The sequence below is a fragment of the Salvelinus sp. IW2-2015 genome, linkage group LG28, assembly GCF_002910315.2.
Source record: "Salvelinus sp. IW2-2015 linkage group LG28, ASM291031v2, whole genome shotgun sequence".
NCBI classification, from domain to species: Eukaryota; Metazoa; Chordata; class Actinopteri; order Salmoniformes; family Salmonidae; genus Salvelinus; species Salvelinus sp. IW2-2015.
The window spans coordinates 3,466,357-3,538,445 of NC_036868.1; the positions used below are offsets into that span (position 1 = coordinate 3,466,357).

Here is a 72,089-nt window from a genome sequence, read left to right on the forward strand (position 1 = left end):
GGACAACGACCCTAAGCACACAGCCAAGACAACACAGGAGTGGTTTCAGGACAAGTCTCTGAGTGGCCCGGCCAGAGCCCGTACTTGAACCTGATCGAACATCACTGGAGACACCTGAAAATTGCTGTGCAGTGACGCTCCCCATCCAACCTGACAGAGCTTGAGAGGATCTGCAGAGAGAATGGGAGAAACTCCCCAAATACAGCCGTGCCAAGCTTGTAGCGTCGTACCCAAGAAGACTCAAGGCTGTAATCACTGCCAAAGGTGCTTCAACAAAGTACTGAGTATGAATACTTATGTAAATGTTATTTTTCCAGGGTTTTTCATTTCATAAATTTGCAAACATTTATAAAAACGTGTTTTTGCTTTGTCATTATGGGGTATTGTGTGTAGATTGATGAGGGAAAAAAACGAAACAATTTAATACATTTTAGAATAAGGCTGTAACATAACAAAATGTGGAAAAAGTCAAGGGGTCTGAATACTTTCAGAATACACTCTATGATAGGGCCAATGTCATATGGCAACTCCTGCTCTCTCTCTCTCTCTCTCTCTCTCTCTCTCTCTCTCTCTCTCTCTCTCTCTCTCTCTCTCTCTCTCTCTCTCTCACACACACACACACTTTCTCTTCAGGCTCTCAGAATGTCTTATTTGAAGGATTAATTACTAGAATCTTATTTTGATTCTGTGGAATAAGAATGTTTCTGCGTGGGGCATGCTAAAGGGGATGAGTGTCCTCTACTGGCTTACTAATTCCACTTCAAGCAGCAGATCTTTATGTTTTCAGAAGTCCTGACTCATCTACCCTGGTTGCAACCTGTCAGTTCATAGCAGAGAGTTGCAGGACAGTGTGTTGTATATCGCAATCTCGGTTTGAGATGCACTTGATAGCTGATATCTTGTTGTGTAACGAAGTAGTTACACCGCGTGTTTTCCCTTTGGGACCTACAAAAAACGTAATACCTCTGTGAAAAGGTAGCTAGGCCTCACCATAGATTTATCTTGGGCCCATTGATAGGGCCTAACCCACAGTGAGCACTATACTGACCTCTAGTGGCACTGAAAAAAATAATGCATGTCTGGCGCAATAATTAGTTTTCTCCCCTACTGTAGGAGTGGCCTATTAGAACGACAACAGTATCTTTGACCAATCAAAAAGCATATTTTAATAATTGGTACTATGATTCGGCCTATGAAATGTCAATCTAGACTATCATCGAGTAATAAACCAACGTGGAAGGCAATCCACGCCCACTGCCGTCTCCGTTTTGATTACTTTTGTAGTGATTTGAGTCGGTGTGTGTATGTCGCCATTATTTTATCAACCGTGTAGACCTCGGTTCATAGTAACCTATTGCTTTATAATTGTGATATAAAAAAATGATTTCATTTCGATTGTTTTTTTTCCTCCAACATAGGACTTTGATATTTTTGCAACAACTACAGTACTATAGTATCTAGCTAGCTAACGTGAACTGTTTCTCTCTAGCTTGGCTGACTGACGGACTGGCCATCCAGCTAGGGACAAGGCTTGCAAAAATCTAGCATAATCTGTCATTTTTATTTTAACAGCAATTCGGCGTGTTAAGTAGTTGGTGAGGTTAGTTAACTAACTGTCATCTTGCCTTTTGGTTAGCTAATATCCTCAAGACGGCAGATCACGACATTATAGTTACGTTAACCGGCGGTGGCTACATAGCTAGCTGACTAGCGGATATAACTAGCTACAGTAGCTTGTTAGCAAATCGTATTTCCACAAGGATTTGAAAGAAGTTTGTAGTTGGAGTCTACTGATACGGAGCTGACAACATCATTCAGGTTTGCAAGGTAGTTAACGTTAACTATGCTAACTTCATGTTAGCCATTTTTAGAGGAGCCCTCTTTCATGTTACGCTGGAGAGGAGAACTAACGTTACCTAGCTAGTTTATTCTGACTGAATCAATGTCTGAAATAAGCTGTCAGATAGTCAAGCACGTCGTATCAGGTGCGTGGACAATATCAGGTTCAGCCCTGTTGAAGCAACGTAGCTAAATTCCACTGAATTTAAGAGTGCCTCAGCCTTTGACATAAATATAATATCCGGGGTGGCAATACTGTGTGTGTGTGTGTGTGTGTGTGTGTGTGTGTGTGTGTGTGTGTGTGTACACAATACATTTACTCTAATGGCAATGATGCATGAAGCCTTTGAGTCTACAATTTGTCGGGTTTTGCAGTAGGTGGCCTAGCTTGACAAGATGTCAGAGGGAGAAGGGAAGCAGGTGTTGGACTCTGTCCAGGAGGGGAAACCAGAGTCTATTGTCGCTGCACCCACCGGTCAGAGTGTGTCATCCGTGTCCCCCCCAGTGTCCACTGTGACACAGCCCCCTGCGACAGAGGACGAGGAAGAGGAGAGCGAGGACGAGTCAGAGATTCTGGAGGAGAGCCCGTGTGGACGCTGGCAGAAACGCAGAGAGGAGGTATTCAATGAGCATGTGCTGGAGAAAGGAAAAGGGCTACTGTTTGTGTTGTTAGACTTTTGGCCCCACAAATATTGAACTTGTTTTTTTACACAACTACTTTGAATCAGATGGAGAATTATTGGTGTAATCCAACACTGTTCCTCGTTTTAGGTGAACCAGCGCAATGTCCCTGGGATTGACAATGCCTACCTGGCCATGGACACAGAGGAGGGTGTGGAGGTGGTGTGGAATGAGGTCATGTTCTCAGAGCGGAAGAACTTCAAGCTGCAGGAGGTGTGTTGGGTTCTCAACCAGGGCTCAGCTGCAACAGAACCATGCTCTATGTGATGTCATAATGATCAGTTATCACCCATTCATCACCACCTCCGCTGAACGTCTAGCGATGAGCTTCCAGATCCTCTCATGACTGCGGCTGCCCATCTGCTTCAAGAAGCACTCAGACTTTATCAAGCTGATCTAGCTACTGTAGCATTTATTTATTTTTAAATTACCTGATGTTTATTTGGTTAACAAGCACTTTGAGATTGCATTGTTCATTACAGACAGAGTTAAAAAGTAAGAACATTTTGTAAAAAAAAAAAAACGAAATAGGAACACAAAATAACGATGTTATAAACAAGGAGTACCAGTACCGAAATGTGCAGGGGTAAGAGATAATTGAGGTAATATGTTCATGCAGGTAGGGCTAAAAGTGGCAAGGCAATCAGGATGGATGATAAAACAGAGTAGCAGCAGCTGGTGTGTGTGTTGTGAGCGTATGTGTAGAGTCCAGTGAGTGTGCATAGAGTCAGTGCTCCCTTCAGATTTGTGATGAACTGTTCAGCATTCTTATGGCTTAGGGGTAGAAGCCATAAGAATGCTGAACAGAGTAGTCTAAGAGTCTTAGACTATTTTTAGGGCCTTCCTCTGACACTGCCTGGTAGAGGTCCTGGATAGCAGAGAGCTTGGCCCCAGTGATGCACTGGACAGTTGGCACTACCTTCTCRAGCGCCTTACGGTTGGATGCCAAGCATTTGCCATACCAAGCGGAGATGCAGCCAGTCAAGATGCTCTCAATYGTGCAACTGTAGAACTTTGAGGATTTGAGGACCCATGCCAAATCTTGTTAGCCTCCTGAGGGGGGATGAGGCATTGTCATGCCCTCTTCACGACTGTGTTGGTGTGTTTGGACCATAATAGGTCCTAAGTGAAGTTGACACAGAGGAACTTGAAGCTCTCGACCCGCTCCATTACAGCCCTGTCGATGTGAAAGGGGCATGCTCGGCCCTCCATTTCCCGTAATTCACGATCAGCTCCTTTGTCTTGCTGGCATTGAGGGAGAGCTTGTTTTCCTGGTACTGTAGGCTGTCTCATTGTTGTCTGTGATCAGGCCTACCACCATTGTGTCGTTGGCAAACTTAACATTGGTGTTGGAGTCGTGAGCGGCCACGCAGTAATGGGTGAACAGGGAGTACAGGAGGGGACTAAGTATGCACCCATGCATGGCCCTGTATTGATGCTTTTCCTTTTTGATGGTTCGTCAGAGTGTCTAGCGGGATTTCTTCTAAGCGTCTGGATTAGTGTCCCSCTCCTTGAAAGTGGCAGCTCTAGCCTTTAGCTCAGTGTGGATGTTGCCTGTAATCATTGGTGTTGATCGTGTCACTGGTTTTCCTGCTTGAGTTTTTGCTTGTAAGCRGGAATCAGGAGGATAGAGTTATGGTAAGATTTGCCTAAGCTCCTTAGTGCTCAGACACACCAATGGCGTTTGCTGGCCCAGAGTACTTAGCACCTCCTGAACAGAGTGCAGGCTGTAATTTGTGAACTGACTGAGCACCTATTTTTGCATGTAGATTCACGTGAAAATGTCTGCAGTCAGACGTCTACAGCATATGGTCCCTAAAGATCCACATTTGGTGCGACATGAGCGAGCCGGGTTCCAACCCGTTGCTGCCAAACATATAGCAAAGCAAAGTACTCTCTTTACAAAGTGTTATGAAAACTGTTCATAGAGACTGACACAAAGGTTGTTGCATAATCCTCAGGCACAATCCTCTCGCACATTGTTTTTAAATCTTTGTCTGTGGGCTGGGTRATGTTCATAAGGGCGCAGAACGTTAAAAATGTTTTGTACGCAAAACAAAAATGAGCATTTCTTATTAGACAAGTCCAGGTGGTGGTCCGTCTTATGTTTGGTGCTGAATAAACAAGACCCTGTTCTTGGCTGTGTTCCTCTGACTGTTTGGAGCTTGTGTCAGTGTGCTCTCAGACAGTGTAGTCTGCCTTCTGTTCTGCATGTCAACATGTTGTGTTGGTGTCTGTTGAAAACAGGCTGAGCATTGAGTAGAATGAGATTCCTTTAGTTTGAGGGAGCTTTAGTTCGTCGTATCCAATTGTTAGTAGTTACTATCTTGTTTCATCGCTACAACTCCCGTACAGGCTCGGGAGAGACGAAGGTCGAAAGCCATGCGTCCTCCGAAACACAACGCAACCAAGCCGCACTGCTTCTTAACACAGCGCGCCTCCAACCCGGAAGCCAGCCGCACCAATGTGTCGGAGGAAACACCGTGCACCTGGCCACCTCGGTTAGCGCGCACTGCGCCCGGCCCGCCACAGGGGTCGCTGGTGCGCGATGAGACAAGGACATCCCTACCGGCCAAACCCTCCCTAACCCGGACGACGCTAGGTCAATTGTGCGTCGCCCCACGGACCTCCCGGTCGCGGCCGGCTGCGACAGAGCCTGGGCGCGAACCCAGAGTCTCTGGTGGCACAGTGCGATGCAGTGCCTTAGACCACTGCGCCACCCGGGAGGCCCTTAGTTTGAGTAGCTTTTGTTGATCGTTTTTAATAGTTCCCAGAATTCTCCCTATGTTGCGTTTCTGAGTTTAGGTGGCAGGTAGCCTAGTGGTTAGCACAGTGGTCGAATACCCGAGCCGACAAGCTAAATCTGTCYATGTGCCCTTGAGCAAGGCACTTAACCCTAATTTGCTCCGTAGTACATACTAAGTACTACGACACCTATCCGGTGTATGTGACAACTTAAAAAATATATTTGTTTGACTCTGTGGGGAAAGTATGACTTGCAGAGATCCTGAACTAACCTTTGCTTTACCTCTTGCTTGGCAAGACCAGATCATATTCTGAGTTGCAATACCCTCCAATGTAATATGTGCAAGAACATTCTTGGCATTTCTTACAAGTCAGGATTGTTATGAGACATATAAGCCCTAGTTAGTAAAAATATCCTGTGGCCACATCGCCCACAATCAAACAAATGTAGATCGGGTTAGACAATTTTTAAATAAAAAATACATCCCCATGGGGGAAAAAAAGCAGAAACAGACATTAACCCAGGTTAAGGGGTTTTGATTGTTATATTGAGTTTGTCTTAATTGGCCTTAACTTAGTGGATGATGAGAAAATGTCAATTTGGACTGAAGGGTTGAGCTCATTGACATCAATCATGTTTATTAGTTGAAGGTTGTGGTATGTTTGATTGCAAATATTTATATTTTCCCTTCTCCTTTTTATCACTGTCCAGGAGAAAGTCAAAGCGGTGTTTGACAACTTGATCCAGTTGGAGCATCTGAACATTGTCAAGTTTCACAAATACTGGGCTGATGTGAAGGAAAATAGGGCCAGGGTAAGAGAGATTTCAAATGCAGTAAAATAACTACCTTTTTAATAGTAAGAAATATAAATGGAATGTATTACACAGGAAATTAACAACTTTTTTCCACTTGCAGGTCATTTTCATCACAGAATACATGTCTTCAGGAAGCCTGAAGCAGTTTCTGAAAAAGACCAAGAAAAACCACAAGACAATGAATGAGAAGGTACGTGGTGGATTTTMAGTCTGTTTGGATCTTAAAAGGGCTGTTATTGCTACATCATTTAAAAAAACTTTTAAATTAATGATACAGTGCATTCGGGAAGTATTCAGACCCTTTCACTCTTTCCACATTTCATCACGTTACAGCCTTATTCTAAAATTGAATGTTTTTAACCTTCATCTACACACAATACCCTATAATGACAAAGCAAAAACAGGTTTATAAATTTCTGCTAATATATTTAAAAAAAATCTAAAACAATATTTATATACAGTAAAAGTCAAATGTTTGGACACCTACTCATTCRAGGTTCTCTTTATTTTTACTATTTTCTACATTGTAGAATAATAGTGAAGACAAACTATGAACACATATGGAATCATGTAGTAACCAAAAGTGTTAAACAAATCAATATTTTTGATTCTCCAAAGTAGCCAACTTTGCACACTCTTGGCATTCTCTCAACCAGCTACATGAGGTAGTCACCTGGAATGCATTTCAATTAACAGGTGTGGCTTGTTAAAAGTTAATTTGTGGAATGTCTTTCCTTAATGCGTTTGAGCCAATCAGTTGTGTTGTGACAAGGTAGAGGTGGTATACAGAAGATAGCCCTATTTGGTAAAAGACCAAGTCCATATTATGGCAAGAACAGCTCAAATAAGCGAAGAGAAATGACAGTCCATCATTACAGTAAGACATGAAAGTCAGTCCGGAACATTTCAAGAACTTTGAAAGCATCTTTAAGTGTAGTCGCAAAAACCATCAAGCTCTATGATTAAACTGACTGGTACACTAAGTATTCAGACCCTTTACTCAGTACTTTGTTGAAGCACCTTTGCCAGCGATTAGCCTCAAGACTTCTTGGGTATAAAGCTACAAGCTTGGCACACCTGTATTTGGGGAGTTTCTCCCATTCCTCTCTGCAGATCCCCTCAAGCTCTATCAGGTTGGATGGGGAGCGTTGCTGCACAGCTATTTTCAGGTCTCGCCAGTGATGTTCGATCAGGTTCAAGTCCCTGCTGCTGAAAAACTTCCCAACAGCATGATGCTGCCACCACCATRCTTCACCGTAGAGATGGTATTGGCCAGGTGCCTGGTTTTCTCCAGACGTGACGCTTGGCAGAGAGTTCAGTCTTGGTTTCATCAGACCAGATAATCTTGTTTCTCATGGTCTGAGAGTCTTTTAGGTGCCTTTTGGCAAACACAAAGCAGGCTTTCATGTTCCTTTTACTGAGGATTGGCTTCCGTCTGGTTTTTGCTCTGACATGCACTGTCAACTGTGGGACCTTTATATAGACAGGTGTGCCTTTACAAATAATTTCCAATCAATTGAATTTKCCACAGCTGGACTCCAATCAAGTGGTAGAAACATCTCAAMGATGATCAYCGGAAACAGGATGCACCTGAGCTCAATTTTGAGTCTCATASCAAAGGMTCTGAATACTTAAACTGCATTTGGAATGTTATTCAGACCCCTTCCCCTTTTCCACATTTTGTTACATTACCGACTTATTCTAAAATGTATTAAATAAATGTTCCTCATCAATCTACACACAATACCCCATAATGACAAAGCGAAAACAAGGTTTTTAGTCATTTTTGCATATTTATTAAATACTAAAAAATGAAATAAGTATTCAGACCCTCTACTCAGTACTTTGTTGAAGGACCTTTTGGCAGCGATTACATCATACAGGGTATGATGCTACAAGCTTGGCACACCTGTATTTGGGGAGTTTTTCCCATTCTTCTCCCCCGATTGCTTAGTTTGGCCAGGCAGCCAGCTCTAGGAAGAGTCTCGGTGGGTCCAAACTTCTTCCATTTAAGAATGATGGAGGCCACTGTGTTCTTGGACCTTCAATGCTGCAGAAATGTTTTGGTAACCTTCCCCAGATCTATGCCTCAACACAATCCTATCTCAGAGCTCTACGGGCAATTCCTTCGACCTCATGGCTTGGTTTTTGCTGACATTTTAATACAATATTTCTAAAATCCTGTTTTTCCTTTTTCATTATGGGGTATTGTGTGTAGATTGAGGCTTTTTTATTTAATACATTTTTTAGAACAAGGCTATAACATAACAAAATGTGGAGAAAGTCAAGTGGTCTGAATATTTTCAGAATGCACTGTATATTACCCATTGATTCTTTAAGAATATAACTTATTTCAAGAATATAATAGAAATTCCTCATAGGCTTAGTATAACTGTCGTWCCCCATCAGAACCCAAAATATATAAGGTAACATTGAGTGGCTGCTGCCAACATACGGATTCAAATCTCTAGGCACTTTAATAATATTTTTMGGGGGATATAATAAATGTATCACTAGCCACTTTAAACAATGCCACTTTATATCATATTTACATACCCTACATTACTCATCTCATATGTATATACTGTACTCTATACCATCTACTGCATCTTGCCTATGCCGTTCGGCCATTGCTCATCCATATATTTTTATGTACATATTCTTARTCATTCCTTTACACTTGTGTGTGTATAAGGTAGTTGTTGTGAAYTTGTTAGATTACTTGTTAGATATTATTGCATGGTCGGAACTAGAAGCACAAGCATTTCGCTACACTCGCATTAACATCTGCTAATCATGTGTATGTGACAAATAAAATGTGATTTTGTTTTTACAATATTGTTTGTAAGGAATGTAATTGTTAACACTGTATAGCCTCTAGACATGGTGTAAAATGTTGATGTCATGGATGGGCAGTCCTTGCATCCATAGCTTTGTATATGACTGAGTGGTTCCATTTCTCCAGCTCCACCCAAATCATTCAAAGTTTATTGGTCGCGTACACAGATTTTTCCCTCAGCTGTTTACGGAAAAAGTGGCGGGTGGCCGCTTTACTATTGTTTGAGCCTTCCCCTTTTAAAGAACTGATGTTAAATTGAAATTAACAAACAAGAATGAAATCAGGAAACAAGACTGACACAGAAAAAGCTGTATGCAGAATGTATGTCACCTGTATGCTCTTCCTGGTTTCCCAGTAGCTCAGTAAAAATCACCCTCTTGGCTGCAGGCGGGGCAGTGTCCCATTTTATTATCTTGTGACAGCCCTATTTTTAACTGAACCTACAAAGCCCACTGTTAATGCAGAACTTTCCCGCTGTTGCAATTTATACATTTTTTGCAATTAATTGCAGCCTATTCTGGTCATTTGACAGAAGTAACACTTCAAGAACCACATGGTAATCACATTTCAATTAGGTTTGAATGTCATCTCTATGCTGTCTGTCTGTTGTCTATCAGGCCTGGAAGCGCTGGTGTACACAGATACTGTCTGCTCTCAGGTCAGTCTCTCACCTACACAGCATTACATATATCCATATTGGACTAAGCTCTACTTTGAGGCCCRTGGAGTCAGTTTTGTTTTTTCCAAACTCTAAATTCTACACATTCACACTTCTCTTGAAGCTTCCTGTAACCTTTCTCTCCTCTCCCCAGCTACCTGCACTCCTGTGACCCTCCCATCATCCACGGCAACCTGACCTGTGACACCATCTTCATCCAGCATAATGGCCTCATTAAGATTGGCTCAGGTGGGTCTCAGATCCGTCAATCACGCTAAATGTCAACCTTTTCAGAGGTGTTGGTCTGAAGGGTATTTTTAGTCTCTTTAATACCGGGGCCTTGTTCAGTAGGGAGGAAACATTTTGAAATGGAGTAGCTGAACACAGATTTCATTATCCATTGCAGAAATGTTTTGCTACGGTGCGCCCTACTGAACATACCCCAGGTGGCCCTTGCAACCTAACGTTCCCCATTCTCTTTGGACTAATTTGTGACTCGTCTGTTAGTGGCCCCAGACACCATCAACAACCACGTCAAGACGTGTCGGGAGGAGCAGAAGAGCCTGCACTTCTTTGCTCCTGAGTATGGAGGTAGATAACCTTTAACCTTAGACAAATGGTCACTTTTGATAAACCATGTAGTGGAGCTGTTTTTCTACTGACATTTTCTACTGACATTGGTCTTTTTCTAGCTGTTGCAGACGTCACCACTGCAGTGGACATTTATTCCTTTGGAATGTGTGCCTTAGAGGTGAGTGAAGAGTGGTGACTTGTTTCTGATGTTTTGTTATTCTCACTCTCGTATGACGGACAACTGAAAGAATTGAAATGCAAATTAACTTAATCATGATGTCGATGACTAGCTTTGCTCCATGGACACGGGAAGTTTTGTAGTCCAACAGTTTTGTAGTGTTGTACTTGTCCTGTTTCTAATCTTCTATTCCTCACACTTCCTCGTCTCTTCAGATGGCTGTACTGGAGATCCAGAGCAACGGCGAGTCGTCGTATGTGTCCCAAGAAGCCATCAACAGTGCCATTCAGTTCCTGGAGGATCCACTGCAGAGGGTGAGTCGGGGACCCTGGCCTAGCAGCTAACACCCGCTGCTTGTTGCTGATTCCTTAAGAGAGTGTTGCATTGAAATACAGAATGGATTTGTCCTGAAGGGTATTACCCAGTCCAGCCATAACATAACTATAGTCTACATAGACAGGTTGCCTGACAACGTCACGAAAATGATGCGCTCTCATCGCAGGGGTAAAAGGCTGTGTTATGATTCTGAACGGACAGATGGCGGACAGATGGCTAGCAACAATGACAAGTAGCAGCCATGTAGGGAATCGTAGGTTGCTCATTCCAGCTCGTCTCTTGTTCTATACACCATGTCTTGCTTTTGAAGTGTTTTGACTGTCTATGCTTATATGGCAAACATTCACTAGCTACCTAACCAACAAGGTATTTGAGAGACAAGTGCTTATTGTGCGACTGTATTTATTTTTTCAATAAACATTTGGAGACTAAATAGAGTTGACTTGTTGTCCGTAATCCTTTGAATTTAAGCCATCCCGTCTGTTTTGCCCCAAAGTTGCGCATGCATTGGTTTTGTTGCTAAACAACCCACTATAGTCCATAGTGTTCTTAAAGGGATAGTTCACTCCAAAATCAACATGTCACCAGACCATTTTTTAGCTCTGAAAACATTTGACAAACTTTGATTTTATTATTTACATTTCTCTTTATTGCCTGTATGTTATTATTGCCTGTAAATACAAGTAAAACTAAATGCATGCTCTTCAACCGATCGCTGCCTGCACCTGCCCGCCTGTCCAACATCACTACTCTAGACGGCTTTGACTTAGAATATGTGGACAACTACAAATACCTAGGTGTCTGGTTAGACTGTAAACTCTCCTTCCAGACTCACATCAAACATCTCCAATCCAAAGTTAAATCTAGAATTAGCTTCCTATTCCGCAACAAAGCATCCTTCACTCATGCTGCCAAACATACCCTTGTAAAACTGACCATCCTACCAATCCTCGACTTCGGTGATGTCATTTACAAAATAGCCTCCAATACCCTACTCAATAAATTGGATGCAGTCTACCACAGTGCCATCCGTTTTGTCACCAAAGCCCCTTACACTACCCACCACTGCGACCTGTACACTCTCGTTGGCTGGCCCTCGCTTCATACTCGTCGCCAAACCCACTGGCTCCAGGTCATCTACAAGACCCTGCTAGGTAAAGTCCCCCCTTATCTCAGCTCGCTGGTCACCATAGCAGCACCTACCTGTAGCACGCGCTCCAGCCTGTCTCTTATACACATCTAGATGTGTATAAGAGACAGGTACATAGCCCATCTATAATTTAGCCCAAACAACTACCTCTTTACCTACTGTATTCATTTATTTATTTTTTTGCTCCTTTGCACCCCATTATCTCTATCTCTACTTTGCACTTTCTTCCACTGCAAACCAACCATTCCAGTGTTTTTTTTTACTTGCTATATTGTATTTACTTCGCCACCATGGCCTTTTTATATTTGTATTTATTTTTATATATATTTTGTTTGCCTTCACCTCCCTTATCTCACCTCACTTGCTCACATTGTATATAGACTTATTTTTCACTGTATTATTGACTGTATGTTTGTTTTACTCCATGTGTAACTATGTGTTGTTGTATGTATCGAACTGCTTTGCTTTATCTTGGCCAGGTCGCAATTGTAAATGAGAACGTGTTCTCAATTTGCCTACCTGGTTAAATAAAGGTGAAATAAAAAATAAAAAAATGTGTGTTTGCTTGTGGCAGGAGTTCATCCAGACATGACATTTCTCTTTAATGCCGGTGTTGTCCAGGACTGAACCTTGTCTTGTTAATGCCGGTGTTGTCCAGGACTGAACCTTGTCTTGTTAATGCCGGTGTTGTCCAGGACTGAACCTTGTCTTGTTAATACCGGTGTTTTCTTGTGGTAGGAGTTCATCCAGAAGTGTCTGGAACAGGACCCCAGCAAGCGGCCCACGGCCAAAGAGCTGCTGTTCCACCAGGCCCTGTTCGAGGTGCCCTTACTGAAGCTGCTGGCAGCGCACTGCATCGTCAGCCACCAGCGTGAGTAACAAGACACACGCATACAGACACTGAAACACACTGCGACACACACAAATTGACACTGACACACACAAAATGTCATTGGACTATCCCTGTCTTGTCATGTAGACATGATTCCAGAAAATGCTCTTGAGGACATGACGAAGAACATGGACCTCAACCTGGTGATCGTGGAGGTCAAGGACGGAGTTCAGATGAAGTGAGTCTTAGATCCAACTATCTCTTGGAATCCCAAAAAGATTGAAATGACTCTGTTAAAATCTTCAATGACGTTCAGATTTGTAGCCATTTCCACTAACACATAACTGAGAAGGGAAGGAACTTATGGTCCCCAACTGCTGTTTAGTCTCCTATTGAGACACGCTTGATGTTGTTGTGCCTTGGACAGTGTGTGAACAGCAGACTAACCAGGAACAATCTGTTGATGTCCACAGGCTTTCCCAGTTCCCTGCTCTTGAGCTGGACAAGTTCCTGGAAGATGTGAGGTAGGGGAATGTGTGTGTGTTTCTCTAGAGGTGTGTGTGTGTGTTTGTATGAGACGTCTAACCCCCCCCCCCCCTCTGGTGTATCAGGAATGGGATCTACCCGCTGACAGCTTTTGGGGTGCCCGGCCCCAAGCAGCCCGAGCAGGAAGCAGTGAAGTCCCCCATCGTGCCCCCATCAGTCAAAAGCCCCACCCCCGAGCCTGCAGAGCTGGAGACCAGGAAGGTAAGTCCTAAAGGAGGAGGGAGAAGTACAGAGATGGATTGAAAGGGACACTGGACAGGGAAAAGGGGATTGATTGGGGAATTGAGTAGTTCAAGTATTGTTGAGACCCACATTGCAGTCAATACAGGCTGAACTCCATAGGCATAGTATAGAAAATCAACAAGTGTAGGTAGTAGATACAAGAGACAAAATGTAGTACATATAAATGAAATAGATCAATGTGTGAGTGTTTTCAAAGGGAGAGAGATATATATATATATATATAATATATATTTCTTTTTTTGTCTAAATATGTGTTGTCTACTGGTTTGAATTGGCTTTGGACTACAAAAATCTTTCTGCCCAGGTCCTACAGATGCAGTGCAACATCGAGCCTGTTGATGAGGGCGCCAAACATCACGTAAGTCTCATGACTATTCATCAATGCTGATCTAGGATCAGGTCCCATCCGTCCATGTAATCTTATTCATTATGATTTAAAAGCCCTCCAACTCTGAGACGCTTTGTAAATACAGCCCGGGGTAAGTCCTGTCCAGATTTCAAACCTAAAAAAAATTAGAGATGTGTGTGTATATAGATTATCTATCTTACTTCTTTTTCCAGCTTACGCTGTTGCTGAAACTTGAGGACAAGTTGAACAGGCACTTAAGTTGTGATTTGTTACCAAGTAAGTATCCACACGTCTTTAGTCCATGCTAGGGTTGATTTGGGGGTGTACAGAGCTATATTTTTGCATGCTGTATTTATAAATACTTAGGCATTTGGATTGACATGGATTTTTTTTTTTTTACGTATACATGAGCTGCTTAAGAAGCTGGGATTTAAAGTTGGCTTTTTCTAAAACAAATCGTGTATTTCTCTAAGCAGTAGGAAGCAGATTATTCAATCAACCTTTTTGTCTGTTGTTGATTATGGTGATATTATTTATCAAAGTGCAGCTGCTACTACTGTTAAACCTTTAGATGCCATCTCCCATAGTGCCCTTCGTTTTGTTACAGACAACAGTTTGATACCCATCACTGTATCCTGTATCAAAAGGTTGGCTGGACTTCACTAAAGACATGTAGATCTCTACATTACTCCCTTTTTGTTTACAAGGCCGTACTTCAGAAACTTKCGTCTTTTGCTGTTAAAGTATAGACATCTGAGTTGCCTAACACGTTCACAGGGTTGGTAAACTCTTGAGGTTCCTAGGGTCTCCACTGAACTAGATAAATCTGCTTTTAGTTTTAATGCACCGTATTGCTGGAACAAAATACATTTCATCTTGATGTTCTGGGGCCGTTTGGGCAATTTAAAGTATTGATTGGGGATTTATTTGTGGATAAATATAACTGTTTTTCAGGGTGATTTGTGATGTTATATTTGTGCATACCATGATTGTGTGTATGTTATTATACAGGGAGCATTTTGAATAGAGACCTAGGTCTCTGTCTTCCCTGTCAAAATAAAGGTTAAATACAAAAGAAATGGACACATCAAGAGTGTTGTACTTTACCTTTAAATGTATTTTCAGATTTTTATTGAACAGGTAGAAAGAGCGAATGACTGTGGGGAAAGATGAATTTAGTTTCAGAGGGCAGAAGGCCAGATTCAAACCTTTACCGACACTGTAGATGTGTGCCGGAGGGTGTAACATTATCACTAGACCAGCCAGGTCACAGGGTTGTTGACCTGTGTGTTTTGTGTACAGATGAGAATGTGCAGGAGCTGGCCGTGGAGCTCGTTCAGCTGGGATTCATCAGCGAGGTAAGACAAGGGGTCACAATCCCTGAATCCCAGAAACTAAATCCCACAATCCCAGGCTCAAAACATTCCAGCAGGATACAGAGGGCTGAGGATGAGGCATTCTGACAATTTGCCTTTCAAATGGGGTCCTGAATTCTGTCTTCTCTCGTCCAGGGCGACCAGCCACGACTCGCTTCGGTTCTGGAAGAGGCCTTCTCTAAGTTCTACAGCCGGAACGGATTCTTGAATCCGGTCACCGTCTCCTCATAGCAGAGGAGCCTCACCCCCTCTCTCCTCAACCCCTCCCCCCATCATCATCCTCTCACACAGGACTTTGCTGTCGCTCACAAAAAAATTATTGTGGGAAAGCTTTGCAGGGACATGGGGAAGCCTTGGCCTGTCCCACCCCCCACTAGGTGTTTTAGTATTTTTGTACTTATGCTTCTAGTATATTTTGTGTAGCCATTTGCTTCTGTTTTAAAAGAAAAAACGACTCGTTGTCACTTTAGTCAGTATTATGAGCTATATTTTGAAAATTAAGGAGTTTTTACACAACTATCAGAATTTTCAGTCTGTGAGCGACAATATCTTCGGTCTCACGTATTCCGATGTACTTATGCATGGTGCTGTGTGTGGGCGGAGTCTGGTTGTGATTGGTCCTCTTCTCTACTTTCTCCCAGCAAATGAGGCGTCTTCCTTTGATGTGAGTGTGATGCCCCCCCCCCCCAACTTCCTTTTGTATTATCAGAATGAGATGTAGCTGTAGTTATGACGACACCTTTACCTGAGCTCAGGTGGGGAGTGGGAGAGCTGATTGCAGTCCAAATGTTGGGATGATTAATAAGTTATTTATCAWTACGGTCTGTCATGAACTTTCAGCACGGAGCCGGTTGGTTCTTTTAGTGAATGTTTAGTTCATTAGGATCCCCAGTAGTTGTTGCCCATGCAGCAGCTACTCTTACCTGGGGTCCACATACAAATGTGTCAATTTTAATTATTCTATGAGAAGGAACTTTGTCACTCGACTGTTTCTTACTCTTTAACGTTTTATTTTGCAAATGTTAGAAAGTGGTCATGCATTTTCTCCAATTTTATGTTTTGGTGCCATTTCAGACACAGTGAAACAGTATTCATGTAAGGACCTCTGGTTTACACTTTAAGACTATTGGCTTACCTCAATAGTCACATTCCTTAACAAATAAATTGACTCATAACGTGTAGTGAATACATGCATGCACTCTTTATACCTTAAACTAAACTGGCTGCAAGTCAACAATTATCACTCCCTAATTGACAACACTACATTCCTATTCAATCAACCATTGTGAAGGGAAGATCTTTTTTCTTTACAGAAACTAAAGTGAGGAATGTGGTGTGGGCGAAGGCCTGTATGTTAAACTGAGAATAACGTATTGTCATAACGGACATACAGTATCAGTGTGGGAGTTACAGGACTGTCTCGCTGATTCTCTGAAAGCACACGTTCTGCTTGAAATCAGATGCAGCACAGAATATGCTAAGAAGTCACGAAAGCACCCACTGTTCCTAGTATCTGTCGAGTCCACTTGCTGCTAGTTTGCACTAATGTACTGTTTTGGTTGTTTTAACCCGTCTTTTCAAATACAATAACTACTACTGCTTAGGTATGGTTTTAACCAGCAACGTAACGATTTGCATGTGTTAGGGGAGGGAGGGGTGTTGGTCTGGTAAGCGGGATACGTGGGTTGGTATTGGTCTTCTATAGTGTATGTCATGCTGGACATAATGCTGTGTCTCGGGTAGGCAACCCTGGTCCTGGAGGGCCAGGTGTGTTGAATATATGCAATCACTGAACTGATCAATTAGCTCCGTTGGTCAGGTGTGGTGCCTAGTTGGAACAAAATGTAAATGCACTCCAGGAACAGGGTTGCCTCTGCTGTATCTGGCTCTGCAACACCTTTCTCTTCTTTTATTCCACTTCCTGAAATAAACACGACACCTAGCACTTCAATAACTTGTTTGACTCCCTTCTGGTTTCTGTTGACCTAGATTGTCTGTTATGTAATAGTGGTTTCCTTTGAATGTTTGTCTGCTGAAGAATAGATAAACTGATGACTTGCACTTAGGGTTAGGGTCAGTTCAGTCAGTAAACTGAAATTCCAATTTCACATTTTTTTCATAGAATTTGGTATTGGAATTTCAGTTTACTTCTGGAATGTAATTGACCCCAGCCCTGCTCACATACCTATCATATTACCAGGTGCATGCAGAAAAACGGTATGCTCAAATAATAAAAACTCCAGGTAACTGGTGATGCTCCACTGATGGAATGGATCTTATAACCAACGTTTTGGTCTCAATAACCTGAATGAAGGTATTTTTCTGCAAAGCTCATTTCAAACTTAAGAAAAAGCAAGTTCGGGCCTGAAACTTGGTTAGTCCGGCCATGCACTACCGAAGTCATAGTAAAACTCTTTGTATGATATRTTTTGTGTTTTGATTATGAGYGTCCCTGATGAATTTTCTCCGACCCCAAAAAGTTTGAGAACCACTGATCTGGWACATTGAKTCTTACACTGCCTTCAGAGTGTTCACGCTCTTTTAAAAATTTGTTGTTACAGCCTGAATTTAAAATGGATTAAATTGAGATTTAATGTTTACAAATTAATACAAAATGAAAAGCTGAAATGTCATGACTCAGTAAGTATTCAACTCCTTTGTTATGTCAAGTCTAAATCATTCCAGGAGTAAAAATGGGCTTAACAAGTCACATAATAAGTTTCATTCCCTCTATGTGCAATAATAGTGTTGAACATGATTTTTGAATGACTACCTCATCTCTGTACCCCACACATACAATTATCTGTAAGGTCCCTCAGTCAAGCAGTGAATTTCAAACGCAAGAAAAAGCAAGTTCTGTGGTAACTGGTTAATTTGTACATTTGTTTTATTATCAACTGTTTCATCAGAATTGTAAGAATAGCTGGAGCCCTTGAACTATAATATGTATGTACTGCACAATCTTTAGTCACCATTGACATTGTGCCCAAACAACTAGTACTGTATTACACACACCAGTGTCATGCTGACAAAAACATTGATTTACTAAATTAAAGCAGTAAACTTCCACGTGAAAAGTACATCAAGCCTAAAAATTATTGTTTTGATAGAAAACTGTAAACATGAATTCTAACAAAAAGAGACCAAAAAAATGGTAAGAACAACTTCATTAGTATTCATCAATTTGAAAATCAATTCGGGGTGTGTTTTCAAATTCTTTACATTGTGTGTGTGTGTGTGTGTGTGTGTGTGTGTGTGTAAAAAAAGACTACAAAAACATTACATATCACTTCATTTCAAACACATTACTGTCTTACATTAAATAGTGTTTTACCTCCTATTTTGAAAGTAATGTGTATAGGCACATTCAATTTACGGATAATTTTGCACATCGCTACACAATTTTTGGTCCACAAAATTCCATGTTATTCACAACGCTGCCCAACTTTTATAGACAATATCAATTTTCAGATTACTTAACATGACTGGTAAACAGTACAGTGGTGTCAACCACATCTGGGTTCAAATACTATTTGAAATCTTTCAACTCCTTTAGCGTTTGCTTTAGTCTGTCTCGAAGAGTTCAAACCCAGATGGTCTCGGTTTGAACTCTTGCAACTAAGCTATTGGTTCCACTGTTCCAGACAAGCTCAAGGAAGTATTGATTTCAAATAGTATTTGAACCCAGGTCTGGTACAACCTGATCATCCTTTAACTCGAAGTGACACTGTCCAAAGGTCCCAAAAGGTTGATAATCAAGGCCAGGGGTTTGTTCACTGGCAATACATGCATTGAATAAACGTTGCCCATCAATATAAGGCAAARGAATAGGAGAGAGAAACCGAAAACAACGACATAAGGACAGAGTTGCTAAGAGTGAGCTCAGACAGCCCAATCTCTTCCAACCTAATCTTGCTCAACCCAAATCACATTACACGGTACATTGTGCCAGGATTCTGAATTAAAAAGCCAATAGTGTCCTAACGGACGAGCATCTATGAAATGTCATTTACTGTAGCCAAGGGAGCTCAATGTTACATTAACACATCACCGTAGGCGTCAGTAATCTCACAAGTCTTCTGAACTCAAATACTTCTTCAGAGGAAAGACTGAGGAATATTTGCTTTGTGAATTAAGCACCTGTGAAGCAGCCAAAGGCTTTTTGTTTCCCACCTCGCCAATGATTTATGGAGGGTTACTGAGAAGGTAATCATCTCAGACAGTTTATGTTTTGTGAGAACTACCGTATACAAATCCTTGAGACTGAGAATGTTGTTGAGCACTGTGACATCGTCGCCACATCCAGGAAGTCTCTTGGGTGCTCTCCGTCTCTACGAGATAGACGTGTTACAAGTGACTGCACAGACGGAGCCCTGCTCAAGAGAAGGCTTAAGATGGTCTACCGCATGTTTTCAACAGGTCGTGATGGATTCTTATTTCTTAAGACACTGGTACATCAGCGCCCGTGGGTTGAGCACATAGCGCTCTGAGTTGAGGAACTTGGTGAGGTACTGCGGTACGGCGGGCCGCGGCGTCATGAAGGACATGCCAGGACTGACGGCCATGACCTCGGCGATCTTCCGTTTCATCTCGCCAATCTCCTTATCCTGCTTGAGCACTTTTCCTGTGGGACAGAGGTACAGTAGAGTCACGATAAGCGATAGAGGAGTTATAGATAAAAAAAATAAAAATAAAGATTTATGAAGTCACTGAATTACTGTAGCTAAACTCTCCTTAGTGTCAAATCTTCACATAATAATCGGCATACAGTATAACTGAAATATTCACGCAAATCTTCCACTGATATCAATGCAAGATTTAAGCGAAAGTTCAAGCTACACGTGCATATCTCAAGTTGGCAATCAGCTAAATCAATGCTATATAGAACTATAACATAATTCTACAGAGCTATAACACAATTCTATAAAGAAATAATATAATTCTAAAGAGCTATAACACAATTCTATAAAGAAATAATATAATTCTAAAGAGCTATAACATAATTCTATAAAGCTATGACATTATTCTATAAAGCATGACACAATTCTATAAATCTATTACATTCTATAGAGCTATAACATAATTCTATAAAGCTATAACATAATTATATAACGCTATAACATAATTCTATAAAGCTATAACATAATTCTATAAAGCTATGACATAATTCTACAAAGCTATGACATAATTCTATAYACCTATAACATAATTCTATAAAGCTATGACATACTTCTATAAAGCTATAACATAATTCTATAAAGCTATAACGTAATTCTATAAAGCTATAAAATAATTCTATAAATCTATGACATGATTCTATAGAGCTATAACATAATTCTATAAAGCTACAACATAATTCTATGACGCTATAACATAATTCTATAAAGCTATGACATAATTCTATAGAGCTATAACATAATTCTAAAGCTATAACATAATTCTATAACGCTATAACATAATTCTATTAAGCTATAACATAATTCTAGAGCTATAACATAATTCTATAAAGCTATAACATAATTCTATAGACCTATAATATAATTCTATAAAGCTATAACATAATTCTATAGACCTATAATATAATTCTATAAAGCTATAACATAATTCTAGAGCTATAACATAATTRTATAAAGCTATAAATGATTATATAGCGCTTTAACATAAATGGGGAGGGGGACCTTGTGTTATCTCCAGCTGCCTGCGGGTGTCTCCCAGGGCTGAGAACAGGTCCAGTTTGATACGCGTCTCGGCGCTCAGGTTGTACTCCAGGTGCTGAGCCTTGTCCTGCAGGGCTGACAGGGCAGAGAGCAGCACATCCTGCTCCTCCTGTTCCACACAACGATACTTCCCCAGGGCCTGGGATGGGATCAGGGAGAGAGACACTCGCAATAGCCCCAGGGCTACATAGAAGCAGACTGGTTGGCACCCAAATGGATTAACCTACGTTTCACTGTTGTTGTAAATCGAAGCGATGGTGAAATGTAGCGAAATCAGTTTGGATGCCAGGCTAACACAGGAGCGTGGACTAACAGGGCTGTGTTCAGTAGGTACGATACAGGAGAACACGGTTTGGAATTGAGTGTAACGTGGTGGTTCTGCCTGGAATTGTCCAATAAGAAACGATTGGTTTCGTTTTCCGTTTCAAAACGTTTTAAACCGTGTGTCCTACTGAACATGACCCTGGTGGTTGAGCAGTCATTCTGAGGTGCTTTTAACAGGATGTGCTTTGGTTCCCCAAACTTGTTGAATGCTTTTTTTTTTATACTCGTTTTTGTATGCTGAAGAATTGCAACGCCCTCATTCGAAAGCCAATTTCCCCAGTTCGGGAACCAATGCACCACATGACCACAATATCTATTTCCAACAGTGATGGTGGATTGGTTGATGGCCAGCCATTCAAAAAACAATGTGAGCTGAATATTTGTTTAAACGCTCTAAGGACCTGATTCTTTCTTTGTMTTTTGTAAAAGAGGTTTTTAAATATTCACAAGTTAAGTGGAGGTAGTAACAGTTGTATTGTGTTGTATTACTAAATAACTAACTAGTAACCTATGATGAATTCACTTTAAGATGTACAATGTTTTATGAAAGGCTTGGCTTCTGCCTCTGCAATGTCTGCATGCTTCATGAAGTATATGTCACCACAAGAAAACAATAATCACAAATGACAAGATATTAAATATATGTCAAATGAATACAGTTAGCATACGGTATCGATGAATGCAAATACAAAGTGCCCACATTACAGTACGTTGAGTTCAGGCCAACACAAAAAAAACGGATGATCTGAAAGTCCTCAAAGCACTGGCCCAAACACCATTTCCTGCTACTCAAATCCACAAACACAAATAATGACACAGATAGTCACACGCAACAAGCCACAAGTRCACAAAACGGCATATCCAAAAACACAAGACAACGGAGTATCACTTCAACAACGAGCAAGACGTGAAAACTCACAAACTCGACACGTACATTCGTACGGAACCCACTCATGTGAAAGAGTAGTACTTTTATTTATTTTTACCTCCACTTCATTCACTAGAGCTATTAGACGGCCCTCTTTCCCTTGACTCTCCAGCTGTAGTTGTTTGTACTCTGTCTCTAGATCTTTTTCTTTTTTCCTTAACATTAGGGTCACAGAGTGTTCCTGCCTAGTGTGGTGGAAGATAGAGAGAATAGTACATGCTTTGTTTCAGGCGGTCAGAGAGGTGCTGCTTATTTGTGGGATTGGGGAGGTGGGGTAGTCCAAACACAAAGAAACATGACATCATCGACAGCAAGCGATCTTGGGATTTGGGGGGGGGGCATTTTGAAATCCATCTGTACTTTTGTTTGCTTTAAACAAATATTATACTTCACTAATCATTATGTTTTTTTACTATGATTGTTGTTACCGGCTGCAATGAAAATAAAGTTAATAGTACAGCAAATAAAAGAAAGAAAAGCAAGTGTTGGTGAAATTAGGAATGATCTGGAGCAGGGGTTCCCAGGGACCCGCAGAGGTACTGCAGGGGGTCCGCTGTCAGATCTCACTTTTTTTTCTCATGAATATTACTAACAACAACAGATGAAATTAATTTTGCCCAAGCGATCCAAATAACTTTAGAGGGTGCTATACAATGCAATGTTATTAATCTACAATGTATGTTCTTAACCCTGGGCAACATGGGCCTGGGAGGGTCACAGGTTTATTGGTATACACAGTATTCCACCAATTATATTTTTTCAACTCAATAGGTCTTGTATTGAATACTTCTCAATACATAAATGCACTGTAATTTCAACTTGAAAACTGCAACATTTTCTCTCTGATGCCAAGAGGCAGGCCTTTAAAATGTACCTTCCTACGGCCTGAAACTTGGTTAGTCCGGCCATGCACTACCAAAGTCATAGTAAAACACTTTGTATGATATTTTTTGTGTTTTGATTATGAGGGTCCCTGATGAATTTTCTCCGACCCCAAAAAGTTTGAGAACCACTGATCTGGWACATTGACTCTTACACTGCCTTCAGAGTGTTCACGCTTTTTTAAAAATGTGTTGTGTTACAGCCTGAATTTAAAATGTATTAAATTGAGATTTAATGTTTACAAATTAATACAAAATGAAAAGCTGAAATGTCTTGACTCAATAAGTATTCAACCCCTTTGTTATGTCAAGTCTAAATTATTKCAGGAGTAAAAATGGGCTTAACAAGTCACATAATAAGTTGCATGGACTCCCTCTATGTGCAATAATAGTGTTGAACATGATTTTTGAATGACTACCTCATCTCTGTACCCCACACATACAATTATCTGTAAGGTCCCTCAGTCAAGCAGAGAATTTCAAACACAGATTCAACCACAAAGACCAGGTAGGTTTTCCAATGCTTTGCAAAGAACGACGCCTATTGGTAGAGGGGTAAAATTCAAAAACAGACAAGGAATATCCCTTTGAGCATGGTGAAGTTTGGATGGGGTATCAATACACCCAGTCACTACAAAGATACAGGCGTTCTTCCTAACTCAGTTACTGGAGAGGAAGGAAACCGCTCAGGGATTTCACCATGAAACCAATGGTGACTTTAAAACAGTTACAGAGTTTGGCTGTGATAGAAGAAAACTTAGGATGGATCAACAACATTGTAATTACTCCACAATACTAACCTAAATGAGAGAGTGAAAAGAAGGAAGCCTGAACAGAACAAAAATATTCCAAAACATGCATCCTGTTAGCAACAAGGCACTAAAGTAATGCCGCAAAGAAATGTGGCAAAGCAATTCACTTTTTATCCTGAATACAAAGTGTTATGTTCGGGGAAAATCCAAAATAACACATTACTGAGTACCACTCTCCCTATTTTCAAGTATAGTGGTAGCTGCATCATGTTATGGGTATGCTTGTAATCGTTAAGGGCTGGGGAGTTTTCAGGATAAAAAAGAAACGTAACAGAGCAATGATCACGGCAAAATCCTAGAGGAAAACCTGTTTCAATCTGCTTTCCACCAGACACTGTGAGATGAATTCACCTTTCAGCAGGACAATAACCTAAAACACAAGGCCAAATCTACACTGGAGTTGCTTACCAAGAGGACAGTGAATGTTCCTGAGTGGCAGAGTTACAGTTTTGATTTAAATATACTTGAAAATCTATGGCAAGACTTGAAAATGGTTGTCTAGCAATAATCAACAACCAATTTCACAGAGCTAAAATAATTTGTTTAATAATAATGGGCAAATGTTGCACAATCCAGGTGTGGAAAGCTCTTACAGACTTACCCAGAAAGACTCACAGCTGTAATCGCTGCCAAAGGTGCTTCTACAAAGTATTGACTCAGGGGTGTGAATACTTATGTAAATTAGATTTCTCTATTTCTTTTCAATAAATTTGCAAACATTTCTAAAAACATGTTTTCACTTTGTCATTATGGGGTATTGTGTGTAGACGGGTGAGAAAAAAAATATTGAATCCATTTTGAATTCAGGTTGTAACAACAACAAAATGTGGAATAAGTCAAGGGGTGTGAATACTTTCTGAAGGCACTGTATATAGTGTGCACTACTTTTGACCATAGTCCTATGGGCCCTGGTCAAAAATAGTGAACTACATAGGGAATAGGGTGCCATTTGGGACGCAGCCTCAATAGCATCTGAGGGTAAAGGTTATTGCGTAACATGCAAGTCATACATTTATATGCATTTGAATACAAAATAATGGCGGAAGGTGAGAGAGTGAGTGCCATACCTGTTTGGTAGACTACTACGAGCTAAGATGGCCGCCTCCTCTAGTTTCTGAGCCTGGAGTTCGGCCAGCTGTTTCTCTATGGAGAGCCTGGCCTCTGTCTCTGCTCTGGTCTTCTTCTCTAGCACGGCGCTGATCTGCTTATCTTTCTGCTTGGTCTTGGTCAGAGACAAGATCCTGAAACACAGAGTCAAACCACAATGTTCTAGACCAGGGATGGGCAACTGCCGCATGCCCCCTTTTGTAGGCCTGAGGCCTGTGGGTACGCAAACTCATGAGCCACTAGTGGTGGCCCCCATGCCCATCACTGTTCTAGACTAAAGGGAGTATTTGGTCTGTATCCTACATGGTACCCTATTCCCTACATAGTGCACTACATTTGACCAGAGTCCTATGGGCCCAATAAGGTGCATTTCGCATGCAGCATTGGTGTATGTGAATCAATACATTCCATTCCCACTAAATTGGTTAGAAGGTTCGAAACGTGAAAAATATTTCAGTAGCATGTGATTCTTCATGTGATTCTTCATGTGATTCTCCAAAGCTGAAGTATAATTTCAGCCAGTACTTTTGAAAGAAGTGCTCACAAGCCAAAACGGGTCCCTGAAAATGTTGCACAATTGGGTACTACGCAATTAATTTCATGTTCCGTCCTGTTTTTTGGGGCAATTTGTAGGAAATGTTTTGAATTCCAATGTGTAAAATATGTTATGAATTTGTAAGTGCTTAAGATCCCGGACTGCATCTTTAACATAGTTAGTTATTTCATTTGAGTATAATCACATTATTGCATCAAGGTACTACACCACATAGCTTACTTGTGCTAACCTGGCTTGAGTACAATACTCAGTGTAATAGTGCCATATGTGGAGGGTGGTGGGGTAGAGGGGGGACATGACATAACATTTCAAACAGAGTGTCAGTGCATATGATAATTATAAACAGTAAATGTTTTATTGTCACATCCACTAGAGAGGTGCAGGGAAATGTGTTGTTTTACAGTGTAGAATTACGGCACATCTACAGATGTTTCACCTTGTCGGCTCGGGTATTCAAACAACGACCTTTCGTTTACTGGCCCAATGCTCTACCCACTAGGCTACCTGGTCAACCAGCAGGGGGAGCCAAAAACAGTGTATGGCAGACAGACAGGGCAATAGGGTCACGATGCGAGGCAAAACAAAATAGACCATAAAATGCAATGTTATCACTCACTTGCTCTGGAGCAGCTCGTTGTTCTGCCTGAGCAGAGACACCTCGGGCCTCAGGCTGTGCTCGCTGTTGGTCAGGTTGCAGACGTGGCTGCGCAGCTCCTGCTCACCTTGTCTGCTGGCCAGCAGCTCGCCCTTCAGCCTCCTCATCTCCTGCTCCAGCCTGGGAAATGTGGGAGAGGGGGAGGGAGAAGGGGTAGGGGAGAGAAGGAGGTAGAGAGAGAGGGGGAAATAGATAAAGGGAGGTAGAGAGAGAGGGAGGGAGAGAGGGAGGTGGATAGAGAGGGAGGTGGAGAGAGAGAGGTGGAGAGATAGGGAGGTGGAGAGAGAGGGAGGTGGAGAGGGAGGGGGAAAGAGATATAGGGGGAGGTAGAGGTTGAGGGGGAGAGAGAGGGAGGTAGAGAGAGAGGTAGAGAATAAGAAGAGACACATCTCTCTGTGTGTCTCCAAAGCCAATGAAATCAAAGTGAATGGCGGCGGAGTATCCCTACTTAGTGATTTGGTCAGCATGAGGATTTGGCGCGGTGGGGCCCTTGTCTGCGGCGTGCCGATTGGGGCTGACTGTTTTGGCCCCGTTCTTCTGCTTCCTATCAGCCCTGCCAGTGGGAGGAGGTGAAGGGATGCTAGCGGCGCCAGGGGACATCCTGCGTGCTTTGGGGGAGGAGGATGAGCTTTTGGCAGCACGGGGGACTTTGCTGCCTTGCTCCTCCTGAGGTAGATTTTCGGTGGTGGCCGAAGACTCAGTCGACCCTCCTGTCGACCTTCCTCCTGTCCCACCGTCGGTGGGGGGGTCTCTGGGTTTGGAGGACGGGGGTGGCTGGGGATTTGAGTCTCCCAGCGTTGTTGCCTCCACACCCCTCTCGGTCCCTCCCTGCTCCACTCCGCTCTGTATCTGGAGGCAGTCCATGGTGAGTCTCTCGTCAGACGCCACAGCACCGTTCTGACACTGGTACTGACTGGACTCAGGTTTAGGCCTCCACTTTGAGTCTGCAGGGCGAAAGAGCTATATTTCAAAGACAATATCTAGCTACAGAGTATTGAGCTCACAGTGAGTTCTGCTTCCTACACGCACAGGGATATTAAAGTGGGGCATTAACTAAAAATGTCCTCCTTTGGCATTATATGAGTTCCAAATGGCTCCACTTTCTCTATGTACTGAACTGCCTTACCAGTGCCCAACTAAAGGGTTTAAACGTGAAAACAACTGCCTTACCAGGGCCCATCCAAAGGGCTTAACCTGAAAACAACTGACTTACCAAACAAAGTAGTACTACCATTGGGGAATCATCTCATAACAGTGTAAAACAGTGCAGAAATGAATGAGTAGTAGGCACAATCTCCGCTGTACTTACTGCCGTTGCAGCTGTACTTACTGCCGTTGCAGCTGTACTTACTGCCGTTGCAGCTGTACTTACTGCCGTTGCAACTGTACTTACTGCCGTTGCAGCTGTACTTACTGCCGTTGCAACTGTACTTACTGCCGTTGCAGCTGTACTTACTGCCGTTGCAGCTGTACTTACTGCCACTGTCGTCTGTGATGCTCTTGGGGTAAAGCTGCAGGCCCAGAGGTAGGGACTGTTCCAGGAGGTGCATATGGAAGTTGTTTTCGCTCTGCACAGCTTTCTGCGTCCTCAGTTTGAAGATGCTGGTGAAGTAACATGTGGCGTCGAACCCCAGATAGACAACAGGGTAGCCAATGCTGGGGGGAAGGTGGGGGGGCGGGAGAGAGAAAATAAATATTAAATAATGGCCTACATTATTGTGTGTCATGATGACAAACACTTGCATGAGCAGAGTACGCCACTTGTGATTCATTGCGATTTTAAGACGTTAGCTTAAACCCACTCAATTCAAGCGGTTGTGAAAATCCTTGGCATTCAGAAAGTATCTACAGCGTATACACTGGGTTTGTTTGGAAGATTCTGCTCGAGGGTGAATATCTGGTGAGAAGTGCTTTGTGTTTCAATCGACCTACCAGTGCGCGGCGAAGAGATGAGACAGGTTGGCGTGGGAGTTGTTCAGATCTTTGAGCCTCAACGAAGCATCCGTGTACACAAGCATCACCCACAGGGACACCCACAGGGACACCGTTGACATACAGATGCCTTTCTCTGAGAAGAATAAATAAATWATTATAAAAAACATCACAACTTACCAAGAGAAAATACTAAGCTTATGTTCATAGCTAGTGTAGTTACCACCAGAACTGTGCTTTTACAAACAAAACAGCATAATGTGGTTCCATTTCTCTGTAACGGGTTGAAACATTAAATTACGTCAATTTTCATAATTTTTATTATAAATAGCAGATTTCATAATTGTAAAAGTTTACATAATGGAAGGTTTCACCTGTTACCGGAATGGTTTGTTTAAACTCTTTACAGAAACCTGTGACTTGTTAGACAACAATTAAATAACATTCCACATTATCCTTATCTAAGGCATTCCACTGCTAGGCAATACAATACATATTGTTAAGCTGTAAAACAGGCTTGATATACTTACCTGTGTGCCAAATGTAATTGAATAAGACATAGGTGCTGGCTGCGAAGAACAACCAGTGGAGGGGAACAAAAATGAAACAAAAGATGTCCAGGGTGAACGCCGCACACACAAACACCACACAAATCACCTGCAACAGAGAGACATTACGTTGGTGCTGTGTTGGATAGCTATTTTATTCTGTCAGCTTGAGTTTCGAACAAGAAGACAATGGCTGTGGTATATAACAGGTTTATAACATTTATATAACAGGTTGCAAGGCCTAAAACTATTTTCAACAATATTTTGATCTCAATACTTTACTGTTATTGACTTCCATCTAGTAGACCATTAAGGTAGGGCTTGCATCCCAAATGGCACCCTATTCCCTGTAATATAGGGCACTACTTTCAAAAGTAGGGTTCTGGTCAAAAGTAGTGCACTATATTATAGGGAATAGGGTGCCATTTGGGACACAAACTAACTGATAAAGTCCTCACCAGCCCATGGCAGTGGAAAGTGGTGTAGACGCTCCTGAAGAATAGCCAACAGGGCCACAGGTATTCCAATCGAAACTCCAGTATAAAATCTGCCAGGAGCACCAGAGTCCACACAATCATAAACTTCAGAAAGGTGTAAGCGCTGAAAAACAGGCATAAGAGGAGGATATGAAGAGTTTAATTCCAAAACGCTATATATATATCCATTTTCAGGAATGTTGGTAAATTATTATTTTTTGTTTCAAGAACTATGGGGAAAAATTGCAAGATTATGTTATAATACTTTTATTGCATCAAATGGTTGTTTTATGCAACAGAATAGAGTATTCTGTTACTATTGTGTGTGTGTTCTACTGAGGATGGGCCTCTGGGAGATAACACTGACAGGAGATTTACGATGTCTTTTGGGTGATAAAACCTAAAGAGCATTCCAGAGGATGAGTTAATATTTCTGTTCAATACGGGGCCAGACACTGGTCTCTACACAATGAAAACTGTTGACACAGCAGATACTGTCTGCTATGTATTATAGGTATCTTTCATACAAACCTTAACCTTGTGACCAATTCTATATATCTGTTGTTCGTCATGTAGGTTGAAAGTGGTGTATCTTGGCTATAAAAGACCTTTGTACTTTTGTCTCGGGGCTCTCAACAAATCATCTGAGCGTGAATCGTCGATCAGCCATGACCAGCCATCATTATCGTAGAGCACTCAATCGATTCACTTTATATGTGTGCGTTGTATTGACCTGCTCCCTTATTAATAAGTGATTAAAGATTTAGTTTAAGTGTAACTCTGACTTGTGTGATAAGTTTATCTCTCCTCATTTGATAGTAAAGAAATTAACCACCACAGAACTTAGGAAAGAGAATGGTGTACTTTTTCACTATCTAATCATGGCATTGGTTTGTTCAATGACAGACATGTATTTGTTTGAAACCTATCACTAGATTGTTTATCTCTATGAAATGAAACAATCACATTTTGTTGAAAACCCCCCAGATATATCCGCKTCAAAAAGTTAGCTTGGCAAGGTTTTACACCGTCTAATGTTACAAATAATGACATTTTTTGTAACGAGCTGTACAAATYATACATTTGTGACATCATATTATGATGTCACAATTATAATATATATATTTTAAAATGAATCAGTACAGTAATATGAGATGGTGGGTGGTGGACCATTCTTGATACACACGGGAAACTGTTACAGTTCTTGACTCAAACTGGTGAGCTACCGTACCCCGTTCAAAGACACTTCAATCTTTTGTCTTGCCCAGTCATTCTCTGACACAAACAATCCATGTCTCAATTGTCTCAAAGCTTGAAAATCAATTAATAACCTGTCTCCTCCCCTTCATCTACACTGATGGAAGTGGATTTACCAAGTGACATCAATAAGGTATCATAGACTAACTAGGTGAATCCAGGTGAAAGCTATGTCATGGAAAGAGCAGGTGCTCTTAATGTGTTATACACTCAGTGTAGTGTTTTGCAACAAAAGAGGACAGTAATATTTTACACACTGGTCCCCATAAGCATTCATTTCTGATTAAAAAACACAAGTGTGAAAATTTGTGGATATAGCTTTCTGTAAATAAACTCTTCTGATGTAAAATGTGTGTGTTATAATTTTATTGAAATAATGGTAAAAATGTCATGCTGATGATCTGTGACTGAAGGTTAAAAAAAATCTCAATCTAATGGAAGAGCTCAATGTAGCTTATTTCTCACGATATAGGCCTAAGCCTGTCATTATCATGCATTTGGCAGGAATATTGGCAAACTGTGAAAGATACTGTTACTTTTATGTAAAAGGTATGCAAAACATTTTGAAGTCTTGCGTCAATAAATATAATAAACAGACTTATACATATAAAGCTAGGTGATCATACACTCATATAGGGATTCATCTCATTAGGCAAATATTGTACTCACTAAATCACGATTCATGACATTATTTTACATTTGGGAACATAACCTAGTTTTATATAGACTATCATCTTCGAGAAAATAGACATTTGGATAAGATAATGCCTATATTCTCTCATTATAGACTACACTCTTGTCTTGTTTTCAACAACTCCTTTGTTCGTGCGCTCGACACCTCCATAGCGTACTGTTATTACATCAACCCCCTTTTTGTTTGGTAACCATGACAACGTTTCATCCGCGATACTGGGTACCAACCCCCCCACACACACACACAAAAAAAGAAAAGAGGAGATGATCTCAATTGAAATGTATATTCTAGTCCTTTTACCAGACGCGCTTTTCCAGAGCAACTTCCAGTTAGTGCATTAATCCACTGAACATACCTCAGCGCTTTGTCTCGTCACAAAGGGCACATTGCGAATTCTCTATTGGTCTAGACACGCTGCCTGTAACTAAATGCCTGAAATGGCTACCTGGTCGTAAGCTAATATTGTACGAATAGGTTTAAGTAGGCCTATATCTATTAAGGTCAGAGCATATAATAATAATAATAGCCTACACGATTTTCATTCTGATTATTGTAGCATAATTTAATGGTTAGCCTTCAAATGGGAGAAGATAGCCTGAATCATATACTGTATTAACTACCCACATCAAGTAGCAAAGGCTTGTTTTTCAAGTTGACTCCGCTATAATGTTTGTAGGCCTATTTAGCAACCACAATGCCCTTTTCCATATCATACAGTGTCCAAGAGTAGGCTAAAGGGAAGAAGCAATTATTGTGATAAAAATAGACATCAGGTGAGAATGACGAAGATGCGCATTACACAAAGCCTAGCAACAACAAAAGCAACGGCATCCGGTCGATGCGTCACCTCACTATACCTTTCAGATATCTCCTCCGTAATTTTTATCTTTTTCATTTTCCGTAGCTTGCTTGCATCCACATAACGTTTCTTCATTGTATGGCTTCTATTCCTTGTGCCCTAATAAACCGCAAAAAGCGGCAATCAATGTAGGAAAAAACGAATATGGATGGCCTTGTTAGAAAACAACCTGATATTTTGAGGCTTTGTGTATGAATGAAACTCCACCTCGGATGCTACTGTGCGCATGTTCAATACTTCGACGTCTCAAGCGCGCGATGGAGACAGCACTCACATGAGTGCTATACGGGATCACTGGGACGTTGCTACCCTAAACCCTAACCTTAATCCCTACCCCTAACCTTAACCCTTACCTTAACTATTTTAAATGTATACTTCAAATGGGGTAGGGACGTACCAAGGATTCCGAATAGCACGGCACGGACCGTTGCTGTGGCCACCTGCTACATCCTTGTATTATAAGTCAGTGGCTACATCGAGCTGAGGGGAGAATCATAGTACTTAGGCCATGAAAAATGTTTGAAAGCAAAGAGAAATGGTCCAATAGTCGAAGAGCTGGACAAGGACGACAAAATATTCCCCTTTCAGGTACATTTAGAGTTAAAGGGATTATTCCAGGTCATAGGTGTCTTCTAGGTCTATATGTGTCTCGTCAGAGCCCTATTCGGATGATTCGTTTTCATGTAAGGAGTATACTTTTTTTAAATAGAGGAAAGTAGAGAACAGCTGTGTAGGCCACATGTAGACCTACTAAATAGCTCTAAATGTCAATTTACATTAGTAGGTACTTAAACCTGGTCTGGAGCCTTTATCAGGGGTATGCTCATCAGGGTTGGGATCAATTCCATTTCAATTCTGGAAGTACATTTAGGCTTAACTTCAAACATGTCAGCCTCAGCTGTAAGTGCATAGATCATAAACGTGCAAAAGATATATTCAACATATTCATAAAGTCTTTAGGTAGTTACTATTCTCTTATGTCCCTCCCCAATAATTGGTGTGTCCGTAATGGCATGCTATTCCATATAGTGAACTGCTTTTGACCAGGGCCCATGGCTTTGGTCAAAATAGTGCACTAGGGCATACCCACTCAGCACAGACTCAGTTCAACGTCTAGTTTTGATTTACATTTGGTTGAGTTATCAACTAAGGCGAATTCAACGTGAAATCAACCAAAAATGTCACCATGCCATTAGCTTTAGGTTAAAAGTTGGGTTAAAAAGAAAATACAAAATGCTCTTATGTTGATTACTTTTTGCAAATCCAATTAGTTTTCCATGTTGATTCAACGTCATCACAGACACATTCAGACACAGACATGGTTATCTGGTGAACTGGGACCTAATGAGCTATTGTGTTAAAGTTTGTTATCTCAACAAACTCTGCTCGAAAGCGAGCTGAATCTTTAAAAAGCTTGTTGAGTAAATTACAAATGTATGTTTTCTCAAAACAACTCAAAACCACGCTATCATTATGATATTTCCCAGCATGCTTTATTGCAGGTTGATTTTCAGAATTGTTTGTTCCAATACCTGTGTTTTTGCATAGAAAAATGTATGGTAAATAATGTATTGTGTCATTTTGGATTCATTTGTATTGAAAAGAAGAATATAATATGTTTCTACACACTTCTGCATTAATGTGGACGCTACCATGATTACGGATAATCATTAGTGAATCATGAATAATGATGAGTGAGAAAGTTACAGAGAAATGAATACCATACCCCCAAAAAAATTCTAACGTCCCCTTAGCATGCCTTAGTATGTTAGCATGTCTTGGGGGTAGGATCTTTCTGGCTCTGTAACTTTCTCACTCATCATTATTGATGATTTATTCAGGATTATCAGTAATCATAGTTGCATCCACATTAATGTGTTTACAAACATATTATATTATTATTTACAATAAAAGTGACTCCAAAATGACACAATACATTATTTACCATACATTTTTCTATGCAAAAACACAGGTATTGGAACAAACAATTCTGAAAATCAACCTGCAATAAAGCATGCTGGGAAATATCATAATGATGGTGTGGTTTTGAGTTGTTTTGAGAAAACATACATTTGTAATTTACTCAACAAGCTTTTTAAAGATTCAGCTCGCTTTCGAGCAGAGTTTGTTGAGATAACAAACTTTAACACATTAGCTCAACATTAGCTCACATTAGCTCAACGAGCCAGCTGAGACTGGTTCCCGAGTCTCAGCTGGCTCGTCAGGTTCTCGAGTCTCAGCTGGCTCGTCAGGTTCCCGCGCCACAGCTGGCTCATCAGGTTCCCGTGCCTCAGCCGAAGCGACCCACCTGGTCTCCGGGACAGTACCTCTGGTTGGCGTCCTGCGGCTGGAGCCCGGRGTCAGGGAGGGGGTACTGTCACATATACTCCCTCTCTGGCACTCGAGGTCACCAGGCTGCTCATTATTACGCACACCTATCAACATCGTTACGCGCACCAGCCACTCATCAGACTCACCTTGAATACATCACCTGCCTGATGTCACTCCCTTTGGTTCTTTTTTTATTTATTTCACCTTTATTTAACCAGGTAGGCTAGTTGAGAACAAGTTCTCATTTGCAACTGCGACCTGGCCAAGATAAAGCAAAGCAGTTCGACACATATAACAACACAGAGTTACACATGGAATAAAACATACAATCAATAATACAGTGGAAAAATCTATATACATCATGTGCAAATGAGGTAGGATAAGAGAGGTAAGGCAATAAATAGGCCATGGTGGCAAAGTAATTACAATATAGCAATTAAACACTGGAATGGTAGGATGTGCAGAATGTGCAAGTTGAGATACTGGGGTGCAAAGGAGCAAGATAAATAAATAAATACAGTATGGGGATGAGGTAGATTGGATGGGCTATTTACAGATGAGCTATGTACAGATGCAGTGATCTGTGAGCTGCTCTGACAGCTGGTGCTTAAAACTAGTGAGGGTGGTAAGAGTCTCCAGCTTTAGTGATTTTTGCAGTTCGTTCCAGTCATTGGCAGCAGAGAACTGGAAGGAAAGGCGGCCAAAGGAAGAATTGGCTTTGGGGGTGACCAGTGAGATATACCTGCTGGAGCCCGTGCTATGGGTGGGTGCTGCTATGGTGACCAGTGAGCTGAGATAAAGCGGGGCTTTACCTAGCAGAGACTTGTAGATGACCTGGAGCCAGTGGGTTTGGTGACGAGTATGAAGCGAGGGCCAGCTAACGAGAGCATACAGGTCGCAGTGGTGGGTAGTATATGGGGCTTTGGTGACAAAACGGATGGCACTGTGATAGACTGCATCCAATTTGTTGAGTGTTGGAGGCTATTTTGTAAATGACATCACTGAAGTCGAGGATCGGTAGGATGGTCAGTTTTACGAGGGTATGTTTGGCAGCATGAGTGAAGGATGCTTTGTTGCGAAATAGGAAGCCGATTCTAGATTTAATGATTTGGTTCTTTCCCTAGGCGTTATTGTTTCTGTTCCAGTGTTCATGTCTGTACACTACCTGTGTCTCTTGTTTTGTTCTATGTTCATTTATTTATTAAATACACTCCCTGTGTCACGCCCTGACCTTAGAGAGCCTTTTTATTTCTCTTTTTGGTTAGGTCGGGGTGTGATTTGGGTGGGCATTCTAGTTTTTCTATTTCTTTGTTGGCCGGGTATGGTTCCCAATCATAGGCAGCTGTGTATCGTTGTCTCTGATTGGGGATCATACTTAGGCAGCCCTTTTTCCCACCTTAGATTGTGGGATCTTGTTTGTGTGTAGTTGCTTTCTGCACTGCATATAGCTTTACGTTCGTTGTGTTTTTTGGTGTCATTTAAAATAAAAGTGAAATGTACGCCTACCACCCTGCACCTTGGTCCAATCCCTCTTTCAACGAGCGTAACACCCTGAACTTGCTTCCCGACTCCCAGCGGACACGTTACAGTCACTCATTCCATTTGTTATACTTTTTGTGTATGCTATGCATAGCCGCGGGAAGTAGGGGTGCTGAGGGTGTAAATCAGAGTAAAAACTTGTAATAATAAATATTAGTGGACCGATATAGCTGTCTGCAGCGCCAGTGCGGGCAAAAAGATTTGTTCAGGCCCCCCATCAACAAAAACATTCTCAGCAAAAATACAATTTCCCTGTGTAATCTCCTCTCTCTACAGCCACTTCTGCCACTTCCTGCACTTACAGGAATAAGTACTCCAAGTACTGCTCTAGCCTGGCAAAGAAGTGGAGCTGCAACCACCCTCAAGTTGCCACCTGACATCCTGCGTCCAAGTGCACCAAATGATCTCCTGACCTGAGACACCATGAGATGATAGGCTCACCTGTCAACTTAATGCATCAACTTCACTTTATTTAATATAGCTGTAAGCTGTACGGTTGTATTTAAGCCCTTTCTATCCTCTCTACAGAACAAATTAGACTAGGAACATTTAAAGTTTGACTGTTGGGGGACTGGTTTGCTGGARGGCCAGGTGTATCATAATGACTTGTAGTTTACATTTTGACTCAAGCATCAAACTACAATACACTTTTATTTTTACAACTTCATTCAAGATTTAAAAAATAATAATATGTATCAAGGACATGATAAGAGTTTGCAATGTTACGCAAAGACACAAGTGCAGCCACTTAACAAGGACACTGAGCTATGTGTTGATAAAACAACTTGGTTAGGTATACAGCTGAAGGAAGGGCATGGAGGAATGTAACCACTTTCAACTGATCAACGTGATAGTTTTAAACATATTTGGAGGCGACACAATGTTTGTTTACAAAAACTCAAAACATACAACATTTAGTAATACAACCTTCGCAATATGATGGGGTTCTAAGCCCATGGTACATTTAAAAGTTATATTCTCCAAGAATAGATAGGTATTCATTGAAATGACAGTTGAGCAGTATTACATATCCCAGATTGTGCCTTTAAAATAAAAGGGTGCAGTGTTGTTCATTGGCCCAGAGAGGTCAATATTGTATAGAGTTAACTAGAGTAGTTATAGCATGACTTGTTTGAAAAAACATTTGATAAAAAAACATTCAAGGACAACCAAATTAAMTGATATGTCGTTTACATAGTGGGGTTCGTTGTGACCTTCCTCTATACATTATACACTTTCTACTACCAGCCAATCACCGTGTTCATCAATGGTGTAGACGGTTAGTTTAAAGTATACTGTAGCTGTTGGGTGACTGGGTTGAGTGGTTCTCTTGCTGAACAGTACTGTGGACTTGGGACTACATGATATGTACTTGATATGTACATTTCCAATCGCTTCCTTCCAAATGGAAACAATTCCACATATATGGATTATRCAGGGTCAGTCTGAAAGATCATCCGGCTACACTATATATTCAAAYGTATGTGGACACCCCTTAAAATGAGTGGATTCGGCTATTTCAGCCACACCCATTGCTGACAGGAGTATAAAATCGAACACACAGCCATGCAATGTACATAGGCAAACATTGGCAGTATAATGGCCTTACAGAAGAGCTAGGGGCTGCAGGTATCCTGGGGCAGCAGGTAGCCTAGTGGTTAGAGCGTTGGACTAGTAACCGAAAGTTTGCTTGATCGAATCCTCGAGCTGACAAGGTAAAAATCTGTCATTCTGCCCCTGAACAAGGCAGTTAACTGTTCCTGTTCCTAGGCCGTCATTGAAAATAAGAATTTGTTCTTAACTGACTTGCCTAGTTAAAAAAGAGCTCTGTGATTTTCAATGTGGCACTGTCATAGGATGTCAAGTTTCTGCCCCTAGAATTAACCTGGTCAACTGTAAATGCTGTTATTGTGAAGTGGAAACCTCTAGGAGCAACAATGGCTCAGCTGCAAAGTGGTAAGCCACACAAGCTCACAGTATGGGACTGTTGAGTGCTGAAGTGAGTAAAAATTGTCTGTCCTCGGTTGCAACACTCACTACTCAGTTCCAAACTGCCTCTGGAAGCAATGTCAGCACAAGAACTGTTTGTCTGGAGCTTCACGAAATAGTTTTCCATGGTCGAGCAGCTGCACAGAAGCCTAAGATCACCATGTGCAATGCCAAGTGTCGGCTGGAGTGGTGTAAATCATGCTGCCATTGGACTCTGAAGCAGTGGAAATGCGTTCTCTGGAATGATAAATCACACTTCACCATCTAGCAGTATGACGGACGAATCTGGGTTTGGCGCATGCCAGGAGAACACTACCTGCCTGAATGCATAGTACTAACTGTAAACTTTGGTGGAGGAGTAATAATGGTCTGGGGCTGTTTTTRATGGTTCAGGCTAGACCCCTTAGTTTCAGTGAAAGGAAATCTTAATGCTACAGCATACAATGACATACTAGATGATTCTGTGCTTCCAACTTTGTGGCAACAGTTTGGGGAAGGCCCTTTACTGTTTCAGCATGACAATGCCCCCGTGCACAATGCGAGGTCCACACAGAAATGGTTTGTCGAGATCGGTGTGGAACAACTTGACTGGCTGCATAGACCCCTGACCCCATTGAACATCTTTGGGATGAATTGGAACGCTGACTGCAAGCCAGGCCTAATCGCCCAACATCAGTACCCGACCTCACTAATGCTCTTGTGGCTGAATGGAAGCAAGTCCCCGCAGAAATATTCCAACATCTTGGCGGAAAGCCTTCCCAGAAGAGTGGAGGATGTTATAGCAACAAAGTCGGGACCAACTCCGTATTAATGCCCATGATTTTGGAATGAGATTTTCGACAAGCAGGTGTCCACATACTATGTATGCCAAAACAACACTATATGCGTACACACATGCACAGACACAAACCATACATATTGTATGTGTTATGAGACTTTTCCACAAACCTTTCAAGGACGTGATGACAACGAAGGGAATTGTGCCAGGCTCAACGTCTAGAAATACACTGTCTTAAATCTGTTCTTCCATTTCTGTTAAATCTACTTGTGTTGTGTGGTAAATCCACATGTCAGCGGGAGCTGGGGGGTATATAACAGAATGTCCAACACACTGAGGCCTGTTCCCAATGCTGTCATGTCCACTCTCACCTTCCTGTGTGTTTGGGTCTCCTTGCTGTTCTAGAGGTGGCCGCTACCTGGGCGGATAATGTAGAGGACTCATCAATTGTAAGTGGGTTGTTCTGTGGGTATTCTATAGCCCAGGCAGTGCTTTTGAATCACCTCAATATTTATCTTTTGTATAACATGTATATCGATATCTATCTCATCACTACATTTAGCCTACATCAAGTAATGGAGCAAAAATTGTTCACTATATACTGAATATACACTGAGTGTACAAAACATTAAGGACACCTGCTTTTTCCATGACACAGACTGACCAGGTGAATCCAGGTGAAAGCTATGATCCCTTATTGATGTGACTTGTTAAATCCACTTCAATCAGTGTAGATAAAGGGGAGGAGTCCGGTTATTAAAGGATTTTTTAGCCTTGAGACAATTGAGACATGGATTGTGTAGGTGTTCCATTCAGAGATTGACTGGACAAAACAAAAGATTGGAGTGCCTTTGAATGGGGTATGGTAGTAGGTGCCAGGCGCACAGTTTTGAGTGTGTCAAGAACTGCAACACTGTTGGGTTTTTCACGCTCAACAGTTTCCCGTGTGTATCAAGAATGGTCCACCACCCAAAGGACATCCAGCCAACAGGACACAACTGTGGGAAGCATTGGAGTCGACATGGGCCAGCATCTCTATGGAATGCTTTCAACACCTTGTCGAGTCCATGCCCTGACGAACTGAGGCTGTCTTAAGGGAAAAAGTGGGTGCAACTCAATATTAGGAAGGTGTTCTTCATTTTTTGTACACTCAGTTTATATGGTCAGTCAATAGTATAAAACATTTATATTGCTGATTTCTGGATGAAATCTATTGACTTTTCTATATTGTCTATCTTGACCTGAAGGATGATGAGTGTAGGACCATATCTAGTAATTTTCTCTGTCATCCAAGAAGCCTTTATTTTTGTCTTAGTAGCTAGTAAACGAACTGGTCTCATGTTTATTTTATATCTCATCAGAGCCTCAGAGCAGTCAATAAGCATAATGGCCTGAGGAGAGGAGTCCAACTTACGACCAGCAACATGTTGAAAATAAATCAGTTGCCTTAATATTAATATTACTACATTTTCATACCACTTTTATCGTATTGAGCTGGTTGTATATCATGCAATACATTTGATAATGAACATAAATGATACGATTCAAGTTTTTACTTGCAAATGTTATGAAACCAGTAACTAGCCTACTGATTTTGCTGCACTCGTTCTGTATAAGGGTTCTAAGGCCTAGCTACATGGTCTGGAACCTGACCGTTTCTGTCTAAGTGTCTAAGGCCTAGCTACATGGTCTGGAACCTGACTCGTTCTGTCTAGGGTCTAAGGCCTAGTACATGGTCTGGAACTGACTCATTTTGTCTAGGGGTCTAAGGCCTAGCTACATGGTCTGGAACCTGACTCGTTCTGTATAAGGTTCTAAGGCCTAGCTACATGGTCTGGAACCTGACTAGTTCTGTCTAGGGGTCTAAGGCCTAGCTACATGGTCTGGAACCTGACTCGTTCTGTCTTCTGGTCTAAGGCCAGCTACATGGTCTGGAACCTGACTAGTTCTGTCTAGGGGTCTAAGGCCTAGCTACATGGTCTGGAACCTGACTCGTTCTGTCTAGGGGTCTAAGGCCTAGCTACATGGTCTGGAACCTGACTAGTTCTCGTCTAGGGGTCTAAGGCCTAGCTACATGGTCTGGAACCTGACTAGTTCTGTCTAGGGGTCTAAGGCCTAGCTACATGGTCTGGAACCTGACTCGTTCTGTATAGGGTTCTAAGGCCTAGCTACATGGTCTGGAACCTGACTAGTTCTGTCTTCTGGTCTAAGGCCTAGCTACATGGTCTGGAACCTGACTCGTTCTGTCTAGGGGTCTAAGGCTAGCTACATGGTCTGGACCTGACTAGTTTCTGTCTAGGGGTCTAAGGCCTAGCTACATGGTCTGGAACCTGACTCGTTCTGTCTAGGGTTCCAAGGCCTAGCTACATGGTCTGGAACCTGACTCAGTCTGTCTAAGGGTCTAAGGCCTAGCTACATGGTCTGGAACCTGACTAGTTCTGTCTAAGGGTCTAAGGCCTAGCTACATGGTCTGGAACCTGACTCGTTCTGTATAAGGGTTCTAAGGCCTAGCTACATGGTCTGGAACCTGACTAGTTCTGTCTAGGGGTCTAAGGCCTAGCTACATGGTCTGGAACCTGACTAGTTCTGTCTTCTGGTCTAAGGCCTAGCTACATGGTCTGGAACCTGACTCGTTCTGTCTAGTGGTCTAAGGCTAGCTCAATGGTCTGGAACCTGACTCGTTCTGTATAGTGGTCTAAGGCCTAGCTACATGGTCTGGAACCTGACTCGTTCTGTCTTCTGGTCTAAGGCCTAGCTACATGGTCTGGAACCTGACTCGTTCTGTCTAGGGGTCTAAGGCCTAGCTACATGGTCTGGAACCTGACTCGTTCTGTCTATGGGTCTAAGGCCTAGCTACATGGTCTGGAACCTGACTAGTTCTGTCTAGGGGTCTAAGGCCTAGCTACATGGTCTGGACCTGACTCGTTCTGTCTAGTGGTCTAAGGCCTAGCTACATGGTCTGGAACCTGACTCGTTCTGTCTAGGGTCTAAGGCCTAGCTACATGGTCTGGAACCTGACTCGTTCTGTCTAGTGGTCTAAGGCCTAGCTACATGGTCTGGAACTGACTCGTTCTGTCTTCGGTCTAAGGCCTAGCTACATGGTCTGGAACCTGACTTCGTTCTGTCTAGTGGTCTAAGGCCTAGCTACATGGTCTGGAACCTGACTACGTTCTGTCCTAGGTGGTCTAAGGCCTAGCTACATGGTCTGGAACCTGACTCGTTCTGTATAGGGTTCTAAGGCCTAGATACAGTCTGGAACCTGACTAGTTCTGTCTAAGGGTCTAAGGCCTAGCTACATGGTCTGGAACCTGACTCGTTCTGTCTTCTGGTCTAAGGCCTAGCTACATGGTCTGGAACCTGACTAGTTCTGTCTAGGGGCTAAGCCTAGCTACATGGTCTGGAACTGACTCGTTCTGTCTAGGGGTCTAAGGCCTAGCTACATGGTCTGGAACCTGACTAGTTCTGTCTAGGGTCCTAAGGCCAGCTACATGGTCTGGAACCTGACTAGTTCTGTCTAGGGGTCTAAGGCCTAGCTACATGGTTCTGGAACCTGACTCGTTCTGTTAAGGGTCTAAGGCCTAGCTACATGGTCTGGAACCTGACTAGTTCTGTCTTCTGGTCTAAGGCCTAGCTACATGGTCTGGAACCTGACTCGTTCTGTCTAGGGGTCTAAGGCCTAGCTACATGGTCTGGAACCTGACTAGTTCTGTCTTGGGTCTAAGGCCTAGCTACATGGTCTGGAACCTGACTCGTTCTGTCTAGGGTTCAGGCGGCTACATGGTCTGGAACCTGACTGTTCTGTCTAGGGTCTAAGGCCTAGCTACATGGTCTGGAACCTGACTCGTTCTGTCTAAGGGTCTAAGGCCTAGCTACATGGTCTGGAACCTGACTCGTTCTGTCTATGGGTCTAAGGCCTAGCTACATGGTCTGGAACCTGACTATTTCTGTCTAGGGGTCTAAGGCCTAGCTACATGGTCTGGAACCTGACTCGTTCTGTCTAGTGGTCTAAGGCCTAGCTACATGGTCTGGAACCTGACTCGTTCTGTCTAGTGGGTCTAAGCTAGCTACATGGTCTGGAACCTGACTCGTTCTGTCTAGTGGTCTAAGGCCTAGCTACATGGTCTGGAACCTGACTCGTTCTGTCTCTGGTCTAAGCTAGCTACATGGTCTGGACCTGACTCGTTCTGTCTAGGGTCTAAGGCTAGCTACATGGTCTGAACCTGACTCGTTCTGTCTAGTGGGTCCTAAGGCCTAGCTACATGGTCCTGGAACCTGACTAGTTCTGTCTAGGGTTAGAGGCCTAGCTAATGGTCTGGAACCGTGACTCGTTCTGTCTAGTGGTCTAAGGCCTAGCTACATGGTCTGGAACCTGACTCGTTCTGTCTAGTGGTCTAAGGCCTAGCTACATGGCCTAGAACCTGATTTGATGTGTCCATAAATGTGAGAGGTCAGCATGTGTGACCAGGTTTTGAGACAGCCACCTTACCTTACATCCAGCTCCCTCTTGACCTCTTGGTCCAGGCGGATTATTATTTCTTCATATGGTGGCGAAGATAAACCTACAAAATGGAAAGCACTTCTAATGCTTTTCCCAACTATTTTTCTTAGTTACATCATGATAAGCAGTTCTTCAATAAACAGTGGATAATCTGGAAACTTCATCAAAAGCAATGGCATAATAGACTTACTGGGTTTGTTGTTGGCTGTCTGTTCCTCTGGCGTCTTTCTCTCTCCCTCAGAGCAGGAACAAGGAAGCCCAAGCTAGTACCTGCTCCATGAACCACAGCCCCTGGAACCAAAGAGAGATCAGCAGTACACTCCCTCCTCCTCCACCACCTCTCCCAGAGCCACATACTGCACAGACATGGCACATCTGGAGCACTGGCAACATCACCTGAAAACAGCTCCTTCTACTCCTATAATAGTCACAGACAGACAGACAGACAGGTTCAAATAGTATTTGTTTTCTTTCAAATATGTTAATATTTTGATTGAGTCAAGCGTAGCTAAAGTATTTGAATAGACAGATTCCATTGTCTACATGATCATCAGATCAGAGACACATGAATAACTTATGAGCAGAACTGTAAATACTTGTCATGGATGGTTGTTAGTTTTGTGGGAGACCAGACTCTGAGACTTGTAAGGTCTAATTTGTAAATCGGAGAGAAGGTATAAATGGATGACTTAGAGAATATACCATATTTCAGATGCTTTACAGATATTAGGCTGAGTTAAAGTAATCATCTGACCCCAGGGGAAAGGTAGGAGGGTTTCTTCAACTTCCTGCCTTCACAAAGACAGATCCAGTCACTGTGCACAGGGGGGACGTGTTTCCCTTGATGCCTAATCCTCAAGTGAGGGAAGAATCTTATTGCTTTACCATATGGCTCACCTAATACTGACACCATCCTCCCCCCTTTACCGTTTCTCTATTTTCAACCAGCCAGCAGTTGTGGAGATAACCTGTGTAAGGCCAGCTACAATAGCTCCTGGAGTAATATCATCCACTCCTGGACTGACGAGGTGAAGGTGCATCTACGTGCTGTATATAGACATATTATAGCAATGAATAGCATTTATGTAGCTCTTTTCACCAAGGTCTCAAAACGCTTTCCATTCTGAAAGGCTAACTCCCCTATCATCCACCACCCACCATTTGAAAAAACGTTTGCCTTTATCATATTGATTCTGTATACATATTTCACTTTATTACAAACAAAACATACTGTTCAAGGTATCACAACAATTTGTAACCTTCTCACAGAGCGTCATGATCATACTATAGATACGCTCTTGAATGAGCCTGTGTCTTGTTTCTGCTCTCATGACCATCCAGATCGGCTGTACTGTGGTCCCCTGCTCCTACTACAAGTACTTCTATGTCAATCACTACTGTTCTTCTCAACAGGATCATACCATATAAGATATTTCATGTATACATGAGCCACCCATTCACATGGCATTGTCCTTCTCAGTCTCTACACATTTCGTGGCTCTCCAGTACCGTCTATCCCTGCTATACCGTGGCATGTTATGGCTCAGATAATGTGTGTGTGTGTGTGTGTGTGTGTGTGTGTGTGTGTGTGTGTGTGTGTGTGTGTGTGGTGGGGTGGTGTTGTGTGTGTGTGTGTGGGGGGTGTGTGTGTGTGTGTGTGTGTGTGTGTGTGTGTGTGTGTGTGTGTGTGTGTGTGTGTGTTAACCATGTTTTAATGTTTTATGCTCAGACCTATTACAGAAACTACAACAACCACCACTACAAGTCAGGATGCACCTCTGGAGACTGTCCTGGTGCCTGCGAAGCAGACTGTGCAGTAAGTGGCTAAAAAGCAACACAATCAAACTCACATTTGTTATTGAACTCAATTACCTTTGCCAGAATTATATGATTCAAATTCCCTTTGCAACTTTATCTCTTTTGGTTTCTTTTTGTAACTCATTGCTTTTTCTGCTAATGACAGACAATAAAGTTAATCTAAGCCATTTATTTGTTTTCTCACAATCTATTTGTTTCTCTCTCTTATCCTCTGTCCCCCCCTCTCATAGCCAGCCCCTGCCACTATGCTGATAAGTACACCAACTGTGCTGAAGTGGTCGTGCAACCGCGCTGCAGCAACAGTGATGTCACCTCCTGGTGTCCTGCTTCCTGAAATTGCACCGATCAGATTGTCTGATCATCCAGAGACACATGCTGACCAATCAGCCTGATTGGACACAACAATCTCCTACTAAAGCTGATCATGATGAAGGTGTCATCCATTCTGTCATAATGGTCCTTTGGTTAAGTTGTTAAAAACACAAGATGCAACTATGCAATGAAGAAATTTAATGAAACTGATGTGATTTAAGGAACAATACTCACTCTCTCCCTTTCAGGCCTTTGGCTGCTTCTCTCCCAGTCTTTTCCAAACTGTTTTCAGGTCAGGTAGGGTAAAGAGCCCATAGTAAATTCCCCTCTGGCACACAATGATCTTGGCAAAACAGTACCCAAAGGGACAACATGTACCTGATGACTACATCTGAGGTGTTAGATGAGGGGGAGGGATGAACCAACTGATAGAGGTCTGCTTTTGGTAGGATCCAACACGGAAAAGTAAAACTTCACATACAATGGAGTCCCCCCAACAGAGCCCAATGTCAGAAATGATGACCCCTCTCTATTCACACCCTTTGGGTCATCCCATCAGTCTGTGCTTAACACAGTAGGACCGGAAGCAACCGCTTGGTTTAGGGACTTTGCATCCGCTAAATGAAAGAACAAACATGTCTATCTGGAACGTTCCACAATGTTTACCTTCTGACCGTGGCCCTGACTCAAAGTCAGATGAAATCTAACAAGGTGTATATTAGTTAGGTATAAATGTGTCAGTGGCACTTTGAAGAAAAAAATATTTTTACTGGTCGTCATCTGGTTTTCAAAGTTTACTTTCCACCCTCTTCTTGTAAAACTACATGACTCCCTCCCCAGTGAAAACAAGGCAAAGCAGTCTAGATGACAGTAACTGACAGTGAAGTGCAGGATACGAGGAGTAACATAGGAAGTGTCTCAGTAACACAGGAAGCTGGAGAGAGGACTTCCTGTCTGCTGAGGTGAGGACTTAATTGAGACCTTGGCATTCAGAGCTCTCACGTAACTCCTCAAGGTCAGAACTCTTCAAGTGAGGAGCTTGGCAGCAGATGTTTGAAGTTGTAGACAGAATCCGGACTCACTGATCCCCTTTGAATGAGGCTCTACATGGGTGTCTTACTCCTCCATGTTCACCCCCCACATGCCATTTTACTGGATTGATGGCCTGCCTCTGATGGTCAGGGATGGAGAGAGCAGAGGTAAGGCTGCCTCTCACCCGACTCTCCGTCCCTCCGCTCTGCCTCCATGTGCTTTGAAAAGGGGACACAGTCTTCCATCTGATGGAGAAACTCCAGTCGCGCTGAATTACTTCTGCCTCATGTACCAATTCATGTTGTTACACCTGTCTATATAATGTCCCACAGTTGACAGCGCATGTCAGAGCAAAAATCAAGCCATGAGGTCTAAGGAATTGTCCGTAGAGCTCCGGGACAGGATTGTTTCGAGGCACAGATCTGGGGAAGGGTACCAAAAAGTTTCTGCAGCACCCCAAGAACACAGTGGCCTCCATTATTCTTAAATGGATGAAGTTTGAAACCACCAAAACTCTTCCTTGAGCTGGCCGCCCAGCCAAACTGAGTAATCGGGGGAGAAGGGCCTTGGTCAGGGAGAAGATCAAGAACCCGATGGTCACTCTGACAGAGCTCCAGAGTTCCTCTGTGGAGATGGGAGAACCTTCCAGAAGGACAACCATCTCTGCAGCACTCCACCAATCAGGCCTTTTTGGTAGAGTGGCCAGACGGAAGCCACTCCTCAGTAAAAGGCACATGACAGCCTACTTGGAGTTTGCCAAAAGGCACCTTAAGGACTCTCAGACCATGAGAAACAAGATTCTCTGGTCTGATGAAACCAAGATTGAACTCTTTGGCCTGAATGCCAAGCGTCACACCTGGAGGAAACCTGGCAGCATCCCTACGGTGAAGCATGGTTGTGGCAGCATCATGCTGTGGGGATGTTTTTCAGTGGCAGGAACTGGGAGACTAGTCAGGATTGAGGGAAAGATGAACAGAGCAAAGTACAGAGAGGTCCTTGATGAAAACCTGCTCCAGAGTGCTCAGGACCTCAGACTGGGGGCGAAGATTCACCTTTCCTTCAGGACAACGACCCTAAGCACACAGCCAAGACAACACAGAAGTGGCTTCGGGACAAGTCTCTGAATGTCCATGAGTGGCCCAGCCAGAGCCCAGACTTGAACCTGATCGAATATCTCTGGAGAGATCTGAAGATAGCTGTGCAGCGACACTCCCCATCCAACCTGACAGAGCTTGAGAGGATCTGCAGAGAAGAATGGGAAAAATCCCCAAATACAGGTGTGCCACGTTTGTAGCGTCATACCCAAGAAGACGCAAGGCTGTAATCGCTGCCAAAGGTGCTTCAACAAAGACTGAGTAAAGGGTTGGAATACTTATGTAAATGTGTTATTTCAACAACAACAAAAATTATACATTTGCAAAAATGTCTAAAAACCTGTTTTTGCTTTGTCATTATTGGTTATTGTGTGTAGATTGATGAGGGAAAAAAAAAATTCATCCATTTTTGAATAATGTAACAAAATGTGGAAAAAGTCAAGGGGTCTGAATACTTTCCAATAAACTGCGTTTGTGTATACTTTCCAACATGCTCGCGTGTGTTTACGTCTATGTCCATATGCGTGCTCGGGGGTCGCAAATGTTATGCCACTCATTTTTTGGGGGTTGTGGAAAACCACTGGGACATATGATAGTGGCAACAAATGGTGTTGGGTTGGATATACACTGAACAAATATATAAACACAACATGTAAAGTGTTGGTCCCATGTTTCATGAGCTGAAATAAAAGATCCCTGAAGTTTTCCATACGCACAAAAAGCTTATTTCTCTCAAATTTTGTGCAAAATTTGTTTACATTTTTGATAGTGAGCATTTATCCTGTGCCAAGATAATCCATCCACCTGACAGGTGCGGCATATGAAGAAGCTGATTAAACAGCATGATCATTACACAGGTTCACCTTGTGCTGGGGACAATAAAAAGTCAATCTAAAATGTGCCGTTTTGTCACACAACACAATGCCACAGATGTCCCAAGTTTTGAGGGAGTGTGCAATTGGCATGCTGAGTGCAGGAATGTCCACCAGAGCTGTTGCCAGAGTGTTCACTCCTCTACCATAAGCCGCCTCCAACGTCGTTTTAGAGAATTTGGCAGTACGTCCAATCGGCCTCAAAACCGTAGACCATGTGTATGACATTGTGTGTGCAAGCAGTTTGCTGATGTCAAAGTTGTGAACAGAGTGCCCCATGGTGGCGGTGAGGTTATGGTATGGGCAGGCATAAGCTACTGACAACAAACACAATTGCATTTTATCGATGGCAATTTTAATGCACAGAGATACTGTGATGAGATCCTAAGGCCCATAGTCGTGCCATTCATCTGCCGTCATCACCTCATGTTTCAGCATGATAATGCACGGSCCCATGTTGCAAGGCTCTGCACACAATTCCTGGAAGCTGAAAATATCCCAGTTCATCCATGGCCTGCATACTCACCAGACATGTCACCCATTGAGCCCGCTTGGGATGCTCTGGATCGACGTGTTCGACAGAGTGTTCCAGTTCCCGCCAACATCCAGCAACTTCACACAGCCATTGAAGAGGAGTGGGACAACATTCCACAGGCCACAATCAACAGCCTGATCAACTCTATGCGAAGGACATGTGTCGTGCTGCATGAGGCAAATGGTGGTCACACCACATACTGACTGGTTTTCTGATTCATGCCCCTACCTTTTTTAAAGGTATCTGTGACTAACAGATGCATATCTGTTCATGCAGCATTTATTCCAGTTCAAAATAGTTTTGGAAAATACATTCCTCATCAGATTGGGTTTTTTCCCCTCTTCTTGTAATAATAGCTCAATGAGTCTGTAACCATAGTTACGGGAAACAGATTTTAGGGGTGCCCTTTTTTTTCTGAGCACAACATGAACTTACTCATAAAAACAGCAGCTCTTTGCTATATTTGTTGGGTCTAGTCATGGTTTTAAAAATTTTGAAATRTCACAGTATCAACTTTGCTGTGCGCTTGAGGATTATTTTTATGATCTACACTAACTGTACAAAACATTAGGAACACCTGCTCTTTCCATGACATAGACTGATCAGGTGAAAGCTATGATCACTTATTTATGTCACTTGTTAAATCCAATTCAATCAGTGTAGATCAGTGGTTCACAAACGTTTTATCGTCCCGTACCCCTTCAAACACTCAACCTCCAGCTGCGTACCCCCTCTAGCACCAGGGTCAGCGCACTCTCAAATGCTGTTTTGAGCCATCATTGTAAGCCTGCCACAAACACACTATACGATACATTTATTAAACATAAGAATGAGTGTGAGTTTTTGTCACAACCTGGCTCATGGGAAGTGACAAAGAATTCTTATAGGACCAGGGCACAAATAATAATAATATAATAATCAATCATTTTGCTCTTTATTTAACCATCTTACATATAAAACCTTTTTTGTTCATCGAAAATTGTGAATAACTCAGCACAGGTTAATGAGAAGGGTGTGCTTAAAAGGATGCTCATAACTCTGCAATGTTGGGTTGTATTGGAGAGAGTCTCAGTCTTAAATGCCTGTATTTAGTTTTCATGCTAGTGAGGGCCGAGAGTCTACTCTCACATAGGTACGTGGTTGCAAAGGGCATCAGTGTCTTAACAGTGCGATTTGCCAAGGCAGGATACTCTGAATGCAGCCCAAACCAGAAATCTGTCAGTGGCTTCTGATTAAATTAAATTTTGACAGAACCGCTTGTTGCAATTTTGATGAGGATCTCTTGTTCAGATATCGGTAAATCGACTGGAGGCAGGGCATGAAAGGGATTACGAATCCAGTTGTTTGTGTCATCTGTTTTGGGAAAATACCRTTGTAATTTCGCACCCAACTCACTCAGGTGCTTCGCTATATCACATTTGACATGGTCCGTAAGCTTGAATTCATTTGCACACAAAATAAATCATACAATGATGGAAAGACCTGAGAAGAGCTCCAACTCCTTAATCATAGTTTCAATTTTGTCCCGCACATTGAATATAGTTGCAGAGAGTCCCTGTAATCCTAGATTCAGATCAGTCAGGCGAGAAAAAACATCACCCAGATAAGCCAGTCGTGTGAGAAACTTGACGTCATGCAAGCGGTCAGACAAGTGAAAATGATGGTCAGTAAAGAAAACTTTAAGCTCATCTCTCATTTCCAAAAAACGTGTCAATACTTTGCCTTGATAACCAGCGTACTTCTTTATGTTGTAAAAGCCTTATATGGTCGCTGTCCACATTGRATAGTGCAGAAAATACACGAGAGTTCAAGGGCCTTGCTTTAACAAAGTTAACCATTTTCACTGTAGTGTCCAAAACATCTTTCAAACTGTCAGGCATTCCCTTGGCAGCAGAGTCTCTCGGTGGATGCTGCAGTGTACCCAAGTGGCATCGGGAGCAACTGCTTGCACGCACGTTACCACTCCCCTATGTCTCCCTGTCATGGCTTTTGCGCCATCAGTACAGATACCAACACATCTTGACCACCAAAGTCCATTTGATGTCACAAAGCTGTCCAGTATTTAAAAAAATATCCTCTGCAAACCTGTTGTCCTGGTTTCCAGTGGTAGGCAGAAGAGGATGTCTTCCTTATTTGACCCCCCATAAACGTAACAGACATATACCAGGAGCTGTGCCAGGCCCGCCTCATCTGTTGACTCATCCAGCTGTAACGCATAGTATTCACTGGCTTGTATGCGAGGCAGTAATTGTTTCAAAACATCTCCTGCCATGTAACTGATGCGTCGTGAAACAGTGTTGTTTGATGAAAGCATTGTCTGTATTGTTTTTTTGGCCTTTCCCCCAGCATTGTCCCAGCCATAGAACACAGTCATCTGGTAGCCAAAACAAAGTGAAAGATGCCGACTATGCCGACTAATACTATAATAATCATAAATCAATCCAAGTGATGTTGGAGACTGTTAGAGACTAAAATGTATGACCAAAAACAGCTGAGCTTTTAGAACAAATGTTTACAGATTAACAAACAGCTAATTTTTGAGACTCAAATATCAGACTGTGAGATGTTTCAGAACCCAATCCCTGTGAAGTAAAAAATGATTCTGAGTAGGAGAGAAACATGGRCCATCTGAGCAGGAAGCTACAGAGAGGGCAGGAGTCAAGTGTTATTTCTTCAGCTGGGGAAGATAAGGGGGATGAGTCTTTCCTGTGCCAATAGCCCGAGCGATAGGAGTGGGGGCACTGGGCTCGGCCACACATGATAAGCCCAGCTATGCCATCCTGTGGGCCTTATCACGTGTACCAGTGCACCTCGACAGTTAGTCCTACGGCAAATCAAAACTATTGTGAGAAGAAATAGAGAGAGGGAGAGATAGACAGACAGAAAGAGAGAGACAGAAAGAAAAAGAGAGAGAGAGCGAAAAAAAAAGAGAGAGAAAGAGACAGAGAGAGAGAAGAGAGAGAGAGAGAGAGAGAGAGAGAGAGAGAGAGAAGAGAGAAGAGAGAGAGAGAGAGAGAGAGAGAGAGAGAAGGAGAGAGAAGAGAGAGAGAGAGAAGAGAGAGAGAGAGAGACAGAAGAGACAGAGAGACAGAGAGACAGAGAGAGAGAAGAGAGAGAGAGAGAGAGAGAGAGAGTAGGGGCATGTGATGTGTGTGAGATAAAGATACATCTTAGACAGTGGGAGAAATATCTGAGTGTTTGTCCAGGCAGGCAGTTCATTTAGTCTATGTTAGCAGGTCAGGCAGTTCATTTAGTCTATGTTAGCAGGTCAGGCAGTTCATTTAGTCTACGTTGTTATCACAACGCATCATCTCACTACGACAGGAAGACAGGAAGCTAAAGGAAACAGACTGGCGGCATTATCTGTTAGAAACTGCCCAGGAAACCGTTAGTAGTGCCGCTAACGGCTGAAATGTGTCACAAATCATGAATTTCTGTCAGAGTGAGATTGCTGTCACTGAGTTTCATGTTACATTGTAGAATAATAGTGAAGACATCAAAACTATGAAATAACACATATGGAATTATGTAACGTTAGTAACCAAAAAAGTTTTAAACAAATCTAAATATATTTTATATTTGAGATTCTTCAAAGTAGCCACCGTTTGCCACTCTTGGCATTCTCTCAACCAGCTTCATGAGGAATGCTTTTCCAACAGTCTTGAAGGAGTTCCTACATATGCTGAGCACTTGTTGGCTGCTTTTCCTTCARTCTGCAGTCCAACTCATCCCAAACCATCTCAATTGGGTTGATTGTGGAGGCCAGGTCATCTGATGAAGCACTCTATCTCTCTCCTTCTTGGTCAAATAGCCCTTACACAGCCTGGAGGTGTGTTGGGTCATTGTCCTGTTCAAAAATGAATTAATAGTCCCACTAAGCGCAAACCAGATGGGATGGTGTATTGCTGCAGAATGTTGTGGTAGCCATGCTGGTTAAGTGTGCCTTCAATTCTAAATAAATCACTGACAGTGTCACCAGCAAAGCACACCCACACCATCACACCTCCTCCTCCATGCTTCATGGTGGGAACCASACATGTGCAGATCATCCGTTCACCTATTCTGCATCTCACAAAGACATGGTGGTTGGAGCCAAAAATCAAACATTTGGACTCATCAGACCAAAGGACAGATTTCCACCAGTCAAATGTTCATTGCTTGTGTTTCTTGGCCCAAGCAAGTCTTTTCTTATTATTGGTGTTCTTTAGTGGTGGTTTCTTTGCAGCAAATCGACCATGAACGCCTGATTCACACAGTCTCCTCTGAACAGTTGATGTTGAGATGTGCCTGTTACTTGAACTCTGTGAAGCATTTATTTGGGCTGCAAGGCAGTTAACTCTAATGAACTTATCCTCTGCAGCAAAGGTAACTCTGGGTCTTCRTTTCCTGTGGCGGTCCTCATGAGAGCCTGTTTCATCATAGCGCTTGATGGTTTTTGCGACTGCACTTGAAGAAACTTTCAAAATTCTTGAAATGTTCCGCATTGARTGAACTTCATGTCTTAAAGTAATGATGGACTGTCTTTTCGCTTTGCTTATTTGAGCTGTTCTTGACATAATATGGACTTGGTCTTTTACCAAACAGYGCTATCTTCTGRATARCACCCCTACCTACTGTAGTCACAACTCAGTAGTGTTGTTGTTTAACATTTTCTAGGTTACTACATGGTTCCATATGTGTTATTTTATAGTTTTGATGTCTTCACTGTTATTCTACAATGTAGAAAATAGTAAAAATAAAGAAAAACCCTGGAATGAGTAGGTGTGTCCAAACTTTTGACTGGTACTGTATATATCATCTTAATTTAAAAGTGCACTATACAAAAATCACTCCGTCATTTCCTGGTTGCTAAAATTKTATTATTTTCTTAATTTCAGTTTCTGTGACAAAACAAGCCAAACCACTGTGAAATATCTTTTCCATAACCCAAAATATTGTATTTTCAGCTGTTTGAAACTGGTCTACAAAACCAAAAGTAATAGACGCAAAAACGAATGGGAAGCAGAGACCACAGTCTCTTTCGCAGATGAGCCCTGCATGAACACATCAATTAACATCAATTACATTATACATATCTATGTACACATCAATTACATTATACATATCTATGTACACATCAATTACATTAAAAGCAAACACAWAACATGAAAAGCAAAACGCAATCATCTGAAACATACACATTCTTCAGTAAAAAGGCCCTCTAACATCTGCCTGAATTACCCGAGAGGCACCAACTCCATCAACTTTAAGGACTTTTGGAGATCATTCAACATGAGAGGCGCAAAAAKAACTAAAAGCAGGTTTTCCTAACTTGGTGGAAATTGAGTTAGAATGCAGGATGCAAAAGGCAGGACAATTGATTTGAACTCGATCCAACAGGTTGAGCCTAGCTTCAAATAAAATAAAAACAAACTCAGTTAGATACTTCAGCACTTGTTAACATTGTATTTTGTACTCAGTGTTTGATTTGACTCTCAGAGGAGAAATGATATACCATTTCCCATAATCAAAATCAAAATCAGAGTAGATCACTTTACAAACACTCATTCCATAGGTTCTCATTCGTTAATGGAGCCCAAGTCAGTTTTCAACTAAAGCATAGAGTGGCAACAGCGCTGCTCGCTTCCTTTCATCCATTGGTCTGAGATTGTAGGTGTGGCTCCCGAGTTGCARTGTGGTCTAAGGCACTAATTCTCAGCGCAAGAGGTATCACTACKGTCCCTGGTTTGAATCCAGGCTGTATCACATCCGGCCMMGATTGGGAGTCCCATAGMGCGGTGCACAATTGGCCCAGCGTTGTCGAGGTTTGGCCGGGGTAGGACTTCATTGTAAATAAGAATTTGTTCTTAACTGACTTTCCTAGTTAAATAAAGGTTAAAATATCATAACTGACACCCTCTCTGGGCTCTCATTGCACACTGAGGTTGTAACACCCTGATCTGTTTCAACTGTCTTTGTGCTTGTCTCCACCCCACTCCAGGTGTCGCACATCATGCCCAGTGTATTTATACCTGTGTTGTCTGTTGCCAGTTTGTTTTGTTCGTCAAGACTACCAGCGTTTTCCCCTTGTTCCAGTCTGTTTCTGTTTTCTAMTTTTCCCGGTTTTGACCATTCTGCCTGCCCTGACCCTGAGCCTACCTGCCGTTSTGTACCTTGTCACGTCACACTGGATTATTGACCTCTGCCTGTCCTGACCCTGAGACTGCCTGCCGTTCTGTACGTTTTGAACTCTGATCCGGATTACCGACCTCTGCCTGCCCTTGACCTGTCGTTTRGCCTGCCCCCGTTCTAGTAATAATTGTTACTTCGACACTGTCTGCATCTGGGTCTTCCCTAAAATGTGATAGAGGTATACATTGGGCTTCGCGTAAACTACACCTCTCYAATAACAGCCGCCTGCCAATGTCCTACGCCTTATGTCAGGGAGCGGCAGATCACTCTGAACGATAGAGGAAGAAGAGGAGAAAACATCACAGCCACGGGCGCACTTTCTCCAATCTGGTGGGGTCACAGGCAATGGRGCCCTATGTCACCACTACGCTTCCCTACATTGTCCTTTCCGGAGTATCTCAAACCCTTTGGCCTGTACAGTATATCTGGGGCCCCTGTTTCATCGTGGTTGACCTGTACTTCCCAAGAGTGGACGTGGGGGTAGATCTTTGGCCCCACATTTGGTTGAGAGAGATTGTATAACTGCCTTAATTTTGCCATAATAAATACAAATGAATTTTAGCTTCACTTTTGGCCCCAAGATAGGAGAAATAGGACTAAGATTCACTAAGATTTCAGTTAAGGCCTCTGGTTTAGGGAAGTGGTTTCTCAATAAAGCCTTAACGCCATCAGGGGCTCACATGAAAACAATATTTCCATTTCACGATGAGATGAACCCTTTAAAAAGACTGCCTATCACGCCCCTTGATGGGCGTAACCCTTGTCCCAATTCAAAAACAGAGGGAGTGAATCTAAACACGATGCATTGCAATGCATTCCCCCCTATACCTGAGCGTAACCGAGTGAAGCAACAATTCTTGGCATTGTTGGTGGGGGAGAAAGCTCTCATTAGAGTCTTTCTGTCACTAACGATGAACTGGATATCATTCGTATTCGTACTCTATCTTTTTTTTGATTTGTTGTTTTGTTGGCATTGCCAGCATTTCAACAGTGCATTGCCAGTATTGAGTCAGGACTTAATACCGGTTTTCAATTTAGCGTGCATGTCGATTTGATGAACAAGTCACTCGTCAACGCATTATCATGTTCAAAGCTGTGTCCTTTATCTTTGTGATCAGAATCATTTCATTGGCTTCATTACTCAACCATACAGTGAAAGCCTGGAACCTCCTGTTTCTCCCCTTACATGCCAGGAATAGGCCTATCGATGGCTTAAGTTGTAAAAGCCCATTTCTCAGCAGCGTTTGTTTTTTCATGCAAACTRCTACATCAACATTCAGATTCTGCGAATGAGTGCAAATCGCTACGCTCGGAAAACATCTGGAAAGTGCATGACGGGGCCAATTCACAAATATACATGTCAGGCCTGAGAGATGCCTAATGCCATCCAAATATCGCATGAGAGGGGGTTATTTTTCTCTCGCGCCGGCGCTCTCACTACAGAGCTCTGACTGTTTCCCCCCCCTCAATAATAAATAGTCCCTGCCTTTACATTGGCTTATCTGAGGCTCTCTGGGTAATCTGACACAGACGCTCGCCAGGCCTGACAGTCGTATAAAACATTTTAGGAAGGGGAGGGGGCTAACATTCCTGTTTTCATCTGTTTGCCATTACGCTGTGTCGTTCTGGCCTAGGAACTAAATGCATATGCTTCACTCAGGAATGGCTTGGTCAAGCACAGGTCAATCCCTCATGCCATCGTATCTCGACAGCACGGCAGACACTGCATTCTGGAAACCGGGGTGTTTGATGTGGGGCAATGGAGGCTGCTGAGGGGAGGACGGCTCATAATAATGGCTGGAACGGCGCAAATGGAATGGCATCAAAACATATGAAAACCATGTGCTTGATGTATTTGATACCGTTCCACCAATTCCGCTCCATGCGATTACCATGAGCCCGTCTTCACCAATGAAGGTGCCACCAGCCTCCTGTGATGTGGGGATATGTTTGCAGGGTGGGGCCCCATCTGGAAGACTAGCTCAAGGAGTATCACTCTGAACGTTAGAGCAGAAATTGATAGCCTGGTGCCAGATCTGTTTGTGCTGTCCTGCCAACTCCTGAAAATGACCATTGGAGTTGGCAAGACAACACAAACAGATCTCTAGGACCAGGTTCGGAATGTATGCACACTGTGGTAAACAATAAACATGTACTCAAATGTTTACTCTGTCATTTCTAGAATAGATTTGAAACTACATAACACTTAGAGTTTTGCATTGTGGGGAAATCACTCCGCTGCTCCCTGCATCACAGTAAACAAGTTTAAACAAGTTGTTGTTGTGGGATACTGTTACATTGTTATATAATTTATGGTTCTGTCACCAGATATCCAGTAATTACAACACCACTGTAAACCGCTGAGATTTGACAACTGGAATGTGGGAGTTCTTCCCATTGTTTTCTGTAAAGCTAATTTATCTTATGTTTTCGCATAACAAACAATTGCCATCTACCAATTCACGGCAATCAACAATGCCTCCCAACTATCTTGGGACTTTGAGTTTGAGATGATCCATTAATTTCCCATGTTCAGACCACAGGAGGTTGGTGCACCTTAATTGGGGAGGACGGACTTGTGGTAATGGCTGGAGCGGAATAGGTGGAATGGTATCAAATATGGTTTCCATGTATTTGATGCCATTCCATTAGCTCCGTTCCGGCCCTTATTAAGTGCCGTCCTCCCCTCAGCAGCCTCCTGTGGTTCAGACTGATGCTAAGGTTTTTCTCAGCAGCTTTGTATGCAAGGCTAGGGCCATTTTGACAGTCGTGAGATTTTGGTGAGAAGATTTTAAGCAAAGCAGCGAGCATTATGGTCCTCCATCCATATGKATGCAATCACAAAGGGCCCATATGTATACTGTACATCTGGGTTCTGCCTCATTTAGCAATTAGCAAACCCCGTAATCCCTTACATGTGGAAAAACATTTACACAAATGGTTTATGTCTGGCCCCTAAAAAAGAGGCACGTTTTCTGCAATTTCTACATTCAGCAGGGAATTAACCTACATTATTCAACTAATCAATTGATAGAATTACTATAATTRCCGTGTGAAGAGGGCTTACTCTGTATTATGATGTATTATACAAAGGGTGGTTCTAATCATGAATGCTGATTGGTTAAAACTGCATTCCAAAGCGACATTGTTGTACATACTCTGGTTGGAGGCTTAGCTAACACGACTCATTAACTACGACATTGAAACATATACGCACATGCATTTTCTCCCTTAGATATACGGATTATCATACTGCTCGCGTGACAACTCACTCTGCCCTTTTTATCCTCCTGGTTCTACCGACATGATTCTCTAACCAGTCTCTCTACATCCTGTGCATTGAAAGCCCACTCCCCATGTTCTTCTAGTCAGGATGTTTTTTTCATTCTTGTTTTTTTTTTTTTATCCTTGGCTTTCCGATTTCTATGGGAAGTGCTGGATTGCGGCCCAATCATTTGAGCTTTTACTAAGATGTGCCGATAAGGCAGCCGGGTCGCAGGTTGATTGCGGCATGGAGCCGCATGAGAAAAGGGTGGGGGACCATCAATTAGCCCTCTTTCAAAGCAGCCTGGGTAAGATAAATCAATTAGAGCATTGTTGCTGGGAGGCCCTCTATATAAAAGGCAGCTCGGCATCAGCATCCACAACAGAGGAAGTCGTGATCTTTGATCGAAGAATTATATGTAATTTTTTCCTGTTTGATGGAGTGGATTTTGGATCTGACAGTCAACTATTAGAATAAAAAGAAGGCAATTAGATAATTTCTAGTTGAATAAAAACGGATAAAGCAAGGATTAATCTTTTAACTCAACTCAACACACAGTAGTATTACAATGTGCTGCCCCCAAATACTGTAGTTTACCACTAGTCCACAATTCAAAGTAGGGAGAATTGGAGCTTATCGCTTACATTTCATGCAACAGACTGAGACTCTGAGATTTTGCTTTCGTTATCTTTGTAATTGAGGAAACTAGAAAACAAAATATGCTTTATCTCTGTGTGTGAGCAATTAGAAGGGTCCCTAGACACTGCATAGTGTAACTGAACTAAGTCCCCCTCCTCCTGCATAGTGTAACTGAACTAAGCCCCCCTCCTCCTGCGTAGTGTAACTGAACTAAGTCCCCCTCCTCCTGCGTAGTGTAACTGAACTAAGTCCCCCTCCTCCTGCATAGTGTAACTGAACTAAGTCCCCCTCCTCCTGCGTAGTGTAACTGAACTAAGTCCCCCTCCTCCTGCGTAGTGTAACTGAACTAAGTCCCCCTCCTCCACCTGACTGTCAAACTACATGTAAGCCTACAGGCTGTCTTCGGGCCACATATTGTCACTTTCTAACCATTGAGGCTGGTTCTGTATGACAGTGAGGTACAGTATGTCTTCACAGAGCCAAAGTCTTGAAATGTCATCAGCTAATGACCAAATGAGTGTTTTCTCTCCTTTTTCTATCCCAACCTCCCACAACCCCTTTCTTTACACTTAGGTTCCAAATGGCAATGATTTGTTCCTTAGAGATTTCGCAAACCTCTGACGTCAGTAGCTATGGTTCCTTTAACTTGTCCAGTGATTTTTTTTCTCGACATTGAATAAAGTTCGCATTGAAAATAGATGTGATCATTTCCAGCTAGTTTGTGTTTCAATGTAACTATCCTGTGTCAATAAAAATACACACAAAAAAAGCAAAAAACTAGTGTTGAATAAAAAATATAGTGGTTGAACTGTTTCCATTACTCATTTAGGCGAATGATAATACATTGGCGACAGTCTGTATGCCCTCCCATATATGTTTCATGTCTCAGGTAGCCTGCGAAAGCCAGCATGGATAGTTAAGTGATAATGCCCAAGAAGCCGGTGTTTGGAGCATATATTGGCACGGGTGTTGTTCTTGAAAGTCAGGACAATCCTTGTCCAGCAAAGAAACTTTATTTTTCTAGTAGAATTTTTTTATTTTGCAATCAGTAGGCATTTAGAATTAAATGTGCAGAGGAGCTTTATAGCTACGCGTTGACATCTCTTGCCCCGCGTACCTTCAAAATGATTCGGTAATCATAATTTATTTTAAAAAACACGCATTCCATCATCATTTGTCACAATAAAGAAAGTTCGACAAAATAAAAATCCACCCCTGTCGAATGGACAAAAATGTTGTCGATCTATATAAACATTTCTCCTAGCCTATATCTGCCGTTTCCATTACAAATATCGCAAAGATTTTTTTTGCGACATTGCTTTAGTTGAATAACCCTGGGTCAATGGAAACCTGCCTACTGAGCATTCACCTAAAACAAAATAGAAATAGTACATGTCATTACTCATCAAACCTAAATTGGAGATCTGAAGTATAGTATTCATAGGACTAGCATTCGTTTTGTTTCTTAACCAAACTCTTAATTCCTTATCTCCCCTATCATGGGAACATCCTATGGCTGTTAAAATACAATAATTTAAAGGAGTAACAAAAAATACATAATGCCAATTACATGAAATCATACTGTAACATTTCACATGCTGGTGTGCGTGTTACGGGGACAGTTACATACGTAGCTCCCCGCTCTGCTCTGTCATCATAACCAGTATGTTGCACACATAGCGGGTCACGCTATAAACACGGTACTAAGTCTCACCTGTCAAACATGCAGGTAGTCCAGGCTTTCTTCAAGCAGTCGGCCCATATCACACTCCGTGTGACTTCCAGGGTGAGCTACACCAGATCCAGGGGGTCAAGTAGTATTCGTTTTCATTCAAATACTTTACCTGCATTTCATTGAGCTTTTCTGGTATAATGGAACCCTTGGAATAGTCCTAAAAGTGCATACCCACCGGCTGCTCTACTGCCCATCTGGCACTCCAGGCAGGTTCAATCTACTGCCCATCTGGCACTCCAGGCAGGTTCAATCTACTGCCCATCTGGCACTCCAGGCAGGTTCAATCTACTGCCCATCTGGCACTCCAGGCAGGTTCAATCTACTGCCATTCTGGCACTCCAGGCAGGTTCAATCTACTGCCCATCTGGCACTCCAGGCAGGTTCAATCTACTGCCCATCTGGCACTCCAGGCAGGTTCAATCTACTGCTCATCTGGCACTCCAGGCAGGTTCAATCTACTGCTCATCTGGCACTCCAGGCASGTTCAATCTACTGCTCAAGGTATTTGAAAGAAAACAAATACTATTATAACCCAGGTCGGATCTGCACAACCATACATGTGCATAGAGAGGAACTGATGTAGGTGATACAGTATGGGGATGCATTGTGGGTACTAACAAATGAGGGAATGCAAGAACCACCATCAATACAAAGAGTACACAGATAAATCATATAATGGAATTTAATGCAATCATTTAACTTCAACTGGATTCCAATGGTGGGTCAGACAAATTGCTTCACTGACATGAGATATACTGGTTCTGTGTTACCACATAAGAACTGCCATTGCTCSAGTATTGTCTTGGACAGTAGTTTAATGACTCTGGTTGGATTGGGCTCGAATTCCCTCCAGCTGTTAATATGTGCCTGGGGTATACTTGTCGACTAGGTGCTATGGAGTCACATTCTATGGTGCACTATAGAATGTTATACAGTAACACATTGTATGTGTATCTCACTAAAATAGCATGTAGGTCCAACGCTATATAAACAAGATCCTGGCTTGCGATTGTTCTTGATTACCAACGTCTAACATGCTGATTGCCCGGCTGCATAGGCCTTCCTCTTAGCCCCCTTATCAGGGTGCACAACTGTTCTCCTTCTGCCTGGGCCACAGGAAACTAAGGGTGGGGTGACTTTTAAGGGGGGTGGGGTCGTATGTGTGTGTAGACAGTGAAGGGATGGCAGGCGGAATTATTACGCTCCGAGGCACGCCAGTTTGTCCTCCTCATTCCGACCACCTGCTCCCACCGGCAGTGGTGGAAAAAGTACCAAACCGTCATACTTGAGTAAAATTAAAGATACCTTAATAGAAAATGACTCAAGTAAAAGTGAAAGTTACCCAGTAAAATACTACTTGAGTAAATGTAAAAAATATTTGGTTTAAAATATACTTAAGTATAAAAAGTAAATGTAATTGCAGAAATATACTTAAATATCAAAGGTAAAAGTACAAATCATGGCCTTCCGGGTGGTGCAGTGGTTTAAGGCACTGCATCGCAGTGCTAGCTGTCCCACCAGAGACTCTGGGTTCAAGCCAGGCTCTATCAGCTATGACCGGAGACCCATGGGGCGGTGCACAATTGGCCTAGCGTCGTCTGGGTTAGGGAGGGTTTGGCCGGCAGGGATATCCTTGTCTCATTGTGCACTAGTGACTCCTGTGGCTGGGTGCAGTGCACGCTGACCAGGTCGCTAGGTGTTTCCCCTGACACATTGGTGCGGCTGGGTTGGATGCGTGCTGTGTTAAGAAGCAGTGCGGCTTGGTTGGGTTGTGTTTTACCTCTCCTGAGTCCGTGCGGGAGTTGTAGCGATGAGACAAGACTAACAATTGGATACAATGAAATTGGGGGTAAAAAAGTACAAATCTTTTCAAATTTCTTATATTAAGCAAACCAGAAACCACTATTTTCCTGTTTTTTTATTTACGGAATGCCAGACATAATTTGTGAGTCCTCCAGATCAGAGGCAGTAGGGATACCCAGGGATGTTCTCTTGATAACTGCGTGAATTTGACCATTTTCCTGTCCTGCTAAGCATTCAAAATGTAAAGAGTACTTTTGGGTGGCAGGGAAATTGTACGGAGTAAAAAGTTCATTATTTTCTTTAGGAATGTAGTAAAAGTAAAAATTGTAAGAAATATCAATAGTGAAGTAAAGTTCAGATACCCCAAAAAACTACTTAAGTAGTACTTTAAAGTATTTTTGCGTAAGTACTTTACACCACTGCCTGCCAGGCACACCATTCTGCCATTCCATCACAGAAATGTCCATGAAAACGTGCCGGGGCCAGGCTACCTCCCTGTCCATTCCCATCCTCCACAGGTTATGCATGACCTTTTATAGTCTTTCTAGGAAAGGAGAGGGCCCCTCCAGCAGCAAGGCAATGCATTTCCTGGGAGACTGTGGGGTTTAGGTGTTCACAGAATAGACTAGATGATCATGTTCATCATTTGTGACAATATTTTGACCCATTCCATTGGTTGAAGGTGTCTAAACTAGAGAGAAGGTCGCTTGGCATCAAATAACATACAGTACCAGTCAAAAGTTTGGACACACCTACTCATTCCAGGATTTTTCTTTATTTTTACTATTTTCTACATTGTAGAATAGTAGTGAAGACATCAAAACTATGAAATAACACATATAAAGTGTTAAACAAATAAAAATATTTTTTATATTTGAGATTCTTCAAAGTAGCCACCCTTTGCCCCAATCCATGTTATGGACAACATGTACTCCATGTGTCTGTGGAGTACAAACTGTAGCCCTCACCACCATCAAACTATAGACAGCTTTTCCCAAAACCATACATTATACACCACCTGTCATTGTAAAGCGGCCTAAATTCTAAAGATGGAAACCATGTGAAACAGAAGGGTGCCGACATACCTTCAAGCCCACATATAAGCCTACCATACATATTCATTTTCAGGCATAGTCACATAGCTGTGCTCATCCTTGCTCATATCTCAGCTGAAAATAGTTTAATCACTGGGCCGGTTGCTGGTAAGGTAACTCTGTGGAGCAGCTGCAGGCTGAGAGTGCATGAGAAGGCCTGGTTTGTGATGGATAGACTTGGGGTTGCTCTCTGGGAGTGGGTCAAAGCGGATCCCCTTACAGATGGGCTACAGATGCACTGCAGATCAGAGCTCAAGGTTGGGAGGACCCCATTTTTGTCATTTGGGACGTAGCAGTATATGAGTGATGGTGACCCCTCAGAGACCCCTGGGTAAATACTACAGTCCCCATGGTTACCCATGCATGAAAGGAATACTCCAGTTTGCTTTACGCTTTAGTTTGAAATGGTATGTATGGACATAAGAGACATTGCAAGAAATGACTAAGTGGTAATAATKTTCAACCTACTCGTATCGCTCTATCCCTACATAGAAGGAAACAAATCTACACAGTTCTTAGCAGATGTTCACTTTAAATGGTCAAGTATACTGTCAATAATGTGGAACGTCAATCATGCATTCTGTTTTAAATGTCCAGCCTCAGAAAGTTCTAAGTCATAAAACCCCTTCTATCTGTCCATTGTCTCCTCAGCCTACGGCAGCTGCAATGGGCCATCTTCGTGACATTCTCCTTCTTCCTTCACACTACAAGCTTTGTTAACCCCAGCCACTAAGCCTAAACTCCATCATGAAGCTATATAAGCCTACTATCTATAGATGTACAGTGTGCTTGTTAAGGGGGCTGCACAGTTCTCCACTCCTCTACTTCACTCCTCAGTCAAATGTTCCTAACAGTTATATCAGCATCATGATATGCTGTATAGCAGTAATAGTATTGGGAGTAATTATAAGGGTCTTTAGGTCATGATAATAATTCTACAGTGGTATCCACGGTGATAGAATCAACAGTACTATGAGCAGCAGCCGAAGCAGAAGAACTCAATAACAACATAAAAGTAGTCATAATATTCCACTGGTGCAAATCATAGACCCCTGCAGCTACACTCTAATGGCAATCTAGACTGACCTTCTGTGCACTTTCCCCAAGTCAGTACTCTCCCAACACACCACTGGAGTAAATAGAACCTCTACTAACTAAAGCACAGTGCTCTGCGGCGTAGGGTGGAGTGAGGTGGGTCGGGGGTGTGCGACTTGTGAATCACAACCACCAGACATGCGGCCTATGAATCACACAGGGTTACTCCACAACAGACACGGGGGAGGGGGGCTAAGAGAAATAATGTCAGGCAGAGGTTACTGTGGGAAGGAGATGGCCTGGTCTTTTTCCATCATTGTTACAAATCCAATCTAATTTGTTTAGCAGATGTCACAAAGTGCTTATACAGAAACCCAGTATAAAACTCCATAAAACAAGAAATGCAGATCTAGAAGCACAGGATCTCAGGTTCCACCAAGCAACACTCCGCACAATAACCCCCAGTTAATACTGGCAGTGAGACGTTGGCATTAAAATAATGAATCAACACTGCGAAGGGTCACCAAAGCTGTGCATTCCGATCACTGCGCAGAACACTCCGGGAATCCTGTTCAAGATTATTGGAAAACCCTGGAATGTTGGGGGGGTGATCATCGGACATTCCAGGAAGAGGCATCTGGTCCTTTAGGAGTGCCGAGGCTGTATTGGCCAGTGGTGGGAAAACTACTGTACCAGGCTTTTAGTGGGGGAGATAAGAAATTGATGATTTAAGTGGTAAGTAATAGAAATAAGTCATCATGAGAAAGGAAGGCAGCTGTGAACACAGATATTAAGGGGGTGTTCAGTAAACTGGACAGCTTGTTTGACAAAATATAACTAAACTGAACTAAAATATAAACGCAACATGCAACAATTTCAAATATTTTAATGGACAACTTTTATTTGTATTTCTTTTAAATCTTTTAAATTAATTTTTATCTTATTAACACTTTGTTCTAGCTAGCTATTTGTGTCGGTAGCTATCAAGTAAACACAATGATCATAGTTCATATAAGGAAATCAGTCAATTAAAATGTATTAATTAGGCCCTAATCAATGGATTCCACATGACTGGGAATACAGATATGCATATGTTGGACACCGAAACAAAAAAGGTAGGGTCGTGAATCAGAAAATCAGTCAGTATCTGGTGTGACCACCATTTGCCTGCAATATATTTCCTTCGCATAGCGTTGATCAGGCTGTTGGTTGTGGCCTGTGGAATGTTGTCCAACTCCTCTTCAATGGCCGTCCGAAATTGCTGAACATTGGCGGGAACTGTAACACGTTGTTGTACATGTCGATCCAGAGCATACCAAACATGCTCAATGGGTGGTATGTCTGGTGAGTATGCAGGCCCTGGACGAACTGGAACATTTTCAACTTCCAGGAATTTGATCTTTGCGACATGTGTCCGTGCATTATCATGCTGAAACATGAAGTGATGGCAGTGGATGAATGGTCGACAATGAGCCTTAGGATCTRGTCACAGTATCTCTGTGCATTCAAATTGTCATATGTGAAATGCAATTGTGTTCGTTGTCTGTAGCTTATGCCTGCCCATAACATAACCCCACCGCCACCATGGGGTACACTGTTCACAACGTTAAGATCAGCAAATTGCTCGCCCACATGTCTGCCATCTGACCAGTACAGTTAAAACCGGGATTCATCCGTGAAGAACACATTCCTCCAGCCTGCCAGTGGCCATCGAAGGTGAGCGTTTTAAGCAATCTAGATTATGTTGCTAACATACAGTGCTAGTATCTAGACCTGACGAATATGTATGCAACACAAACTTATGACACACCGTTTAACAAAGAGCGCATATGGCTACCCGTTGTTTCTTCAACATAAACAAACCATTTCAGAAATGATGCTTCGATACAATAACACCATAGAACAGAAATAGGACAGCACTCCGGTAAATAAATGTAATATGTAAATGTACGTTTATTTACAGGAGTGCTGTCCTATTTCTGTTCTTTGGATTATATACGAGGATCCAGCACCCAATTTAAGTTTATATAAAGTGGAGTCGAGCATGTTGTTTATCTTTACAATAACACTATACAAATGTGGAAAACACTATTAAGACCACCACCCACCATGCATTACAAGTTACATCTCGCCCACCATTATGGATCAAGATGGCCCCAGTTTACCTGCCTCTAAGCATGTAAGTGCACTGCACATGTTCAGCCACATAACCCATTGATTTGGGACTACTGCTAATCTACAGCTGAGGACAATAGATAACAACAGTTGGTAGCAAACAGTTGGTAGTAAACAAACACATTGGAATCTGTAGATTTCTGTAAAAAGCCATTGATTTTGGGAACTGTAAAATAACAAAGACCCCAGGTTAACCCTTTTAGTTGAGAGCCCATCACAGTTGTAAATGTATGTCTGTCATGACCCTGTAGAATATAGTTCATTAGGGTAATTGTAATTGTTCATTTCTATTTTTTTTAAACCTTTACTTAACTAGGCAAGTCAGTTAAGAACAAATTCTTATTTACAATGACGACCTACACCGGCCAAACCCTAACGACGCTGGGCCAATTGTGTGCTGCCCTATGGGACTCCCAATCACAGCAAGTTGTGATATAGCCTGGAATCTAACCAGGGTCTGTAGTGARYCCTCTAGCACTGCAATGCAGAGCCTTAGACCGCTGCACCACTCGGAAGCCCATGAAAGACCATCATCCTCCTCCATCTTTTCTCTGATACCTTCCCCTTATCATCTCCCCTCAAACCACCTCACATTTTCACTATCACTCTCCCAGGCCTAGCTATCTATCTTAGGAAGATATACAGTACTGAGTAAACTAGGTATATCAACTTAACGTCAGCCTTCAATAGTAAAATCATTGGAGATGTCTATGCAGTGTAAGTTGCGTAATGTTACAGCACGTGGGGCTCCGAGACAAAGGAGCGCCTTTTGGGGCCGAGGACTTATATTTTCCACAAATCTGCCTTTTATGGTGGCTTGTGACTGAACGAAGATAAATTGCTTAATGGCTTTCCTGGAATGTGGAGTTCACAGACAGGCTAGATTCAGATAGTGATTGGTCCTGATAAAAATAACCAGCTGTTCTTGTTTTTTGTGTGGGCCTTTTTTGTGCCGGCTTGAGACTTTGATGTGGCAGATTTTTCCCCAATCAAGGTAATAGGCTAAACCATTTCCATGACACATAGTACATTCGTCAGAGGTTTTTAAAGACTAATAGTGCGTAGTACTACTATTTAGTGGAATCAGTGTTAATGGCGATACAATACCATTAGCAGGGTTGTCCCATTGGGGCCACCGTAACTTGATTGGATCTCAGGACAATATCATTAGCAGGGTTGTCCCATTGGGGCCACCATAACTTGATTGAATCTCAGGACAGCTTGGGCTTACCTTACGGTGCCAGACACCTGCTCTTCTCAGGATGAGGATCTGGCCAACCACAGACACACCCTGTATCCAGCCAATCACAGCCGGATCCATGACCCTTGACAACTACAGCTTCCAGCCATCAATGGGCGCCCCACGGGGACTTGATTCAAAAATGGAAGAAGGAAAAAAAATGTGTTTGGAGAAGAAACAACCACATAATTAAAGTGGGGTATAAGAGAGTCCCCACGGTGAAAAGTGAATACATGAACACTCATCAAACAGTATGACTACACACACTCTTCCAGCTACTGATCAAAACAGTGCAAGGAGAATGGCATTTTCTTTTGTTCTCAGTGCAGAGAAGCTGCATGGTGTTGAAAGGATATTTCATTAATAAATTCAAGTTTGAGTTGAAAGTGTATTGTCCTTTTAAGACCCCCATATACAGCCCATATGTGTTGGCCAGTGTATTTGTATATAAATGTAACAGGTGACACTCTGAGTCGTGATGTTTTGAGTAAAGATGACACCACAACTTCTGTCAGGGTCTGAATTGACCCAGTCCACTCTAAAATCTGCTTTATCAAAATAAAAAGTGCAACCTGTTAATGTGGCAAAAACAGTTACATTCGTAAAAACACACAGCTTGAAAGTCACCTTTCAGTGGGATTTGTAAATGTTCCCTTCTGTTGCAATCTATTTGAAATATATTTGCACTCCTTGGTTGCTTTCCACAAACTGCTTTTAACCAAAAAAGTCCAAACTGAATCATCCCACATTTCAACACAGCATCATCCTGTTCACTTTCCAAGCACTGAGATGACACATGACAAATCAGCTACTTACTCAGCTAAATCTCTATTGTTCATATTCTCATCATTATGTATACAGTATTTCAGTTTCTGTCTCATGTTTGTGGTGAAACGGGAATTCCACACCTGTGACCTGAGATGTCTTACAGCTCCAAAAGAAAGTCAGGCAACCACTTTATTGATCAAGCAAATATAGTATTTTTGTGTGAAAGCCAAAGCAGTTCAAAGGCAAGACACATATTTATACAAACAACAGTGAGGTGGCATGTAACTGAGTGATCAATCAACATGAACCTTTACAGTTTCTGTCCACCTATTTAAACGTGTTAACCCTCGCAAGGCTGCAGGCCCAGACGGCATCCCCAGCCGCGTCCTCAGAGCATGCGCAGACTAGCTGGCTGGTGTGTTTACGGACATATTCAATCAATCCTTATCCCAGTCTGCTGTTCCCACATGCTTCAAGAGGGCCACAATTGTTCCTGTTCCCAAGAAAGCTAAGGTAACTGAGCTAAACGACTACCGCCCCGTAGCACTCACTTCCTCAATCATGAAGTGCTTTGAGAGACTAGTCAAGGACCATATCACCTCCACTCTACCTGACAACCTAGACCCACTCCAATTTGCTTACCGCCCCAATAGATCCACAGACGACGCAATCGCAACCACACTGCACACTGCCCTAACCCATCTGGACAGAGGAGTACCTATGTGAGAATGCTGTTCATCGACTACAGCTCAGCATTTAACACCATAGTACCTCCAAACTCGTCATCAAGCTCGAGACCCCTGGGTCTCGACCCGCCCTGTGCGACTGGGGTACTGGACTTCCTGACGGACCGCCCCCAGTGGTGAGGGTAGGTAACAACATCTCCACCCGCTGATCTCTAACACTGGGGCCCACAAAGTGCGTTCTGAGCCCTCTCCGTACTCCCTGTTCACCCACGACTGCGTGGCCATGCACGCCTCCAACTCAAATTCAAGTTTGCGGACGACAAACTTGATGATTGGTAGGCTTTGTTACCAACAACGACGAGACGGCCTACAGGGAGGAGGGATGAGGCCCCGGAGTGTGGTGTCAGGAAAATAATCTCACACTCAACGTCAACAAAACAAAGGAGATGATTGTGGACTTCAGGAAACAGCAGAGGGAGCACCCCCTATCCACATCGACGGGACAGTAGTGGAGAGGGTAGTAAGTTTTAAGTTCCTCAGCATACACATCACGTACAAACTGAATTTGTCCACCCACACAGACAGCGTTGTGAAGAAGGCGCAGCAGCGCCTCTTCAACTCAGGAGCTGAAGAAATTGGCTTGTCACTAAAAGCACTCACAAACTTCTACAATGCACAATCGAGAGCATCCTGTCGGGCTGTATCACCGCCTGGTACGGCAACTGCTCCGCCCACAAACGTAAGCTCTCCAGAGGGTAGTGAGGTCTGCACAACGCATCACTGGGGGCAAACTACCTGCCCTCCAGGACACCTACACCACCCGATGTCACAGGAAGGCCATAAAGATCATCAAGGACAACAACCACCCGAGCCACTGCCTGTTCACCCCGCTATCATCCAGAAGGCGAGGTCAGTATAGGTGCATCAAAGCAGGGACCGAGAGACTGAAAAACAGCTTCTATCTCAAGGCCATCAGACTGTTAAACAGCCACCACTAACATTGAGTGGCTGCTGCCAACATACTGACTCAACTTCAGCTCACTTTAATAATGGAATTGATGGAAATTGATCAAAAATGTATCACTAGCCACTTTAAACAATGGCACTTAATATAATGTATATGTATATACTGTACTCGATACCATCTACTGCATCTTGCCTATGCCGTTCTGTACCATCACTCATTCATATATCCTTATGTACATATTCTTTATCCCTTTACACTTGTGTGTATAAGGTAGTAGTTGTGAAATTGTTAGGTTAGATTACTCGTTGGTTATTACTGCATCGTTGGAACTAGAAGCACAAGCATTTCGCTACACTCGCATTAACATCTGCTAACCATAAAATTTGATTTGATTTGATTTATCAGGTGGCAGGTAACCAAGGTATGATCATTATAATGAATGCATATGGTAATATTTCATTGTCACTAATTATATTTCCGTATACACTTCAAATAAAAAATAACGCTTAAACAAAAGGTTTTTAATGTGTGTCCCTTTATGTTCAGCACCCATTTCTTAACATCGTAATTCAGCACCTTTTTTTCCCATGTGGCACATTACTCTAACAAGCTGGTGGAAACTAATATGGCTGCTCTCTCTGCCTGTTCTCCAACCATAGAAGTACTTAATGGATAGAACGTTTAGAAGAGGGTTATAATATCCCTCAACATGTGGAAGCGATTCCCAACAGGTCTGGGAATAGGTCCACTGGGTTGAGCTCCAAGACTAACAGAAATGTATTGCTGGCAGAGTTTGAATATACAGTGCCTTAAGAAAGTATTCACACCCCTTCACATTTTGTTGTGTTACAGCCTGAATGTAAAATGTATGAAATGGAGATGTTGTGTCACTGATCTACACACAATAACCCATAATGTCAAATTGGAATTTTGTTAGTATTTTGTTGTTGTTGCATGTACTCATTCAGTGTTCAATAATAGTGGTTAACGTGATTTTTGAATGACTACCCCATCTCTGTACCCCACTCATACAATTATCTGTAAGGTCCCTCAATCAAGTAGTGAATTTCAAGCACAGATTCAAACACAAAAGCCAGGGAGGTTTTTCAATGCCTTGCAAGAAGGGCACCAATTGGTAGATGCTGAATATCCCTTTGAGCATGGTGAAGTTATTCATTAGGCTTTGGATGGTGTATCAATACACCCAGTCACTACAAAGATACAGGCGTCCTTCCTAACTCAATTGCCGGAGAGGAATGAAACTGCTCAGGGATTTCACCATGAGGCCAATGGTGATTTTAAAGCAGTTACAGAGTTTAATGATTGTGATATGAGAAAACTGAGGATGCATCAACAACATTGTAGTTACTCCACAATACTAACCTAAATGAGTGAAAATAAGAAAGCCTGTACAAGGCACTTAAGTAATACTGGAAACAATGTGGCCAAGAAATTAACTTTTTGACCTGAATAAAAAGTGTTATGTTTGGGGCAAATCCAACACAACACCATTGAGTACACTCCGCATATTTTCAAGCATGGTGGTAGCTGTATCATGTTATGGGTATGCTTGTCAAGGACTAGGGAGTTTTTCAGGATGAAATGAAAACAGAAAAGAGCTAAGCAAAGGCAAAATCCTAGAGGAAAACTGGTTCAGCCTGCTTTCCAACAGACACTGGGAGACAAATTCACCTTAAAGCAGGACAATAACCTAAAACACAAGGCCAAATCTACACTGGAGTTGCTTATCAAGACAACATGGACTGTTCCTGAGTGGCCTAGTTACAGTTTTGATCAAAAAACCT

General features: G+C 42.4%; 2 protein-coding genes across 4 annotated transcripts; one reads left to right on the forward strand and one right to left on the reverse strand.

The window, feature by feature from the left end:
• The first annotated feature begins 1,271 nt into the window (after nucleotides 1-1,271).
• Nucleotides 1,272-18,411, forward strand: nrbp1 (nuclear receptor binding protein 1). 2 transcript variants are annotated; one of them, XM_023973499.2, is made up of 18 exons: nucleotides 1,272-1,827; nucleotides 2,215-2,457; nucleotides 2,611-2,733; nucleotides 5,978-6,079; nucleotides 6,183-6,272; nucleotides 9,539-9,579; nucleotides 9,734-9,828; nucleotides 10,087-10,170; nucleotides 10,272-10,330; nucleotides 10,546-10,644; nucleotides 12,555-12,687; nucleotides 12,796-12,886; nucleotides 13,122-13,172; nucleotides 13,260-13,395; nucleotides 13,742-13,795; nucleotides 13,999-14,062; nucleotides 15,089-15,144; nucleotides 15,298-18,411. In XM_023973499.2, the coding sequence occupies exons 2-18, from the start codon at nucleotides 2,236-2,238 to the stop codon at nucleotides 15,391-15,393; spliced, it is 1,596 nt and encodes a 531-aa protein (XP_023829267.1). In that variant the 5' UTR covers nucleotides 1,272-1,827; nucleotides 2,215-2,235; the 3' UTR covers nucleotides 15,394-18,411. The 2 variants fall into 2 exon arrangements, with proteins under 2 accessions (XP_023829267.1, XP_023829268.1); XM_023973500.2 differs by having other exon boundaries at nucleotides 2,218-2,457.
• Nucleotides 18,032-32,120, reverse strand: si:dkey-12h9.6 (macoilin). Of its 2 annotated transcripts, XM_023973497.2 has the most exons (11): nucleotides 31,907-32,120; nucleotides 29,081-29,222; nucleotides 28,605-28,731; nucleotides 28,075-28,210; nucleotides 27,620-27,798; nucleotides 26,591-27,086; nucleotides 26,104-26,262; nucleotides 24,892-25,065; nucleotides 22,190-22,316; nucleotides 20,841-21,018; nucleotides 18,032-19,786 (listed from the first exon to the last, which is right to left on the reverse strand). In XM_023973497.2, the coding sequence occupies exons 1-11, from the start codon at nucleotides 31,981-31,983 to the stop codon at nucleotides 19,596-19,598; spliced, it is 1,986 nt and encodes a 661-aa protein (XP_023829265.1). In that variant the 5' UTR covers nucleotides 31,984-32,120; the 3' UTR covers nucleotides 18,032-19,595. The 2 variants fall into 2 exon arrangements, 1 of the variants encoding a protein (XP_023829265.1); XR_002875941.2 differs by lacking the exon at nucleotides 22,190-22,316 and having other exon boundaries at nucleotides 19,698-19,786.
• Nucleotides 32,121-72,089: the final 39,969 nt, after the last annotated feature.

What these genes read in the sequence shown, in the direction of transcription:
- nrbp1 (XM_023973499.2), top strand. Translation starts at nt 2,236, where the DNA reads ATGTCAGAGGGAGAAGGGAAGCAGGTGTTGGACTCTGTCCAGGAGGGG. An exon ending in CAGATACTGTCTGCTCTCAG is followed by an intron (nt 9,580 to 9,733) that starts GTCAGTCTCTCA and finishes TCCTCTCCCCAG; the next exon opens with CTACCTGCACTCCTGTGACC. An exon ending in AAGTTGTGATTTGTTACCAA is followed by an intron (nt 14,063 to 15,088) that starts GTAAGTATCCAC and finishes TTTTGTGTACAG; the next exon opens with ATGAGAATGTGCAGGAGCTG.
- si:dkey-12h9.6 (XM_023973497.2), bottom strand. Translation starts at nt 31,983, where the DNA reads ATGAAGAAACGTTATGTGGATGCAAGCAAGCTACGGAAAATGAAAAAG. An exon ending in ACGGAGGAGATATCTGAAAG is followed by an intron (nt 29,223 to 31,906) that starts GTATAGTGAGGT and finishes CCTGTTTTTCAG; the next exon opens with CGCTTACACCTTTCTGAAGT. An exon ending in CATGCTGACCAAATCACTAA is followed by an intron (nt 26,263 to 26,590) that starts GTAGGGATACTC and finishes CACATTTCCCAG; the next exon opens with GCTGGAGCAGGAGATGAGGA.